Source organism: Alnus glutinosa, chromosome 1, assembly GCF_958979055.1.
Source record: "Alnus glutinosa chromosome 1, dhAlnGlut1.1, whole genome shotgun sequence".
Lineage (NCBI taxonomy): Eukaryota > Viridiplantae > Streptophyta > Magnoliopsida > Fagales > Betulaceae > Alnus > Alnus glutinosa.
The window spans coordinates 15121769-15182528 of NC_084886.1; the positions used below are offsets into that span (position 1 = coordinate 15121769).

General features: G+C 38.2%; 2 protein-coding genes and 2 non-coding genes across 4 annotated transcripts; all 4 read left to right on the top strand.

Moving 5' to 3' along the window:
* Nucleotides 1–446: 446 nt before the first annotated feature.
* On the top strand, nucleotides 447–12731 carry LOC133874265 (TNF receptor-associated factor homolog 1a). The gene is made up of 13 exons (XM_062312148.1): nucleotides 447–594; nucleotides 1352–1573; nucleotides 3086–3197; nucleotides 4064–4152; nucleotides 4251–4319; nucleotides 4416–4545; nucleotides 5350–5508; nucleotides 5835–6183; nucleotides 6621–6733; nucleotides 9070–9220; nucleotides 9942–10396; nucleotides 10480–10681; nucleotides 11164–12731. Exons 2-13 carry the CDS (start codon nucleotides 1396–1398, stop codon nucleotides 12538–12540), a joined length of 3384 nt encoding a protein of 1127 aa, XP_062168132.1. The 5' UTR covers nucleotides 447–594; nucleotides 1352–1395; the 3' UTR covers nucleotides 12541–12731.
* A 3032-nt stretch (nucleotides 12732–15763) lies between these two features.
* LOC133859030 (small nucleolar RNA snoR74) lies at nucleotides 15764–15897 on the top strand. The gene has a single exon (XR_009898696.1). It is a non-coding gene; the product is annotated as a small nucleolar RNA snoR74 (small nucleolar RNA).
* A 24762-nt stretch (nucleotides 15898–40659) lies between these two features.
* On the top strand, nucleotides 40660–41205 carry LOC133858696 (proteinase inhibitor-like). Its single transcript, XM_062294168.1, has 2 exons — nucleotides 40660–40777; nucleotides 40930–41205. The coding sequence occupies exons 1-2, from the start codon at nucleotides 40756–40758 to the stop codon at nucleotides 41121–41123; spliced, it is 216 nt and encodes a 71-aa protein (XP_062150152.1). The 5' UTR covers nucleotides 40660–40755; the 3' UTR covers nucleotides 41124–41205.
* Nucleotides 41206–56369: 15164 nt separating this feature from the next.
* LOC133859032 (small nucleolar RNA snoR74) lies at nucleotides 56370–56503 on the top strand. Its single transcript, XR_009898698.1, has one exon. It is a non-coding gene; the product is annotated as a small nucleolar RNA snoR74 (small nucleolar RNA).
* Nucleotides 56504–60760: the final 4257 nt, after the last annotated feature.

Below are 60760 nucleotides of genomic sequence, written 5' to 3' on the forward strand. Positions count from 1 at the left end.
GCTCCAATAGCCTTCAGCCAACCCGACTGGTCTCAAACCTCAGACCCATGACCCAACCCACATTTACAAACCCTCCCAAACAGGCCCAAAACCCTTTCCCCTGCCCCTTATTTCATCACAAACCCTAGTTACCAGTTACCACCCCCCCACCCCCACACACAAAAAAAAAAAAAAAGAAGGTCGGTGGGGCCCGTACTGTTCATAGCCAATCCTCTTTTGGCACCCTAAACGAGTCAAGCATGGAAACCATTTTTATATATATAAATATAATACGTCACCGCCACCCAATATTTTATTATTTATTTAGTTGTGGAGAGATGGCAAACGAGAAACGGAAAAGCCCAAACAGCCCTCATCTGCCACATAAGCCTATCTCACTGTTCATTAGAACAAATAAAAAAAATTCCATTATTATTATTATTATTTAACAAAAAGATAAAATTAGAATAAATACAATTTTATTTTTTGGGTTCCGGCTTTGGTCTCGTTCTCTTTCTGCCTGCTCGTTCGACCTCTCTCTCTAGCCCTCTTTCTCTAAAATCTCAGAGCTTCCATTGGCCAGTGGCGGGGCTGTGGTCGTCGATTCTATTACAGGTTTGTATGCCCATTCGATCTACGCGATGTGGTTCTGAATTTCAGTTTTCCATCTATTCTTTTGGATTTCGTATTGGTTTTTGGTGGTGTCTCAGGGTTTGAATTTGATGGTGGTCTAGGGATATTGTTGTCTGCGATCTTTGGGTTTAGATTGTTGTGGGTTTTAGTGGGCCCTGGTTTCATGCAATTGGGTCCGCTAGATGGTTCTGTATTTTAGGGTTTTTGGAGTTAACTTGTTGATGGTTTAATCGGTTTAGTTTTTATTCGGTTTAATCTTTGATTTTTTTTCGACTTTTTTAATGTAGGGTTTATTGCTGTTTTGCTTTTCGGGGGTGGGTTTTTGGTTTAGAGACTTTTAAATGTTGGGCTTTTGTTTGGTTGCCGAGAAAATTGAAAAAATGGGAAAGAGAGGGAAGTTTCCAATTTCTCATGTTTTACTCTGTGTTGGGATTTGCAGAATGAAAGAAATTAAATAGTTTTTTGGGGCAAGTTTTTTGGTTCCTGATGTCCCAATTGATGAAAGCTTGATTAATCTAATTTCAAGTTTGTCATATTGAAAAATTTGGGAATCCACGAACCTTTCTATTGAAAATAGACATCTAATATATGTATTATTTAGGGGGGGTTTTGGAATTTTGGTTAAAAAAAAAGGTTAAATGGTAAATAGTTGTGGCTTACTTTAATGTATTTGTCATGCAATGTGTGATTCAAGAGCCAATTTTGACTGTTGTATGGTGTGGTTTCGCGTATTGTCTAGTGAGTGGAGTTGAAGTTGTGGGGGAAGGAGTTTCAGAGTGGGAAATGGCTGGGACTGCGAATGAGGAGTCTGGAGTGGGAAGGTCCATGGAGGGAATTTCAAGTGCGCAGCGTTCCCAATCTGGGGAAGCATTGGCGGAATGGCGGTCTTCCGATCAAGTTGAAAATGGAACCCCATCGACTTCGCCTCCTTACTGGGACACTGATGATGATGATGATGGAGGTATGTTTTCTGTTCCACGACCCCTTTTCGCACTCAACTATATCTACATAAACAAACCACTAGAAATGAAACAAATCATTATCTAATTCTTTCAAGCAGTGAAACTAATGGGCTGTAAAGGGCACAACAGAAAATGTATAATAAGAAGGAATTTAATCATGAATCTGACGCCACCTAACTATTAATAATTTGATTTTCTTATGGTCAAATATGCAACATCTAGAAATATAATTGACTTATCAAAAAGAAAACATCTAGAAATATAATTACCCCTCAAAAGAACAATCAATTCTGTAATTTAAAGACTTATTTGAGCATTTTTATCTCCTTCATTATCTTGCATCTTCTAAAAACCAGATGAAGGGGACATGAATTACACTGATGAAAAGGTGGGACCTCACAAGTTTTTGCTATGTGATATGGGGCTTGTGTATATTTTGGCATAATAAACGCATTGGAATACAACATCAAGTCATTGACTATATGAACTCTATTCAGAAATAAATAGGGCAAAATGAGCTAGCTAAAATAGCACCTCTTCCTCCATAAAAATGAGGTGGAGGGTAAGATCATGGGTTCAAGACCCACTAGGTGTGCAGGCAATTTATCAATAAAAAGAAAAACTGAAGTATGAATCAGGCTGAGCTGTGGACTAATGCAATTGCATGTTGTATTCATCTAACATCCTTAGAGAAAGTGTTTAGATTACTTATCTCACACATTCTTAAATAGTTTGTATTTAAAACACTGGGGATTGTCTTTGTGGATGGTTACTGACACATGTATAGGCAAATGAAATTGGAGAAGTGGATGAGACTAAAGCTCGTAAGCTTTTCCACTCTGTTATATTTTGCCTAATAAGTAGGATTAATTTTGCATGTTGTGGGATTTCTTTTTGTTTCATACTTACATTTTCCTCTCATGATATGTAAAGAATTCTTCTCTTATATTTTTACTTCTTGTGGTGTGCAATTACAATGTCTTCCATTCTACGTTATTGTTGTACTTCAACAATGTGGTTGGGCTTCTGACCATGTAAAACTGTTTTAATTTTTTTTTTTTTTTCGTTACTTGTGTGGAGTTTATTTTATTCTCTTTTTTGCTGCGTATGATATATTTTCAAACTTCTTCTAAGATCATTTGCTGCTGTTGTCTTCAGGTTTCAAAAATCTTGTACTTCTCGAATAATTTAGATGCCTTCATAGAATAAAAATGTAAACCATGATTCCTAAGTATATTGTAAAAAGATTTTGTTTATTTCTTGAAATACACAATTCAATGCTGACTGTCATTTTCTTGTGTATGGAGCCTTTTGTATCCTTCTATTTGTTCTTTCTTTTTTTTTTTTTTTGGTTAGTTTTTACCATCTTAGCTGAAGCATGTTACTCATAGTACTTTCAATTTGGTTGTTAGTAAAGTGCAATTGATAAGGTTGGGACTGGTATCTAGTAAAGATTAAGTTCCCAACATTGTATTATTAATTATTGACAAACTCTGTTTACTCCTTTATAGGGCCAAAACCTTCTGATTTATATGGAAAATATACGTGGAAGATTGAGAAATTTTCACAGATTAACAAAAGAGAACTTCGTAGTAATCAGTTTGAGGTTGGCGGATACAAATGGTATGAGGCCTGGAATATATCTTTGTTCTTGCTTTCTTTTAACTTTGTTTTCTTCATATAATTGTTAATTATATAAATATGCAGGAAATACAAAGACTATGAATATGCATACTTAATTACATGCATAAGCTTTTCTGCCCATCTGTATGGTCTGTATATGAGCTTTGATGTATATAAAACACAATTTAACATTCATATGCACCAGTTAGTTTCATCATTTCTGAGCTCAAGGTCAATAGTTTTTTTTTTTTTTACATGACTTCATTTATATGCATGTCTAAATTCTAACCTTTATTACTGACGGAGAGATATACTATGATACCATGATATTAGCAGGAGGTCGTTTGTTTGTCATGATGCATGTAGCTTACCATTCATCAAAAGTGACGAATGAGGTGATAAATTTCAAATAATTCAATAACTCCCGCTACAATGTTTTGATTAATCCCAAATAATAAGTATTTGATAATAAAATTGATGCTGCCGGGAGATAATGTCTTCCAATTTGTAAATTGATTTCTCCTTTTTCCATTTCTTTTAATTGTAATTTAAAAGCACAATCATGATTCCTATGTGTGCATTTTGATGATATGCATTAAGATGACATAGATACATCACATTTTCATTTGTTGCTCACAATAATGAAGTTACTTTTTATTTTTTTGATAAGTACACTACAATGAAGTTACCGAGTATGGTAGATAATGTAATCCAGGACAATGATGTCCATGTCCATGTGCTTTCTACAATTCCTAGGGTATGGTAGATACAGTAATGGAAATGAGCATATCTTGCAAAACTGTTAATTACATTTAAGTTCCCAAACCTTTTAGTTTTTGTCTTTAGCTTTTTGCTATTTGTGGCAGGTACATTTTAATTTATCCCCAGGGTTGCGATGTCTGCAATCATCTTTCTTTGTTTCTCTGTGTTGCTAATCACGACAAGCTTCTTCCAGGTTTGATATGTTGATGAGTTTGGAATTTTTCAGTCGTGTGTATTGTTCTTGGTTCTGTCTGGTTGTAATTGTGTAGCTTCCTTTTGTTTGGAGAACAGGCTGGAGCCATTTTGCACAGTTTACTATAGCTGTTGTGAATAAAGATCCAAAGAAATCAAAATATTCTGGTTGGTTGGTTGGTTAATTTTGGGTTTAGTTGTGTGGATTTTTTTTTCCCCTTCATTTCTTGCATTGATGTGATTGATTAAATGTACGTTCTGCAGATACATTACATCGATTTTGGAAGAAAGAGCATGACTGGGGGTGGAAAAAATTCATGGAGCTGTCAAAAGTGTTAGATGGGTTTATTGATGCCGACACTCTTATAATAAAAGCTCAAGTTCAAGTCATCAGGTTTGCTATAATTAATCAATTTGTAAATCTTGTGCATTAGTGTTTAATCCAACAATGTTTCGCTTTTGACATTCTTTAGTTGATATTTATGGCTTTTAAGAAGTTTGATCATGCGGAAGTTTTCTTTCAGGACACTATTCTTTGTTTGTTCAGCTCTGGCATGGTAACATATGCTTGTTCTGTTTTGATTTTTAGTACTGAGTTGTTTGGCAATAATAACTTTTCACTCTTGCACGGCGCAGTTGGCTTGGCATAAGATCGTTTTAAGTAGTTTGCTAGGCGATGGGGTCATTTTACTGCAAATCAGTTAAAAGCATAAACTACCTTTGTTGAAGGTTTATTTAATGTGTTTTTTATTTGATTTTTGGACGTCAATTCTGCGTGTTCAAAAAAATTACCTTTCTTGAAGGTTTTCCCTGTTTGTGATTGTCTTTCTGTAATATGCTTAAGAGAGTTATATGTTAAATGAACTGAGTATTCTGAGGAAAATTACAGGGAGGCTAAAGATCTCACTCTTGCATGAGCAACCAATGCTTCCTCATGGCACTTGCACATCTTCAATTGGTTCTTTTCGAATATTTTAGGTGATAGGGTGCCTTTTACGTCTATATATTGCCATCCTACCGCAAGACATTAATTTTATTCATGTACTAATGTGAGTGAAATGTGCTTCCATTTAATTGAAGATGATGCATTACTGAATGCGTGAAGCTTTACTTTAGTGCTCTTGTATTAACTTCTTTGTTTAATTTGCTGTAGTTGATTGATCTTCATAAGCATTTCTTTTTGGCCTCTGGTTTGTAGGGAGAAAGCAGACAGGCCTTTTCGTTGCCTTGATTGTCAGTATAGGAGGGAACTTGTTAGGGTATATTTGACGAATGTGGAGCAGATTTGCCGGCGATTTGTAGAAGAGAGAAGAAGCAAGCTTGGGAAATTGATAGATGATAAAGCCAGGTGGTCAAGGTATTTCATCTTTACCTCTGGATTTGTTTATAAAAAAAAAAATCTAGAACTCTTATTGCCAGTGTCAATTTCTCAATATCCCAGTTTTGAAGATACAGTGTTTATTTTTTTTGGAAATTAAATGATTTCTGGTTCTTTTGGTTATGGATAACACTGTTGCATCTGCTGTACTTTTGCAAGTTGTTGACTTTGTCGTGTATATATGTACTCTTGTATTGTGGAAACTATTCAAAGTTTGCCTTGATGTTGTTAGTTATCTGCTCTATTTACATCCCTGTTCAGTATAATCGTTTTTGATGATAACGGATTATTTTCTATCGTTGCAGTTTCCGTGCTTTTTGGGTTGGAATAGACCAAAATGCTAGGCGTCGTATGTCCAGGGAGAAGACGGATGTGATTCTAAAAGTAGTTGTGAAGCACTTCTTCATAGAAAAGGAAGTCACATCTACTTTGGTAATGGATTCCTTGTATAGTGGATTAAAGGCGCTTGAAGGTCAGACTATGTGTAAGAAAGGGAGGTTGAAATTGTTGGAGGCTGAAGAAATGCCAGCCCCCATTGTTCGTGTGGAAAAAGATATGTTTGTATTAGTTGATGATGTCTTATCGTTACTTGAGAGGGCAGCCATGGATCTATTGCCTCCAAAAGATGAGAAGGGTCCTCAGAATCGCACAAAGGTGAGTTGCTGAATGTGATTATTTTTAACCTTTTATTGTGATTATGAAGTTTTGTGTAAAGCTGATTACATCTTCTTTTGCAGTTCTCCTCTCTCTCTCTCTCTCTCTCTCACACACACACACACACACACACAACACAGTTTTTTAAACTTGAATTAACAATGTATAACACTGCATTGAAAGTGAGAATAAAACAGAGAGTGGAGATTGCTTTCATGATCACTCACACTAATCTTTTTTTAACGAATGATAATATATTGAAAAAGGAGAACATGGAGGACTAAGTGAACAGTACTAGAGTTCCCAAAAAGTAAAAGTGCAATTTAAAATGCAAAGAATTCAAAAAATCCAAAATAAAATATTTAGTACTGCCCATAATGAACATCCAGTGGCACTAATATTTTGATGGCTGAGCATCCCTTTACCTTTATATACAGGATGGAAACTCTGGAGAGGACTTCAACAAAGATTCTATTGAGCGTGATGAAAGGCGTCTTACAGAATTGGGTCGCAGAACTGTGGAGATATTTGTCCTTGCCCATATTTTCAGGTAGGTAGTCTGATAAATGTAATTCAAATAGTTCACTATTTCTTTGTGCTTTTTCTCTTTCTTTGGAGTATTAACATCTTGGAATCTCTTGATTGCCGTTTGTTATCTCTCACTAAATCGGATTGCAGTTGCAAGCTTCCTGAAAGTTCTGCATGTTATTTCTTTGTTATCATTACCAACCTTCAATAAAGGGTCATTTAAGTTTCATATCTTGCTGATTTCTAATATATGTTGTAGTTACCAGTTATCCACTTTCAGTTTCATTGCGTCTTATTATTGCAAGTTTATGGCGATATGATGTCTATGAAGTCATTAATGTATAATATTGTTTTGGACCAGTACAATTCAAAGTGGATTGTAGGCTTTTGTGTTTCCAAATGTCAATAGCTGAATGTAGCTGTCCTATGCAAAGTTTTTCTTAACTCTTTAGTTCAACCAGCTCCTTTTGTGCTGCTTTTTCTGAATGTAATTTATCACTTCAATCAATAGTTGGTATAGCAAATGGTAAATTGTGTCCACATTGTTCACTGCACAATGTTTTGAGCGATCTGTTTGTGAAGATCTCACTTTCTATTTAATTAATTTGCTTTGGTTTAGGGTATTAATTTTTACATAATGTAAATCTGGTTAAGTCTGCAATTGGAATCATATTACGAGCAGTGTTTGAACTTTTTCAACTGCAGTTAGGAATCATATTTCTAAAAATAAAAAGCAGAGCAGAAAGTTGGTGCTCAATGACTATCAAAGCACTATCATTTATTTTGCACATGTTTATGTTGAACTTGTGACAGAAGTTTTGAAGATTGTGAGAGGCCATTGGAGGAGATTAAGGCTTCGTTTGGTTCGTGGAATAGACTCTTGGAATGGAATGATTGTTCCTATAGAATCGGCATTATTTTGTTTGGGATTGGAATAGCCATTCCCTTACGAAGAGGAATTCTTATTTCTTAAAAAAATGAGTGGCATAGCTATTTCTAAAGGAATAGACTACATTTTCAAGAAAAAAAATCGTCACTTTTAATTTTCTTTCAATTTTTTTTTCAAAAAAGAAAAAAGAAATTTTTTTACAGTGGTTGGCTGGGGGCCGGCCAGCCACATATGGGGTCGCACCACCCCCGATTCTCATCAAGGGTGGCCTGGCTACCCACTAGTTTTCAATTTTTTATTTTTTTTTGTTTTTATAATTTGAGTTTTTTATTTTTAAACAATGTATGGTTTTTTTAGTAATTTTGATTGGATTCCAATTAAAGTATATGAGTTGTTATCAAACTAAAGAGTAAGAATAGCTATTCCATTCCACTCTCTTTTATTCCTGATAATAACTATTCAATTTCCTAATGGAATACTTATTCTGCAAACCAAACGAGGCCTAAGTCTTTATTCTTCAATACTCTGTATTTTTGAACAGTTGCTTTTGTTTCTCTTTTGGTGATTAATTGTCATGATTTTTTTTGTTCTTTTTTCTTTTTCTAGCTAGGTGTTTTCTCTTGGATACTTTTTATGTACCTAGGGCTCCATTCCCTACACTTTTAATGATATCTCGATTACTTATATAGAAAAAAGAAATCTAGTTAAAACCTACAGGAGAAAATGCTGTATAGTCTTGTAGGAATTGTAATGACATTGTTGGATGAAAGAAATTTAGGTTTAATGATTTATTATGTGCGGTCTTTCTTGTACTGCATAACCATCGGCCCTCTGTAAGATAATTCTACTTCCAAAGTAAATGACATTCCATGTTCAACACATGGATTTCAGCTACTGTGAATAAACTAACTTGGGTAAAGTAATGGCTTTGAATTCGTTTCTCCACTATTTTGGTGTTCAGGTTTAAGAAGGTAGTGGAGAATTGAAGCAGAATCTAAACTGCAAGGCCCTAACTGGCTAGCGGATGTTGGGAGTTTATATCTTTGGACTGTATTGGAAGTCTGAAATTATCAATGAAAGAATGGCTTGTCAATATTGGAAAATTTCTGTATTTGTATTAGGAAAACTGACTTGAAGTTGTGCTATCGACATTAAAGCGATTGTTTGATGGTGTCTTGCATATTGGACGTGCTATTCCAATAATTTCAGCGATAGTTGCTGGTTAAATGAGGAATATTATTTTTCCAGTATCCACTTCTGTTGTCCTTTTTTCTTTTTTTGTGGCTTTGGTGAGGTTTTGACGCCTCATGTAGAACTGTCTTTGTTGTGACTGATTGTATGCACTATAATATCTATGGACTAAGATCTTTGATCATAAGGTTCTGATTCAATCTATACATGGGATTATAAACATGTTTACTTGCTCATCTGTACCTGTAGACACCCTAAGCTTTTCTCCTTACATGCAGCAATAAAATTGAGGTTGCCTACCAGGAAGCTGTTGCTTTGAAGAGGCAAGAGGAGCTCATCCGCGAAGAGGAGGCAGCTTGGCTTGTTGAAAGTGAGCAGAAGGCAAAACGTGGAGCAACTGAAAAGGAAAAGAAATCAAAGAAAAGCAAGGTTGAATGTTCTCACACCTTAAATATCAAGGGAGTTTAGTGATCTACTAAAATTTGAGTTTACTATTCTTCAATTGTTCATTGGTTTTCTGCTGGATGACATTGCAGTTAATGTTTGTCTACACTAATGACATTTAATATATATTCATAAAGATTTTATAATCGTCATTATTTCTTTTTAGGAGTTATTTCAATTTATCAAAAAATGCATCCCTTATAATGAATAAATATTTGAAAAATCATCAAATGCACATACTTATTTATGTGGGAAATGTGCTTTGCTTGTTATCTAAATGTTTTAACCATGCAACCTGATTTCTAACATGAGTGCTTATGCCTTGGATCATTTTTCTGGAGGGCCAGCTGAGGGGCCATGCATATCAAATATTTGGATTCTTGTTGTTCGTGAGCTGTCCTCTTACATGTTTATGATTTGGTTTGCCTGCATTGAATGTGTTATTATGCAAATCTTAACTGTTAATTGCCAATATCTCTAAGATTTAGAAAGAATCTTCATGGTGTTCAGATGAAATGATTTACCTTTTGTTATTTAGTGTTGAGGATTCAACTCTTTTGTTGACCTATGTCCTCTCAATATATAAGGTCTTATTCCAGATTGGATTGCTTTGAATTTAGTTGTTGTCAGAAAAATGCTTACGCCAAACAAATTCGATTGCTTTCTATTTAATCTGAGTCATATTTCTTTGTATCTTACACTACAGGCCAAACAAAAACGAAATAATCGGAAAGGGAAGGAAAAAGGGAGGGAGGAAAGGCCTGCTGTGGTGGTACAAGACAAGCACCAACTGGAAAACCCCAATGAAGAAAAACAAGACAGCATTATGGAGGAGGTTCAACCTGTAGTTGAAAAGCCTGATATACTGGAAGATGTTTCTGATGCATCTGATTCAATAGATGGCGTTCCTGAAGTTCTTCAGCCTGATTCAGAAGACCGGGATACCGACACATCAGAAGTTCATCATCCAATGGAAGTCGGTAGTAGTGGAATTGTCTCCCTGTTGTCTGTGCAAAATGGTGCTGCTGAAAGAAAAAGCCATTCAGTATTGGATGATAGTTCTTCGACAGGTTCTGCAGAATCTATACCATCATTGGTAATGAATGGGCCATATAAGGGGAACTCCTTAACCAACTATAAAAACCAAATATCACGGAGCAGGTAAATTTATTGCTACAGTTCTTCGCACACTACTCATATCAGAATGTAAGGTTTTTATTTGATTTTGCCCTTAAACAATGTAGGGGAAAGACTCAACGAGGTAAGGTAACCTGTGATGGGAGTAGTTGGGCAAATGAGATGGATAATCAGTCTTCTGGGCCTGCGGAGGAGGCAGGGGATCTAAGTGATTTATCTGGTAGTTGTAAGGCTGCCGAATCTGAGTCAGAGTCTGTTCTATCTGTGCCGGACCGGATAAAGTGGCCTGAGCAGAAAGTGGTTAAGAAGGTGCAGTCACTAAATATGGCATGATTAACTGTGCAATTGTTTGAATATATTCTTTTAAATGGTTTTTCTCATCTAACTGTCTTGTATTTTACAAAGATTTAGTTCTTAAGGCCAAAATGGTTTTTAACATTCTAGCTTCCTATTTCTTCCTATTGTATTCGGGAGCACAAGATAAAGGACACTAGGAAAAAACTGTTTTCTTTAAAGTTAGGATTTGACCAATGCTAAGGAGTGCTTCTGAATCAAATTTACCAATTAAAGAACTGCATCGTATGTGATCTTGCGGCATAGTCCAAAGGTGGATTTAATGGATGTGCTTAATATGTCAAATTGTCCTCGGTTGCCCCTTTTCAAATCTCTTCTGTTTTTTTCCCAGAGTGCCACTTCATTCCCATGGTTTCAGCTTACTTTTATTTTTTCTTTATTAAGAACAAATATTGTTATGACCTGACATGATTTGTGTTCGCTCTTCTATTTTATAGGAAGAAGAAGTTGGCTTGCTGCAGAAGAAATCGAGCATGAAAGAACAGATTGATGTGGAAAGACCCTCTAAAGATAGGACATCAGCAGTACCATCCTCTCCTAGAAACCTACCCGTGAATCCCACTTCCACTGTTCGATCTCGTAGTAGTGCTATTGTGGATCCTGTCCTTCTTGGGAAAGCTTCTTCAAATGTCACCCAACAGACTGATAAAGCTGCGCCTTCAATTACTTCATCGCCATTTACTGGTGTGCCCAAACATGAGATCCAGAAGGCTGCAAGTCCAAAACCGACTGAGAAAGCTGTGGCACAGCAATTACCTGTGATTTCAAGGCCCTCCAGTGCTCCTCTAGTTCCTGGTCCCAGGCCGACTGCTCCTGTTGTTTCCATGGTTCAAACAGCCCCTCTGCTTGCCCGTTCAGTGAGTGCGGCTGGCCGGTTAGGTCCTGAACCCTCACCAGCAACGCATGGTTATGTTCCCCAGTCCTATAGAAATGCCATAGTGGGTAACCCTGTTGCCTCAAGTACAGGTGGTTTTACTCATCCTAACTCTCAAAGCTCGGGGTTGAGCCAATCCTCAGCATTCTCTCAATCAGCTACCTTGGTATCTGCACCAATGTTTTTATCCCAGAGTTCTGAGCGGATTGACCCAACCACTGTCAAAACAGGTATTCCTTATGGCATGGTAATGCGGGACGTTTTGCAGAATGGATCCCACTGGATTGGAACTTCTCATAGGGAAACCAGCAGAAACGTGCACTATGATCCTTCTTCCCTGCTTAATGACGTTCAAAACCTTGGCTTGTATAGGACAGGGCACGGTGAATCGTGGGAACAATTATCCTCCAAGTTCCCAGCCAGTATATCTGGCCGGCAGAATCAAGGCGTGTTGGGAGAGGAGTTCCCGCACCTGGATATCATCAATGACCTGCTTGATGATGAACATAGTGTTGGGAAGGCATCAAGGGCAAGCACAGTTTCTCAGACTCTCAGCAATGGGCCGCAGCTATTAAATAGGCAGTTTTCTTTTCCTGGTGATATGGGCATGTCGGCTGACGTGGGGTCTTCATCTAGCCCTTGCAGGTTTGAGCGAACACGGAGTTACCATGAGGATGGGTTTCAACCACATTATCACTCTGGTGGCAGCCATTATGACTCGACCAGGGATTTCATTCCACAAGCTAGTGCGTTACCTTATGTAAATGGGCAAGTAGATGGGTTAATTCCGAACCAGTGGCAGCTTGCTGGTTCTGATTTATCTGTACTTGGCATGAGGAACATGGAGGGCGATGGTTACCCTCATTATAATCCAGATTATTCAAATCTGGCTTGTGGTGTCAATGGATATACAGTTTTTCGGCCTTCAAATGGGCACTGAAAGGGAAGTATGACGGAGTCTGCCCGCAAATTAGTGGGTTCCTGCCCGTTGTAATAATGTATTTGAGGAAATTGTTGGTCTTAGATTTCGAGTGATGAGGTTATAATCCTTTGACAAGAAAACATTTTGTAAAGATTGTCCACCTTCTTTGCTTCCAGCTCAGAAGTAGTTAAAAAATGAGGCTTTTTATATCTCTCGGAGTTCTGTTCACTAGTTGAACCACAACCACAGTAGTTTGAGCCACATTGTCGATGTCGCTGCGTCCTGGTTCCCTTCTCATTTGATGCCTAGTAATTTGAACCATATGATTGTGGTAGTATGCCTGCGTTGCTCGGCTTACAATAACAAGAAGGAATGGTGTCAGGATCTAGTTTAAATTGGATAGAGAGAAGTGGCATGTGCTTACTTACAAACAAAATGCGTGAGCAAGTTTAGAATTTGTTATCTAACAATAACATGATACTTGTGTAAGATTTTCTCTAACCATAATCTGTAGGAAAAGCTGCCCTCTTCTTCTATGTCAAGGTTATTTCCAACGCATATATTGAAGAAGCTAGTGATCTCCATATGTACCCCTCCAAGCAAAGAACAATCATCAAGAATTGCCATTGCCAACCGCCAGCCTTTTGGTCATATTCTTCATCAAGATTGAGAGAGAGCTCAGTGGTTTCTTATGTTCAACTCCCAAAAGGCCTAAACAACCGAGTATGGGTTATAATCGAGTCAAGTTGAGTATAGACCGTTCAAAGTTTAGCTAATGTAATTTTGCTTCTAGTATGAGTCGAACTCAAACTTATCATCGGGCTAGATTTTTATGCTAAAGCTCAGTTTAACTTATTTTTCGATCAAACTCAAACTTTTTTTTTGAGCCGCTCAATTATTCATTTTTCATATAAAGTAAATATTGTCATTAACTATAATTTTCTGTAAATCCTATGCGAATAATTAGTTATTTAAATAATGTTAAAAAAATATCATTGGAGTTAATTAGATAAAATTTATAAAAATTAATTTTACCAACCTTGTATTTGTGATAAATCATCTAAAAGATCTTCTAATGAAAAGAACTCTATTTATCTTATAACCTTACCTACAATCATAAACAATATAATCTCAAGTCTATACATACACATTCATTAAATACACACAAACATATATATACATACATATATGTATATCAAGATTCACAATTACAAGGGTTTAAGCTATATTATTTCTAAAACTTTGTTTTTATTACTTTTTATGGTATTAAAAAGGGTCTAAGCTGAGTTTATATGAGCTTAATTCATTTAATAAATGAGCTTAAAATTCTTTTCAAGCTTGATTCGAGTTCACACGAGTTAAGTTCGAGTGGTTTTTGAACAATTCAATTAATTTACAACCTTATATAAGATTAAAATTGATATTTTGACGATGAGAACCTGACTTTAAAATTGTCTAAAGTGTATTTCGAGAAATCGCCAAACAGGTTTTTTTTAGACTTTAAAAAGGTATTCTAATTTTCTTGTGAATGCAGCATTGAAAATCTGCTTGCTTGTCATGATTTCTTGAGCCAGAGCCTTTGGAGTTGTTTTAAATGAATTCAAAAGAGATGTGCATCTCTCTCTCTCTCTCTCTCTCTCTCCATTATACAATTGGATGAATTTGATGCTTTGATAGCCAAAGAGATATTTAAAAACAGATTAGGAAAAATATTGACCACCATTTAGCAGGGCAGTAAAGCTGGAGGAAAGAGTGTAATGGAGCAAATTAATGCTATTACTTAACAGTGCTATTACTCCAGAAAATTATTTCAGAGTAACTTCATCTAATTTTGTACATTTGTCTATGCTAGAATATATGGTTTTTGTGGGGAAATATGATATAGGGGCGTACTAGTGGAAGCAAGAGAGAGAAACAATGACGAGTGGTTCTCTGTTAGACATTTACGTCTGGAAAATGACTACTGCACAACAGTTGCACAACTGTTGTGCAAGGTCTTAGAGACATGAGGTGGATTTCATCCCATGTCTCTAGAGTGATGCATAACAGTTGCACAACAGTTGCACAACTGTTGTGCACCAATCACTCCTCCTTACGTCCACCACTCTGAATGACTTATAAATTTATATTGTGCTTTCATTAATTTGATTGTTTACAATATAAAAGTCCTTATGTATACGGTAGTGAGTAAATACAAGTATGATAATACAATAAACCCTTAAATAGAAAATATTTCGATGTCAGCTTAATATGGAATATATATATAATTTTCCTATATTCTAACCGTTTAAATCATTAGCTTGTTGAGAAATGTCAAACTAAAGGGTTTAAATGCTGTAAAAAAGAAAAAAGAAAAAAAAGAGTTTATTGTAGTTTTTTCATCTATCTAAATTTAATTTTAAGTCTTTTATGAAAAAGGAAAATTAAATTTGAAAAAACTTAAAAAAAAAAAAAAAAAAATCCTATAATTTGTTTTAAACACACCTAAAAGCCAAATAAATCCATATTTTCGTAGCAACTGACGCGAACCCACGTAGGGCTTCTTGCCTATAAAAACACACACATACGCAACCCAACCCAACCCAACCCAAAGATGCTAAGATCCTCTGCCGCCTCTTTGTTCTGTACGGCCATGTTTATCCTCTTTTGGTAAACGCATACAAAGCTCAACCGACGTCGAAAGCCAACAGCATATAATTACGGCTCCATCACATTTGTTTAATCAGAGAAATCACGGTTGCGAAGTGAATGAACGCTCTTCTTTCACCACGTCAAGTCTCAACCGTGTTTCTCTGTATAAGGAGATGTGCTGGAACTGATCTCTTTTGTCATCCGAGGCTGCTTTTTTCTCTCTTTTCAGGTAGATGTACTGTGTCGATCTTTGGAGAAGGAGATAGATCTGTGTCTCTGTCTCTGTCTCTCTCGTATTTGTTGAAATCTGATCTGCTTATCTTGTTCTTTTGTTATTCCGTTGGTTTGAATCTTTGATCTGATGGCTGCCACAGTCTCTGCGTGCGTCTTCTTTTTAGATGAGATCTGACACTTAGATCTAAGTTAGACATTTTTTCTGACCAAACACGTGGATCCACTACCCTAAATCGGATTAAATGTGGCCTTCTCAAATTCGTCTATTAATTAGAATCTTGGGGTTTTTAATTTAATTAGCAGAAATTAGTTAGCTATTTATTTTACAGGTATTTTCTTGGGTTGATTTTATAATATGATATAAATTGAACCTGATTAAAAAGCAGTGCCCTTTTGCCCTTTTGTGAAGAGGGCTCTCGTAAATTTCAGGAAAATTACAGCTTGCATTATTTTTGGGTGAACCTCTGTACTTGTTTGTGACTTGAAGGTTCAGTAAATGATGCCACATCGTATTACTCATGTTAATAAATAGATTTGGTTGAAGGGCCTCAAGAAAAATATGTTTTTATAAATAAAATTTTCAAAATTTCTTACGTATTTCTTGCATTTTCTGTAACATATTTTAGTCTCTGTATTATAGCTAAAAGCCAAATCTCTTTATCTCCAACTAATTGTGCATTTATTTACTTGACATATAATATTACTGAAAGATTGAAAGAGAAAACAAGATAAATTTAAAGACTAAATTATCTAATAAGATAATTAATGTAAATTTATTATCACATTAGACTTATAACAAGTAGTAACAAATAAGACTCCTATCAAATAACTAAATGCTTCCATACACGTTGTTGAATCATTGCTTAGCATGTCCGGCCTCTTGGTCTTATCTCATCCCTGATTGTAGGACTCTTTGTACGAGTTGGTCTCATTATAGGACAAACTTCATTTAACCTTCTTGAATTTTCATTATTTTGTAGTATTTCTCAAACGTTCTTAATTTAATATATTTAACTTTCAATTTAATATTTTTGGGGTTTGGGGTTAAATGGTCAAAATGTAAAATAATCTTTATATGTAAACTTTATAAAATTACGAAAGTATCCTTAAATTACAATTAATTAATTTTTTTTTAATAAATGAGGGTATTTTGGGATTTTTTTAACCAAATGTTAGGATTTAACCGGAAATTCAAATGGAGGGGTAATATTGCAAATTTTTTAAAGTTTGATACCCTACATGATTAATTTAATGGTTTAATTAGCAAATTGAGTACTAGATGGCCACATGATCGAATCTCCACAAGAATAATTTTATTTCGTATTTGCCTTGCTTAATCCCAAAAAGGAAAAATTTTAATGTGCAAAAAACCCTAAGCCTAATTGCGCCGCCCATATGCATGTAGGTTTGAGTCTTTGATATTCTAATTTTAAAATTTATATGAAGGAATTAAAAAGATTGGTCGTATTTTAAAAAAAATAAACAAAATAAATAAAATAAAAGGGTAAGTCCTAAATGGATTAGATTGTGTAATAAAATCAATACATAAAAATTGCCATAAAATCCCCTAGGTGACCGGCCATATATAGCACCCACCATTAAGTGATTTCCATTTTTTTTTTTTTTTTTTTTTTTTTTCGTTCTTACACCTATTAATCAATGGCCAAGATTGTTAGTAAGAATCACCATAGCCTTTTGGATTGACTACCTCAACCTAGAACTTATGGAAACAATTGTAACCAAAAAATTCAAAATGATTTGAAAACCTCATATTCCACACGCCCATGTGCGAATTCTCACCAAAATTCAATTTTCTTTCATTAAATCCATTATTGCTAGTATACATAAATTAAGAAAATAAAATGAAACACCAAAAAACCCTAATTGGCCGACCACACCCTATTAATTCTCTCTATCTAATTTCTTTTTTTTTTACTCTCAACTCTAAGTTGGCTATCGCCTAAAGGCCCTTAATAAATTAAGGCGCCTCCAAATGTTATAGTATAATTAAGTTTAATTTTATTAAAAAAAATAAATTTAAGGCCCCAATTATGACAAAGAAGTTAGTCAATGCACTTTAATTAAGGTCTAATTATAGTAAAAAGTAATTATAAAGAATTGAATCCTGGAGAATTTCCAGGAAAGGAAAGAGAAAAATGAAAAGTCACATTAATAGCACCCATAAAGCGGTAATTAAACTCATAATTTTGCCTAAACGTAAAACCAACATGTCGGTTAAGTTTGTTTATTAAAATAATTTTTAGAATAAATAAATTTCGTTTTGCACAAATTAAATTCTATATAAAAAGAATTATATGTAGTTCAATATAAAAAATGTTATCGGTTAATTAAATGTTTCGCAACAGAAATGAATTCTACAAGTGTGTTGAAAAAAAATTAAGAGCAAAAAGCGAGAATAATAATTTTGAAATTAAAAATATAAATATAAATGATTTAATTAATGTTTAAATATAAAAAAAAGCTCTACTTAAATTTATTATGTTAGGATTCAAAACCTATCGACCAGGCCTCACTCTCATCTTCTCACACTTCCTCTTAAGAACCCTAAATCCAAACAGAACAAGAAATCATCCTCTCTCTCTCTTCTCAAAAATTTCGGCCACCACTCACTTTTGACATCACCAAGAGATTTCAAAAATACAAAGGAAGCACTCCGTTCTTCTTTCTAACGAAGTTTTCCTAAGGTATATATAAATTATTTTCTACATACCTCTTTATGTTCTTTTAGTATTTATTTTCGTGCACACTCTAAGACACATGTTATTATGTTCAAATGGCACTTTTATGATAGAATAGATTCACACATACTCTAAATTCAATAATTCACTATGTGACACACAATTTTATACACTACAAAAAACTTGGTATTTAGCCACGTGTATGAGGGTCATCCACGTTGCTAACTGCTAGCCACGTGCAGTTAGCTGCGTGGGTCCCGCGTGGTTGATCCGGTTGTTACTAAATATGCAGTTAACAACGTGTATTTTATACACATGGTCACTTAGCAACGTGTATTTTATACACATTGTTATTTAGCCACGTGGCTAAATGCATTTTATTTTTTATTTTGTAATTTTTAAAAAGAAACTAAAAATAGGATATTTTAGCCATGTGGAATTAACCCAAGTCGCTAACCGCTTAATATTTTTTGAAAAGAAGAAGAAGAAGAAGAAGAACAGATTCTCTTCTTCTTCATTTTTTTTTTCCACACCGGAAACTTCTTCAAGGCCGTCGAAATCTTCCCCTTCCTTCCCCCATGAAATCCATTCAAAAAAATCCCCCAAAAATCACCCAAATCCTCCGTTAACCGCATTACCAAAAAACACCAACAAAACACCAAAAAATCACCAACAAAAACCAAGAATCGCCAAAATGCCCAATCCCCGAAAATTAGATTCAAAAACCGAAACAAAACCAAAACAATTTCTGTTCCCTTTCCTCCCCCATGAAATTCAACCCAAAATTAACATCCGGCCAACACAGAGTTCCAAGAGAGTTCAAAAAGGAAGAAAAAGTGGAAGATCGGACCCGATCTTCCATGGGTCACTGGTGAGAATGGGTCACTGGTGAGATCGGGTTTGGAGTGGAGCTCGACGCCTAAATCTCCGTCACTGACGACCAAACGACCTTCTCCAGGTGGTGGCGACCGAGTCGTGCGGCCGGTGGGTGAGTCATCACCTTTTGAAAAAAAAAAAAAAAAAAAAAAAACACAAAGATGAGAGAGTGAGACAGAGAGAGACGAGGAAGAAGAAGAGAGTTGAAAGAGAGGGTTTTTTTTTTTTTTTTTTTTTTTTTATTTTTTTATTTTTATTTCAATATTGAGAGAGAGAGAAAGAGAGATATGTAAGAAAAAAAAAAGGGCAACATGTGATACTCGTTCACGTTGAGAGAGAGGAGGAGAGTTGAAAGGCAGGAGAGTTGAAAGGCAGGCACGACTTTTAAGGAAGGAAAAGAAAACTTAAAATTTATAAAAAAACAAAAGGGAAGAAAACTTAAATCTCCCGCTTACATTCATTCCCTCCGAATAACAAATAGCAACGTGTATTATTTGCCACGTAGGTAATTGGCAATGTGGCTTATAAAATAAATGGCTAAAATTTTAAATTTTAAAAAAATAAATTTAATTCTTAAAAAAAAATATGAATATTTTAATGTAATTTGTACACGTGGCTATGTGGCCACGCGTAATTAATACACGTGACCACATGGCCACGTGGAATAATTACATGCTGCCATATGGCCACATGTACAAATTACACGCGGCCATATGCTTATATCGGCTTTTCTCCTACATATAGCAACATGTATCATACCGAAAATCATAAACACATGTATCATAATTAAATAATTATATTTAATTCTTGTAGTTAAATCTATACATCATAACTAGTTGAATAGAAAATATAAGTTTCATTAACAATAATAGAGGAAACATGATTAATCGATTAAATTACACAATATAATTGTCAAATACGGCCTACTATATTTCTTTCCTACAACATAAATAATGAATAATCACTACAAAAAATTTGCTCATTAGCGGCCAACAAATTTGGCCGCTAATGATGTTATTTTGGCCGCTATTGATAAATAGCGGCCAACTTTGGCTGCTAAAAAGTGGCCGCAAATAGTCTGACGCTAAAGACTATTAGCGGCCATTTTTTTTTGTTCGCCGCTAATAATTGCTTTATAGCGGCCGCTAAAAGTAATTTTATCCGCCGCTAATAATTGTCAATTGAGTCTAAAGACGCCGCTAATACTAGACTATTAGCGGCCACAAATGTGGCCGCTAATGGTAAAACCAAATGGGTATTATTAGCGGCCACACATTTGTGGCCGCTAATAGTCTAGTATTAGCGGCCACATGTGTGGCCGCTAATAATACCCATTTGTGTTAACTATTAGCGGCCACACATGTGGCCGCTATTACTATTAAAAAAAAATATATATATTCAGATCCACCCAACCTCACTTATGAATTAAATCTTTACATGCATATTGCAATGTAGAAATTCTAAATGAAAGCAAATATTTTAAAAGAAATACATTCTATGCATAAGCAAAATCGTATTGCATAAATTAATTAATAAGTGGACTATATTGCCAGCCATAAAGCTATTCCTATGTTAAGGTCCTGCAATTTCTATTTCACTTGAGATATAATATACTATACATTTAGAAAAACATAATAGCAGACATATTGTATCAATGACAAAAGAAGAGAGATTTGGAATTGATTAAATTTACTCTGTTATTTAGTTATTTCATGGGACAAAATAAGTTTATAAATCAATAAATCAAAACAAAACCAAAAGAGAAATAATTAAGCTTAATCAAGGTTAATAAGTTGCAAAATATTCAATAATTTTTTACTCATCAATGAAGTGTTCAATAAAAAATATATGCATATCTCACTACCCCATATAACAGTATCAACAACCATATCCAAACACTCCAAATAATTTTTGCACAACCTTATCACTCCATGCAAGCCGCCCGCTTGCTACAATTTACAGTACTTTCACCAATAAGTAAATGACAATAGGATTGAAATAACTTACCATTGATCACTTGAGCCTTTTAGCATCGCAATTTCTAGCTCGACCATCTTTCTCTCTTGGCATCTACAAACACTTAAAAAATAAAATTTGTTATATAGTTCTACTCCCTTGCTTTGTTCACTCAAAGTTTTTTAACCTTGGTAAACATGTCAAGGGAAGTTTACTATTCAAAGTTCTTAAAACCAAAAAAATTGTCTTCATCAATTTTACCTTGTAGTAACACAAACCATCATTTACAAAACATCAATTACGCATATTACAAAACACACATAATTGTTCGAATGTTTTATAAAAAATAGAAATCATAACTGTTTGAAACATTTAAACTGTTACAAAAGAAAGTGTCTACGAATAACAATAATAGTTTTTACGAAAAACTATTACAAAGCATCAAAAAACTCCTTACTACTTTGGCTTGATTGACCTTAAGTAGATCTCCCTCCATGCCTGATAAGAGTAGAATTCAAATCATTATCAATAATCTTTCTAATAATTACATATCAGATGCGTGTGTATGAAAAAAATGTGATTGAAAAAGTTATCTAACCCTTGAAATTGTGATAGTAGTTTCTGCATCTCTGCCTGCATCTCTGCACGCATCCTTTCCTTCAATGTGGCCATCTGCTCCTGCGATGCAGCCAACTCTGCACGCATCCTTTCCTGCGATGCGGCCATCTGCTCCTGCGATGCAGCCATCTGCTCACGCAGGGGCTGATAAGATGTCTCGAGCTCTTCCCGTTGCTTCCTGCATTCCTCGTGAACATCAATTTGGCTTGCGGATGTTGCTCAAGAAGATTTTGGCCGAATAGGTTTGACACCTAACCCCATCCCTCGAACATGCCCCGAACGTGAAACCCCGAGCACTTCCGTGAATGCCTCTTCTTCAGTGCAATCTGTGCTGTCTGAGTGAACTCTTGCTTCCATTTCATTCTGCATAAGCAAAATGAACATTAACTAAATCACTCACACAAACTGAATATTTACATTTGTTGCAAGTAATAATTTTATAAACTTACATATAAGCTCTCAACAACTTCGTTAACAAAAGACCCGTCCTTCTTTTTGTGCGTATCGCCATAAAATTCGAGAGGTTTGGGCTTGACACCAGTTATTTTTGTCTGCACATAAAATAAATAATTAATGGTAATAAACTAAAATTACTTTGATAAGAAATATGCTTTAAACTCCTTACCTTCTTGTGAATAACGTTGATGAAGGAGCAGGATCCAGCAGTGTGATTTGTTTTCAATTGGCTTCTATTGGCCGCATTCCGAGCACACTTCTCCTAATAGTGTTCAACCAAAAATCAGAGTCGTCATTATATTACTTGCAGTTATAAACAAACACTATAAATCCTAATTAACTAATGACTTTAAGAATATATATTTACCTTCCATTCTTTCGTTTCAAATGAGTCACAGATCAAAGACCATTGTTCCCGACTAAGATGAGTAGGAACAGTAGCCCTCGCCTTGGCTCTTGCATCAGTCACCGCAGCCGGATCTTCGACATTAATGTCTTTGAAATGAGGCTTGTATTTATGCAAGTGCAGGTTGGAGCGAGTCCTTGAATAGCCTCTACTTAGACCAAATTCTAAGCCTTCCACGTGTACTATATTATCATCATCCAACCTGAAGTAACTTTGCGAAATAGTAATTACGCAAACAATAATGGTCAAAACTTTGTGACATTATTTCTACCAATTGGCGTAATACACACAAACAATGGTCTAAACTTTGTACCTTCACATGGTTTTTTAATATTGGCACCATCTCACTTGGGACCTCAGTCCAAGAATCGTGATGCAAGTCGCAATGATCGCTTAGGACCTCACCAATCAACCTCGGGAAAAAACCGGCATTATCGCCAGATGGATGTCGCTCCTGACCCTCGAACTCAATATCAATGGGACCATTCTTCGTTAGTTCCTTCAGCCTTTTATTTTTGTTCTTTCCTCTTCCGTGCCTAATAGATGTGGTAGCTGTTACTCGAAACATAAAAATAGTCAGCATTAATGAATTCAACAAAAAAAAAAAATCTTTAATTTCTTTCTAAAAAAAAAAAAAAAAAAAAAAACCTAATGACCATATGTTTACTTACATCCCACCGATGAGTGTGCGGCATCAGACTGTGATGTAAGTGGAGCATATGGCTGCTCCTCGACATGATGACCCTCCATCGGCGAAGTACGTGCGGCATCTGGCTGCTCCTCGACATGCTGGCCCTCCACCGGTGAAGTAAGTGCGACATCTAGCTGCTCCTCGAGATGATGGTTGTCCACCTGCATTGGGAGGTCCTCCACATGGCCCCTGCCTAGGCCCCGACCACGATTTTGCTTAGTAGATGTTTTTGGTACTCGTTTTCCTTTATTCATGTCTAATTTTCTTGATTGACCTGTACCAAAAAACAAAAACAAAAACAACAAAATGATCAGTCATACTAGTTGGCAATATGTTTTTTTCAAAAAGAAAATAAAATAAGGAAAAAGAAGTATTTGAATTGACACAGATGATTAACTATTCTACACCTTTACATTAAGGAAATCAAAGTGTAAATACAACTGCATTTGTTTGTAAAATTTAAAAGCATCCAACATTGGCATGTAAATTTCATTCAATCTTTTTTAGTTATTCTATATTTCCATTGGCATTTAATAGAAGTGTTTGGATTGACGAAGATGGTTAACGCATTTTACACCTTAATGATAAGAAAAGAGAAGTGTAATACATTATATTAACACATGTCATCATCATGTTCTGCATCACTGTCGCTTGAAGATGAATCTTCGTAATCAGAGTCGTCTACATGTTCAGAGTCCGTATCATTGTTGCTAGATAACTCCTCCTCCTCTTCTGAGTTTGTGTCGTATTCTTCAATCAGCGGGTTATTGCCAACGAACAACTTTGGATCAAGGTGCACATATAATTCATCAATAGGTATTGTTGGATCATCTCTACATAATATAGTGGAGTCTTCAACAATGGCAATATTGCCCCCATCACATACACGCTCCTGGTATACATCAACGTTCATACCTTGGTCATCATCTCTCTCCACTATTGCTGGAACCTCGTATATGTTTCTATTGGTCAACTTCTGCACCACTTTCCAACTATCACCTAATTTGGGATCATTCAGGTAAAACACTTGCGCAGCTTGAGTTGCTAAAATGAACGGGTCAGACTCGTACCATTTACGAGAAGTATTCACAATCGTAAAGCCGTTGTCCATTTTCATTCCCCTCGTACTCCCAATGTCCCACCAATCACACTCAAACAGGAACACCCGATTTGTGTCAGGATAACGTAACTCAAAAATGTTCCTCAGCTCACCATAGAACTCAATGATCGATTTGTTGTGCTCACCTCGAACAACAACTCCACTGTTCTGGGTAGTACGATTTTGTGCACATTCTTTTGTGTGGAACCTAACCCCATTCACAATACAACCTCTATAAGATCTAACTTGACGCTCATGCCCACATGCTAGATCATATAATGGTTTTGGGACATTTCCTGCATTGCACGCACCACGGTATATATTATCTCTAAACCAACGCTCGAAATTAGCCTCATGCTTCTTCTGAATGTCATGGCAACCATCTCGTTCAATCAACTGATAGTGTTCACTACATATATATCCAAAATAAAATGTTAGCCATCATCTTGTGACGTGAGTAAACTTAAAGTAATGATAAGAAATCTCTATCACTACACTTACTCCAAGTATGAATCGGTGTCCTTACAATTGCTAAGCACATACCATTTAGCCCTTGCAAAAAGATTCTCATCAAGTGTTACCAATTTTGCTGCACCCAACGGTCGGACTCGTTGACTGAACACATCCAACTCTTCTTCATTTTCTTCTCGGCCAAAATCAGCACTTCTCTCAGCACGATTCCATCTTGTCTCAATATCACGAAGATACATTGAGCAAAAGGTCAAACACTCATTAGCGACGTAGCACTTGGCAATTGAACCCTCAGGTCGCGCTTTGTTCCGCACATACCTCTTATATCTACCAAGTGTCCTTTCAATTGGATACATCCAACGGTATTGCACTGGTCCCGCAAGCTCAGCCTCTCGAGGTAAATGAATTGCTACATGGACCATAATATCAAAAAACGCAGGTGGAAATATTTGTTCCAACTTGCACAAGATTATGACAATGTTGTCCTTCATTTGCTTCAAGACATCTACTTTCAATGTTCGTGCACACAACTGCTTAAAAAAAGTACTCAACTCAGTAAACGTTGTTTGTATTTCAGGCTTTACATACCCACGGATTGCAACAGGAAGTAAGCGTTGTAAGAAGACATGAGAATCGTGACTTTTCATTCCCGAAAGCTTGCCGGGCAGCTTGTTCACACACCGACCGATGTTAGATGCATACCCTGCTGGAAACTTAACTCCCTTCAACCAATCACACAACCTTTTCTTTTGATCTCTTGTCAAAGTATACTTTACAAGTGGCATTTTCGCCTTTGCACCATTTCCCTGCAAATGCAATTCCTTACGAATACCCATCTCATGCAAATCTAATCGTGACTTGTATGTGTCCTTTGTCTTCCCATCAATATTCATCAATGTTGCATATGTTCTTCTCGATATGCATTACATCTAAATTGTGTCTTAGTTTTAATGTTGACCAATAAGGTAACTCAAAGAAAATACTCTTCTTCGTCCAATTCAACTCATCATTTGGGCGCTTTCTCTTTGTCCCACTTCCTTTTCCAAGCTTCACACCTGTAACGCGATCGAGTTGCCGCAACAGCTCATCTTTTGACAATTCTTTAGGTGCTAATCTATGCTCCTCAGTACCATCGAACAATTCTCCTTTTCGGCGCCATATATGACCCCTAGGAAGCCACCTACGATGACCCATGTAACACGTCTTATTCCCATACTTCAATCTCTTGAATGTTGTATTCTTGTTACATACCGGACATGCAAGCCTTCCCTTGGTAGACCACCCAGACAAGTTTCCATACGCAGGAAAGTCATTTATTGTCCACAATAATGCTACATGTAATTTAAATGTCTCTTTCGTCGATGCATCGTAAGTGCTTATGTCTTCATCCCACAATTCATGCAAATCATCAATCAACAGCCGCAAATAAACATCAATCTCGTTTCCGGGGGCCATGGGTCCAGGGATAAGTAATGCCAATATCAAATTTGGAGCCTTCATACACATCCACGGAGGTAAATTGTACGGTGCTAATACTACTGGCCACATACTGTATGATGTACTCATATTACCAAATGGGTTGAAACCATCACTTGCCAAACCAAGTCGCACGTTGCGGGAATCACTAGCAAACCAGTCATGTTCCTTATCAAACTCTTTCCATGCAATGGAATCGGCCGGGTGTCTGAGAGTGTTGCCGTCATCTTCTCGTCCATCTTTGTGCCACCTCATTTGTTTGGCTATATCTTTTGATGTGAACAACCGTTGCAACCTCGGTTTTATTGGAAAATACAGCAAGACTTTTTGAGGAATTTTCTTACCACTACCTTTGACAATACTCCATCTTGAAGTGTTGCATTTTGGGCATTTATCTTTATCAGCATGCTCCTTCTAGAATAGTACACAGTCATTCTTGCATGCATGTATCAACTCATAACCAATACCCAAGTCTCGGGTCCACCGTGTTGCTTCTCTGTATGATTGTGGCAAGGTCTCTCCATCTGGAAGGGCCCCCTTTATCAAATCAATCATCATATCGAATGCCTTGTTAGTCATGTTGCAAATCGCCTTTATATGAAGCATCTTCAAAATGAAAGAGATTTTTGAAATTTTCTTACAGCCTGGATAAAGTTCTCTCAGGCCATCTACACAGTCGGTCAAAAGATGTTCTCGGCAATTGATCGTCGGTTGTGGAACCTTGAGCAGCAGAGGACTCGCCTATGTTAGCATTGTAGAATGTCCCCATACGCACATCACCTAACAATTCTTCAACCTCATCAATCTCATCTACCGTTTCATTCACACCCATAGATTGCGAGTTGCCAATAACATTTACCCTACACGGATCTTCTTCCTCGTGGAATATCCATCGAGTGTAGTTAGTGTCAATTCCATGTACATACAAGTGATGCTCTACCAAGTCAATATGATGAAAATTTTTGTTTCCACATTTACGACATGGACACTTTGTCTCACCATCTACTCCCACACAATTACCCGCCATTCTTATGAATTCTTCAACACCAGCCTGATATCTATCCGACCATCTAGTAGGTTCTTGCATCCAACTCCGATCCATCTTGATGTCTCTATAACTATTTACTCTTTGCCTACATTAACACCCAAGTCACAAGAATACCAACAAGAAATGGTTTAGGAGAATGAAAAAGAGATAGAGAATGACAACTTATGTCAATATCATTAAAGAGATAATGAAAATGAGTGACAACATTACTATTTGGTCATCTCGACAACGTTCATAGCCCCTAGACTACAAATATACCCCAACACATCACAAGCTAATATACCACGAGAAAGTTGTTTCCATAAATACTATTATACATTCCCAAATAACTTAGAAACAATCGATGATTTCATTAAAAAAAAAAAAAAAGGGAAGTAGACAACAAAGCATAAATCATAGTCTATGCTGTTATATACTAGATAACTACAAGCATAATAGAATAGCTACCACGCGCACTCAATAGAAAAAGAAATTAAGAATTACTACTCCATATTGTAAATAAATAAATAAATAAAAACAATAATAAGAATAATAATAAAAAAAGAAATAAAAAAATGGACTTGGATCCAGACCAACCAACTTTTTACCATTTAAATCAGCCAATTAATTCCATATAGAATAGTGATTATATAATATATAGCAGTTATATTCAAATCAACACTTAGATTTTTTTTTAAACAATCACTCAGTATCATTTTTAAGCATTACTCACCACATATTTATCCATCTTATTTTTATTTAATTACTTGTTAAAAAGATCCTATAAATAACAGAGAGGCAAACGTTGAACTTAAAAAGATGGTCCTTAATGATTTGATATACCAAATCACGTGTTATATGTTCTCTTAAAGTTATATAGTTATTTTGTAGTTGTTGTCCAAATATTGAAACTTTTGGTCCTCTAGTCCTTAAAGTTCCTATATATGTATAATCATCTCTATTGGTTGTGGTTATATATGTGACACTATCATTTTAGCTATTAAAATGCAAAGTGCCACATGACAATCCACGCGGTACTTATTACACTTATAAGCTAATGTGATAGTTCACGTGAGAGGAAAGTTTATTTTGCTAAAAAGGGTATGCAGTATACCACAGTGCCGAATCATTAACAGATTACACAGTGAGAGAACTTCCCGATGCCAATATGGTAAAGTCTCACCTTGATACACATTTGCTGAAAAGCTTTTGGGCTTACAATTATGACAATTTTTTTCCTTTTAAATCATTATTATCTGCAGAAACCAAAAGATTTATGGTCTAACCATTCTAAGGTAGTTTACCCAAAACCTCATAGGAAGGACTGCCCCTCTTGGAGAGGTATCCAAAAGGTATTGTTCTTATTATAAATATGTATATAAATGGCAAAAATCTATCTTATTTTATTTTATTTTTCAATGTAGTTCAGCATTCAGTGACCAAACTAGTGGGGAGAGGGGGGAGGGGGGTGGGAGCAATTATTAGAGAAGAGGGACTTATCAAAAAAAAGCCATTAGATAAACATAATGGAGATTTTATGGCTAATTGTGTGGGATACATGCATTGTTTAGTATGTCAGTTTCCCCCAAACAATTAAACAATGCATGTATCCCACACAATTAGCCATAAAATCCCCATTATGTTTATCTAATGGCTTTTTTTGATAAGGCAATAAAAATTGAGGGATGATTATACATATAATCATCCCAGTTCAATTAAAAATTGTTTTTTATAGGTTTATGGTACTGGTGTTTTAATAGTTTGCACTTGAAAGCAAGCACCTTAATACAGCTGTTAACAAGAATTGAGGGACTTTTTTTTTTTTTTTTTTTTTTTTTTTTTTTTTTCTGGAGGCCTTTTATGTTTCTAATAAAGTTAGCAGATTTCACTCGATAGCAAGCAACTTGATACAGCTAGCATTAACGAAAACTAAGGCTTTTTTTTTTTTTTTTTTTTTTTTTTGTTTCTAACAAAACTATATCGAGGTCTCAATATTTCAGTTTGTTTCGTGAATGCCATAATATAGCGCTAAAACAAACTCATGAACCTGAAGTTCCAAATGTATTGAACCGTGGTGCTTCGACATTTGCACTTGCTTACCTTAATTTTCTGATCACTGTTGTGAGTGTCAACAAGCTACGATTGATGTGACTGCCTTCCTTCAATCTTGTACAGTCCGCATTTGTTTGGGAGGCACGTTCACTTCCAGCAAGGTCCACAAGATTCTGCAAAGTTCCATAACTCCAATCAACATAATTTAACAATTCTTTACTCTCAAGAAGCCAAAAGAGGGGGAAACAGATACCATACCAAACTTGCTATGAAAGATTTCACACGGCCTGAACTTTCCCGCAGGCTACTCTTTATGGTCTGAAACTAAAAAAGTGAAAATTTCAGCTTTATGCATGAATATGTAACCAATAAATGTATACATCATTAAAAACAAGTACAAGAAGATGATGGATTATATCGGAAACCTAAGAAAGTGAGAAGGATATATCTACACTTGCTAGTTAAAGACATATCTATTAAAGCACACATTGAAGCCGGTGATCCCATGATTCATGGGAAATCTCCTAATAGCAAGATTGATCCCACGATATATGGAAACCTCCTAAACAGCTAGATAGACTTGCAATTTAAATGTATTACGTTTGAATAGAAGATAGACTTGTTGATAAAATAGTTTGTAACTGAAAGTCTTATAAATATACAAGAGCCCACACGTTCAAAGGTGTGGAAGCCAACACCATTTCTCCCCAAAATCACACCTCCTCAGCATATGCAACAAAAAACTCCAATTCACATGATCCTAAGCCTTTTCAATATCCAATTACAAAGCAAACCTAGCTCCCAAGATTTGAACATGTTATCAAGGCATTCATTAGCAAAGAGAACGAAATCTAGATTTTGCCTTCCTCCATTGAATGCATTCTAAGAGTTGCAACTAATCTTCTCTAGAACCATTTTCAACCTGTTGGCAAGTACTTTGACAACAATTTTGTAAACTCTACCCACTAGACTAATAGGGCGAAAATCCTTAATATCAATAGCCCCTGATTTTTTTGAAATGAGAGGAGTGAAAGTTGCATTAAGACTTCTTTCAAACTTGCCCCTAGCATGGAAATCATGAAAAATATTCATTATATCCTATTCTAAACATCCCCACAAGCTTTGAAGAACACCATAGAAAAACTGTCACTGCCTGAGACCTTATTACTGTTCAAGGCTTTTACCACCTCAAAAACCTCACCTTCCTCAAATGCTCTCTCTAACCAATTAGCCTCAACCTCACTAATGGATTCAAAAGAAAGGTCATCCAACATAGAATGCCAACTAAACTGTTCAGTATACAAACTATTATATTACTGCAGAATGTGTTCTCTAGCCCCATATCTTTCTTTGTGCCATTTTAATCTTCACTGAGTGCCTTGAATTTGGAAACCAGTTCTTTTGAGTAATTATGCCAATAGGAAGAAAATCTAAGATTCTATAATAGGATATTCTGTCCTAATACCAAAATAATATAGGACAGATTAGGGAAAATCTGTCTATGTGTGGAGCTCATGTACAACATCATATTGAGATGCCTCTTACATGATTTTGAAGGTAAACTCATTAAGTCTTGGGTTAAAATAGTCTTTACTGTAGTCGTTGCTTTGGTTATGAATATTTTTATAAGCTCTTGCAGATATGAAACTTAAAAAAATTATCCTAAATTCTAAACCCTAGACCCCTAATGATTCTCTTAACTCTAAGCTGACCACAATCACAGAGACAAATTCCCCAAATCTGCCATACATTACGTCTCTTCTAAGTATATTATAAGTATACAATTTTTATATCCATCCTATAAACCTTAGAGCAAGGATATGTAGAAAATAGAAAGAACGGAAAAGCATCCATCAAATTTCAGAATTAATTTATTACATTACATCATGAGAAAACATCAGGAAATTGTTGGACAAAAATGTGTGCAAAAATGCAGAATTAATACCTTTGCAAAATACTTTCCTGGATGGTGAGCGCATTGTAAGATAGTCAAAAGGGCATACCCAAAGTGCCCAGATGTTTCTTTTTTCAGTGCCTGCAATAATTCAAGTTTGCTTGAGAAATGGATCAAAGGATGTCGAAGGGAAGATGGCTAAACAATGCACTATAGGCATACCTTTTTCAACGTGTTTCCATAAATATCATGGTTGTGAAATTATTTGTTTCTTTAATATCATCCTAGAACAGGACAGAAGAATGCATAACAACCTAGTCTATCTTGATCAAAATTAGAAAAATAAAAGAAGCCTCGTACAGTAAGAAAAGGCTAATTCTAATTCAAATAAACTCACGGGCCAAAACTCCAAGCTGGACACAAATGGAAACCCACAATGATCCAATTCAATTTCAGCACAAACCCAAATCACCCAATGGAGAGAAATTTCTCTAATCCCTAAATGGTAAGAAATTAAAGTAAGAAAAATAAAATCGTTACCCAAAAACTTAAATTGATGATACCAGTGCAGCTGAAGTGCAAATCTTAGACAAATGCGTTGGCTGGAGGCTGCCGGAGAAGCGGTCGACGGAGCTAGCTGGAAACGACGCCAGAGATCGGAGGTGAGGGGTAGTATGGCAGTTGAGGGGAAAAGAGAGAGCGTGAGAGAGAGACTTGACAGGGACGTGAGAGAGAGAGAGAGAGAGAGAGAGAGAGAGAGAGAGAGAGAGAGAGAGAGAGAGAGAGAGAGAGAGAGAGAGAGAGAGAGAGTGGACGAGAGATAGAGCTTGAGAGAGGCTTCTAAAAATGTTGAAGAAAGGGGAGAAGATGGAAGTGAAGAAACTGGCCTGGAAGAATTTCGTCCCAAAAAATCCCATAGCGCCAAGACCACCCGCCTAAATTTTGACATCAAAACGCTGTGTTTTACATATTAGCGACCACTTTTTTATATGGCCGCTAATAAAATTTTTACTTTTTTATTTTTTTATTTTTTTTATGTTTTCAAAATCTTCAGTTTTTTTTTTTTTTTTAAAAAAAAAACCTTTTTTTTTTTTTTTTTTTTTTTTTTATTTTTTTTAATTTGTTTGTTTATATATATATATTTTCGAAAAATTGGTTTTTTTTTTTTAAAAAAAAAAGTTAATTTTTGGTTTTTCTTTCAACCAAAAAAAAAAATCGTTCTTTTTTTCGTTTTTTTTTTTTTTTTAAAAATTTAATAGAAAACTATTTTCTCTTTTTTATTTTTCGTGTTTTTTTTTTTTAAAAAAAATTATTTTCTTAACTAATACACTATGGTCGATCAAATGGTTTATCAATCAAATTAATCGATCAAACCTTCATTGTGTGAAGTCTGATCAGTCGAACTCCATCATGATCGATCAAATGATCTATTGATCCTATTGGTCTATAAAGATCGATCGAATGATCTATCGGTCCTATTGATCGATCACGATCGATCGGATGATCTATCGGTCCTATTGATCGATCACGATCGATCGGATGATCTATCGGTCATATTGATCGATCACGATCGATCGGATGATCTATTGGTCCTATTGATCGATCACGATCGATCGGATGATCTATCGGTCCTATTGATCGATCACGATCGATCAAATGATCTATTGATCCTATTGGTCTATAAAGATCGATCGAATGATCTATCGGTCCTATTGATCGATCACGATCGATCGGATGATCTATCGGTCCTATTGATCGATCACGATCGATCGGATGATCTATCGGTCATATTGATCGATCACGATCGATCGGATGATCTATTGGTCCTATTGATCGATCACGATCGATCGGATGATCTATCGGTCCTATTGATCGATCGGATGATCTATCGGTCCTATTGATCGATCACGATCGATCAAATGATCTATTGATCCTATTGGTCTATAAAGATCGATCGAATGATCTATCGATCCTATTGATCGATCACGATCGATCGGATGATCTATCGGTCCTATGGATCATATTGGTCTATCAAAATCGATCAATAGGATCGATAGATCATGCGATCGATCTTGATCGATCAATAAGACCGATAGATCATCAAATCGATTGTGATCGATTCATAGGATCGATAGATCATCCTATCGATCTTGATAGACCAATTCGATCTTGATTGATCAATAGGACCGATAGATCATTCGATCGATCGTGATCGATCAATAGGACCGATAGATCATCCGATCGATCGTGATCGATCAATAGGACCGATAGATCATTCGATCGATCTTGATAGACTAATAGGATCGATAGTTAGGACCGATAGATCATCCGATCGATCCTGATCAATCAATAGGACCAATAGATCATCCAATCGATCAATATGATCAATAGATCATTCGATCAATTTTAATAGACCAATAGGATCGATAGATCATTTGATCGATCGTGATAGAGTTCGACTGATCAAATTTCACACAATGAAGGTTTGATCGATTAGTATGATTGATAAACTATCTGATTGACCATAGTGCATTAATTATGAAAACAATTTTTCTTTTTTTTTTTTAAAAAAAAACTTAGTTTTCTATTATTTTTTTTTTTAAAAAAAAAAAAGGAAAAAGAACGATTTTTTTTTTTTTTGTTTTGTTGAAAGAAAAACCAAAAATTAACTTCTTTTTAAAAAAAAAATAAAAAATAAAACCAATTTTTAGAAAAAAAAAAAAAAAAAATTATTTTTTACAAAAAAATTAAAAAAATTAAAGAAAAACAAAAAGAAAAACTGAAAATTTTGAAAACATAAAAAAAAAAAAAAAAATTGTTTTCCAAAACTATTAGCGGCCACTTTTTTGGCCGCTAATAATCCATTATTAGCGGCCACTTTTTTTTTTTTTTTTTAAAAAACAAACGAAAAAAAAAACTAGTTTTCTATTAATCTTTTTTTTTTTTTCAAATAAAGAAAAGAAAAAGAACGTTTTTTTTTTTGTTGATAGAAAAACCAAAAATTAACTTTTCTTTTTATTATTTTTAAAAAACCAATTTTTTTTTTAAAAATATTTTTTACAAACAAATTAAAAAAATTAAAGAAAAAAAAATTAAGAATGAAAAATATATATTTAAAATAAAAATAAAAACAAAAACAAAGAATGAAAACTTTGAAAACATAAAAAATAAAAAAACGAAAAAAGTGGCCACATATTATTTTGAAAACATAAAAAAAACTAAATATTATTAGCGGCCACTTTTTTGGCCGCTAATAGTTTTATTATTAGCGGCCACTTTTTGGCCGCTAATAGCTTCCCGGAATTTCCCTCAACTCCCCGCCAAGTTATTAGAGGCCATTTTTAGCGGCCACAATTAAGTGGCCGCTAATAATTTACAAATAACGGCGACTATTAGCGGCCACCTTTAAATGTGGCCGCTAATAATATGATCATTAGCGGCCACTATGCGTTGGCCGCTAATAATGTGGCCGCTAATGATCAAATTTCTTGTAGTGAATCGCAATAATGAATTTGGAGAAAGTCCACATACCCTCTTCATACTACCATTCAATTGATAATGTTCATCTCAAACTTTCAATTGGGACAATATTCCCTCAAAACTACCAAAAAAATGTCAATATCCTCCGAGTAATTCTAGAAGTCATTTTTGTATCACTCTTGGATCATTTTAAGAATGATATGACTTTTAAAATCACAACTTGATCAAAATTTAATAGTGATCAATCACAAGCCTAATAGTGATTTTAAAAGCCATATCTTTCTTAATGGAATACAATAGTAACTCTAGAGCATTACTCATGTCCTCCCAAGGCTAGCAAGCAAAAAGACAAAAAAATGACCATTTTTTTTTTTTTTAGTAAGACAAACACTCCTATAAATTGAAAAAAAGTAAAACTAAAAGGTAAAAAGAAAAAAAAAATTTTAAGAAAAAAAAAATCGAGAATTTTTAAATTTTCAAAATTTTTAAATTTGGCCATTAAACGACAAAAAGTACTCCACAAATAAGCAGCGATTTAATGTAGATATGATGGAGAGCTCTAAAAACATTTGATTTTACGCTTTATCTATAGAGCAATGGGTCACAGAGGCAGGGCGGGATCCAATTTTGACCTTGGAGGGCTTAAAAAGTTTAAAAATTCCCTCAAATTTTTTTATTTTATTTTTTAAGATCGACACTAAATATTTATTATTTTCCCCCATTTTTTTTTTAAAATTTTTTTTGTCCTTAGTGTTTTGGTGTTTTCTTCCGCACCCTCCATCTCTCTCGTGGTGAGAGCAAAATTTTTGTTGCTGAAATAACGCTTTCTTCCACGGATATCTTGCTTGATTTTAGGCTTGACTGGCTACCGTACACGTTTCCAAGTGGTGGCAGAGGGACGCGCATGTTCATACGAATTTGACATGGAACTTTTTGTATTTTATTGGTACTACCCCTTTAGCGAATTTGACATGTATTCAAGAAGTTATACTTGAAGAAATGGTTGTAATTTCATAATTAACTTCTTGTTAGGAAAATTATCATCCCCTAGGCAAATGAGCCTATACTCGAACCAAGGCCCAGTTGATATTGCTGGCCCAACTTGACCCGCTCAGTCACTAAGGCTCAACATAGTCTTATAACACCTTGAAGGCTATGTTTGGAACACATGGAATAAATACATTATCCCATGAGGAGTAAGTGTCCCACTCTCCCACTCAACCTCTATCTCATCCCACTAAGGGTCCCACTCAGCCATGACATGAAGGTGGAACAATGCGGTTGAGAATTATGTGCTTATAAATAGGCTGCTACCCAGGTACAAAATACACTCTGAATATGTGTTGAAAATAGACTAAACTCTCGATTCTCAATATTCTCCAAAATGGCCCACTGACTTAGGGGATGTCGAGAGACCCCCCTCTGATGCATTGTTTGTTCTTCCTTACAGATTATGAAGAACACGGCGAATCAAAAATCTACACGTCACCGGACTGAAAACTGTTCTAACACTTCTGTTAGGAATAATTCTAATCAAATCGGTCAAAGGAGAATTGGTGGCTGTAATGTCAAGAAAGTAGAACTATTGGGTAGTCCTATCCCGAGAGATAGGCACACCAAGTAGTCATTCCCGTAAAAGCTAGGCCTTGTTTGCCAAGTGATAGAACGGTACACAGTAATGCGGTTCCTGTTCATGTATTTCTTATTTCACTTTTTCATATTTTTTAATACCAATCAATATCAAAACATTCCAACTTTTTTTACTTTTTATATCACATCAATAATTTTTTATTACTATTCAAATAAAAAAATTCACTACAATCCAAAACTTTTTTATTTTTCTATACAATTTTTTTTTTAAATTTTTTTTATATCACATTATTACTTTTTTACTAATTTCAAAATTAACAACCCACTGTTCTGTTCTGTTCTATACATGTCTTTGCCAAACAAGCCCCTATTCTCGAGAATAAGCGATGGAAGATACATCCAGATTGAGTCTCGGAAATGCAGACATCTCGGGATTGAGAATCAACTCAGCTAGCCAAGATCCAGGACAAGCATGTCACGGGAACTCAGGTATCGGTCGTATCCCAGAAAATCTTGATTAGAAGTCACAATCTATGTCCAATCAGAACTCCTCGAAGAATTTGGTCAACTGTCCTATTCCAAGTTGAATTGGGATAGGACTCTCCCGATCCAGTTTTAATTCCCGAAAATCCGAGATTAGAATTATATTACGAAACGAATTAGGAAAGAATCATACTCCATAAGGAATCCGAGTCCAAATCAGACTCTGATAAACACTCCTAGATCAAGCAGGAATCTTCATTCAGGTTGTACTTCACATCTTTACCTATAAATAAGCCCATACTTCAGTTATAAACAAGAGACTGATTATTTAATGAATTGACCATACTTTGATCAGAGAAGCGTGAAAAATATCGAAAAACGTATTGTTCACACCGTATCGAAAACTCCACCAACAACTTCCATTAATGAAATTCATATTTATATATATATATATAAGAGCAGCCGGGAAAAAAGAATATTCAATGAAAACCGCCGCTAATTAATCCTTATCAGGCACCTCACCATGATAGTTATGTCAAAGACTACTGCTAGATTTTTTCTTTGAAGCTATCTCAAAAAGAAAAAAAGAAAAATTCAAAACCTTATCTTTCATATCTAAACGGTCAATAATGACCAACCACGTTCAAACTATGTAATGATAAATCTATAAATACCCCTTCTGTTCAGCGAACAATTGCATCATAAACAGACACGTTATCAATATATATAAGAGGGTGAAAGAAAAAGGAAACAATGGCATCAGAGTGTGAAGGTAATGATTCAATGAATAACTAAGAATTGTTAGTACCAGCTATATACCATACAGTTAAATGTTATATATATTGATCAAGTTAATCTGAGACAAGTCTTTTTAATTTGAGCTTCAATTTGCACGTAAGAAATCACGGCCGGAGCTCGTTGGAGTGAAAGGGACGGTTGCTGAGGCGACAATTGAGAGGGAGAATCCGCTTGTCGATGCTAAGATCGTGCCAAAAGGATCGGTTGTCATACAGGACTACCGCTGCGACAGGGTTTGGGTTTGGGTTGATAAAAATGGTGTCGTTTATAGGGTCCCCAATATTGGCTAGGCCGGCCTTAAGTCGCTTAATTATTATTTTTAAAATGAAATAAGGATTTCTATATCTCCAATATATACCATTGTATTTGAAACTTATTAATAACAGCTTATATTCTTCGTGCATTCTTATGTGTACGTATTTGAAGAAAAAATAAGACTGGCTCTTGTAATGTTTGGAGTAATTTTCATTTTGGGTTATTGCCGATCGAATCTCCTATACACATTCCCCTCTTAATTAAATAAAGATTCAAGAAGCCGAGCAGCAGATCGAATCTATAATTAGCTCTCTTGTTTAAGATTTCATGAATATATATTGTCAGCGAAAACATGTAACTTTACCATCATTGATCAATACAAAAGTTATATGTTACCTTCAGCATAATTAAGTTTGAAATAAAAAAATTAATATAATTATGTATGTATACCTATGTTTATGGTTTGATAATATTTTATAATGAAAGGTATTTAAGGAGTTTTGAAATTAAAGAAGAAAGTTAATTATGAGAAAGATTGAGAGAAAATAATTAATGAAGACATTTATAATTAATGTACAACTCACACCATGCTATTGCTTTAAAACAATACTTGTGCGCGAATACATTTAGCTTGCATACATACTCTAGCTAATATAATGCAAACTGCGTGCATGGCAGCCACTTGTCTCACGAGTGGCATGCTTGGCACTCAGTATGGTTTTTGCTTGTAATTGCTTATCTTATCATTGACCAAATCGAGATGGTTTTATATATATAGCAAGAGGAGTGATCTGACCATTTTAATAAATTCTTTTTGTTAGGAGAAATTAAAAAAAAAAAAAAAAAAAAAAAATTAACATAAAAAGGATAAGTTACTGTTTCTAAAATGAAACAAGTTACCTCATTGAGGTAGAGTTTAATTATATATATCACTAAATAAAGGAAAGTAAAAAAAATAAAAAAATAAATTCACCCATTTTTCATTGATTTAGATAATGTACGTCCATTGTTATTACTTGTAGATACTAATAGAAAGGAATAGTAAACGAAGCTTGCAAATTCGTTAAGCAACTTGTACGCTGGCTTAATTCCTGTTTGACTTTTAGGCCTACAGACCGGGAGGAATATTAGATTTAGATGGCTCGATCAATTTGACATGTAATTTTCTAGTTGATAAAATCATGCCGTATGTGACTTCACATATTCCGTACACAATATTTTATAAAAGTGCCAATCGTATTGGCAATCATCTTGGCGCGAGATCTATTGACTATTGTATCCTGGCCTATACACAAAGCAGACATTAATTATTGGTTTTTTTTTTTTTAAAAAAAAAAAAAAAAATTAAACAAGCTAAGAGAAAATTGATGAAGCTTATGCTCCGTTTGTTTTGACTTAAAATGATTTCCGTCGTAAAATGATTTCGACGAAATTATTTTCAGAAAAAAATAATTTTCTTGAAAATATTTTTCGGTGTTTGGTTCGTACGAAAAAAATTACAAAATGCAAAAATCAGAGTTTGGCAAATGTCGCCGAAATCCGGCAACGTCCGGTGGCCGGATTCCGGCCGGATAAATGGCCGGATCCGGTCATATCCGGCCGAATCCTGGCCATTTTGGCCAGATCTGGCCGGAATCTCCCGGATCTGGCCGGATCCTGGCCGTTTTGGCCAGATCCGGCTGGATCAATAGTCGGATCCCGGCCGTTTTGGCCAGATCCGGCCGGCTTGCCCGGAAACCGGTAAATTCCGGCCGGAATTTGGTCATCCCGTGGCCGGATTCCGGAGCCGGAACAATTCCGGTGACCTGATTCCGGCGCCGGCAGGATTCCGGCGACCGGATGTTGTCGGACTCCGACGCCGACCGAATTCCGACGATCGATAATTGTTAAATTCTGACGATCGGATATCAAACATGCGTGTAAGGACGAAGAGTTTTATTTCAAAAAACGATTTACGGTTTTAAAAATCGTAAATCGTTTTCCGAAAATTAAAAAAGTTTTTACGGTTAAACCGAAAATGAATTTCGTTGACCATTATTTTCGCCCCTACCAAACACCGGAAAATGCCGAAATCGTTTTCCAGAAATCATTTTATGTCGAAACAAATTGAGCATTAGCTTCATGTCATTAATATTTTTAGTCTGAACTTTAGTTAAGTTTTTTTTAATATATCTTATATAAAGCTAATGATCACTATACATCGTCAATATTCACCAGACATGGAAAAAAAAAATCATGTATATTTCTTCTTTAGGTTTTGTTCAATTATAGTAAACAAAATAATATCTTATCTGTTACGATCGACCAGTGCATCAAAGAGTACGTACTGAATTTTTAATTTCTTTGAAGTGATATTAAGAAAAAGAAATAGGAAAATACAAATTCATAGCATCATGTAATAATTGAAAGTCAACACAAGCTATAGATCCTAATAATGCTTCATAGATAGCCATGTTTTATTTTTTATTTTTGGATAAATAAGGTTTAATTATTACAAGATTCTAAAGAATACAAGCGAAAAATGAAGCCAAAAAATTAAACCGCCTCCAAAAGGGAAACTCACAACAAAGAAGCTATATAGCCAAGAAATGTACAACCATGTAAGGCCGGCCAGCAATACAAAGAAGGAAAAACAAACAAGAAACAATCTAGAATCCAACACACCGGCCTGAGCAAAATGTTTAAATATTAATTAAATAATTAATTATAGAAAGACAAGAACAAGCATGCAGCGCAATGAAAAAGGAATATTTATTCAAAGGAAACAACAGCTAATACTCTGGCGCACCTCACGACGGTGGAAGTTATGTCAAAGGCGTACGGCTAGTTTTTCTTAATTTGAAGCTATCTATCTCACAAAGAACAAAGAACAATTCAAACTCTTAGCTTGCATGATATCTACAAAGTCAATAACGACCAACCGCATACTAATGTAATGATTCTCTATAAATACTACTCCGGCCATGTCTTTCACCCGAACAATATATCACAAAGTACTGTTATCAATATAAGATAGCTGTGAAGGAAAAGGCTAGGAAACAATGGCATCAGATCAGTGTGAAGGTAATGGACATCTATATATTAAGAGTGCTTGTCAGTACGTATATATATGCATGCATATATATATATATGCCAGTTACATATATGTATATATAGTATATATGATTTCCAATTGATCTAATTAACACAAGTCCGATCTTTTTGAGCCTGTGTAGGTAAGAATTCATGGCCAGAGCTCGTTGGCGAGCAAGGGACGGTTGCGGAGGCCACAATCGAGAGGGAGAATTCTCTTGTCAATGCCGTGATCGTGGAAGAAGGATCGTTTGTCACGCAAGACTTTCGCTGCGACAGGGTTTGGGTTTGGGTCAATGAAAATGGCACCGTTTGTAGTGTCCCGACTATTGGATAAGCCTACTTTATCTTATTTTATGAATAATCTTATTAATGTTATTTTATGAATAATCTTGGGCTTATAAGTCCATATTGTTGAATGTTGATGATTCAGTTGTTATTTTTAAATAATATGAGTTACAATTCAGTTGTTTTTATCTATCTATTAATTAATTTAATTAAAATGAGAGCTTTCATTTATACTTCTTAACTTAATTTCAAACCTGGATATTTCAAAAGGTCATGTTAGCTATACTTGACACTTACGCTAGCTGTCTATCTCATATCCCAGGCCCCCCGCTTTTTTTTTTTTTTTTTTTGTTGAAAATATTACCATTAGAAATGATGATCCAAAAAGCTCCCCTTGGCTGGCTGAACTTGCACAAAGCAAAAATATGGAGGAAAGCCAATTGTGAATTAAGAGGTGTAGTAAATGAGTAGTTCTAAGCTGGAGCTAGCAGAAAAGTATGAGAAGGAACTATTGGATTTTTTGAATCCATATTGGTGTTATAATGTTTGACGTGCTTTTAGTAAGTCTTGTGGTGGGCCTATTTTGTTTGATTAGTGGAGATGATTCAACTCCACTAGCTCGATGGTTCTCTTCTTAGCCATGCTTTTTTGCTGAAACTTTATTTAATGGAGAAGTAATCCCTTTACGCTTGCTTTTTATTTTTCTTATAAAAGAGTAGTACTATAACATACGTAAATATCAATTATAGAGATGAGAAGAAAGGGAGTCTCATCTCACTTAGCATAGAGTGAATTTTTGGGTGTATTGGAGCTTTTCTATTTTCTTATTTTTTTCGTATCTCACAGGTTTTCGGAAATAAAACATATTTCCTAACAATTGGATGGGATGCATGGTTCGAATCTTGTTAGAGCAAATTAACTGAGTTCAACTTTGTAGTCCATTCATTCATTCCAACATATAAGTCATTATAATTCCATATTAATTATGGCTTCTGTCTTAGCCATAATTCCATAGATCCAATGAAATAATTCCATGACAATATATATGTATATCCTTAGCCTCAAATTACGATCCCACTTGTGTACTTTTCTTTTTAGTGTTCAAGTTTCAACCAAAATGGTTGCTTCCGTACCCTCTCTATCTCTCTCTCTCTCTCTCTCTCTCTCTCTCTCTCTTGTTGAGAGCAGCCTTTTTGGTTAATGAAATAACACTTTCCTTAATTCTATATATTATGATCCTACGTAGTCAACTTAAGGCTTAAGCCAGAGAGATATGTTGTTTTTAGGCTTGAGTACTGGTTGCCGTGTGGTGGCAAAGGGGTCATCCTTTAGCCAGAGTGAAATGAATATCGCGTTCATACGAATTTGACCAGTAACTTTTTGTTTTTTCTATGAAGCTATCTCACAAATTAAACAGATTATGGTGATGCCAATCTGGGTTGTTGTGATACCAAGTTGATTTGCTTGTCATTTTGAGTTTTGGTCAATTATATATAGTTTATGATTTGGTTGGTTTTGATACACAACATGCATACAGGTTACTTGGATACAAAATCGGGTTGTTGTGATACCAAGTTGAGATACCAATATGATTTGCTTGTCATTTTGAGTTTTGGTCAATTTTAGTTTATGATTTGGTTGGTTTCGATACACAACATGCATACAGGTTACTTGGATACAAAATTAGCATACCAAATAAACCAAATATTTGATAGTGTATGCATGTACCAATTGTATGTAAAAAAACCACAAAATTGAGGTACCAACTGTAATAAAAATACAAAACTAAGGTACCAATTGTGACAATTGTGATAAAACTGCAAAACTTAGGTATCAATAATTGTGGTACTTATTTAAACCGCATGTAACTTACATTAAAAACACGGGTATATACGCATGGGAATAAATTAGTGCACAACCTAAATGTCTAGACATTTTTGGCATTCCAAATAACCCAAATATTTGATAGTATAATACAGGTACCAATTGTGAAAAAATTACAAAATTGAGGTACCAACTATAATAAAAATACAAAATTAAGGTACCAATTGTGTTAAAACAACAAAACTTAGGTGCCAATTTTTCTACTTATTTAAATCGCATGTAACTAATTTATGGCATACCAAATAAGCCAAATAAGTCGAATATTTGATAGTGGACATTTCTTGACATGCAACACATGTTAATTTGTTAATCATACTATTTTTGAATTCAAAAGAGATGTGCATCTCTCTCTCTCTCTCTCTCTCTCTCTCTCTCTCTCTCTCTCTCCAGTATACAATTGGATGATTTTGATGCTTTGATAGCCAAAGAGATATTTAAAAACAGATTAGGAAAAATATTGATCGACCACAATTTAGCAGGGCAGTAAAGCTGGAGGAAAGAGTGTAATGGAGCAAATTAATGCTATTGCTTAACAGTGCTATTACTCCAGAAAATTATTTCAGAGTAACTTCATCTAATTTTGTACATTTGTCTATGTTAGAATGTATGGTTTTTGTGGGAAAATATGAAATAGGGGCGTACTAGTGGAAGCAAGAGAGAGAAAGAATTACGAGTGGTTCTCTGTTAGACATCTACGTTCACTACTCTGAATGACTTATAAATCTATATTGTGCTCTCATTAATTTGATTGTTTATAGTATAAAAATCCTTATGAATATGGTAGTGAGTAAATACAAATATGGTAATACAATAAACCCTTAAATTAAAAATATTTCGATATCGGCTTAATATGGAATATATATATATATATATATATATATATATATATATATATATATATATATAATTTTCCTATATTCTAACCGTTTAAATCATTAACTTGTTGAGAAATGTCAAACTGAAGGTTTAGATGCTGTAAAAAAAAAAACTTATTGTAATTTTTTCATCTATCTAAATTTCATTTTAAGTCTTTTATGAAAAAGGAAAAAAAGTAAAATTAAATTTGAAAAAACTTAAAAAAAAAAAAAAAAAAATCCTATAATTTGTTTTAAACACACCTAAAATTAAAGCCAAATAAATCCATATTTTCGTAGCAACTGACGCGAACCACGTAGGGCTTCTTGCCTATAAAAACAAACACATACGCAACCCAACCCAAGGATGCTAAGATCCTCGGCCGCCTCTTTGTTCTGTACGGCCATGTTTATCCTCTTTTGGTAAACGCATACAAAGCTCAACCGACGTCGAAAGCCAACAGCATATAATTACGGCTCCATCACATTTGTTTAATCAGAGAAATCATGGTTGCGAAGTGAATGAACGCTCTTCTTTCACCACGTCAAGTCTCAACCGTGTTTCTCTGTATAAGGAGATGTGCTGGAACTGATCTCTTTTGTCATCCGAGGCTGCTTTTTCTCTCTTTTGAGGTAGATGTACTGTGTCTTTGGAGAAGGAGATAGATCTGTGTCTCCGTCTCTGTCTCTCTCTTATTTGTTGAAATCTATTTATCTTGTTCTTTTGTTTTTCCTTTTTGGTTATGAATCTGCTATATATATATATATATAGTTAGATGAGATCTTACACTTTGATCTAAGTTAGATATTTTTTCTAACCAAACACGTGGATCCACAACCCTAAATCGGATTAAATGTGGCCTTCTCAAATTCGTCTGTTAATTAGAATCTTGGGGTTTTTAATTTAATTAGCAGAAATTAGTTAGCTATTTATTTTACAAGTATTTTCTTGGGTTGATTTTATAATATGATATAAATTGAACCTTGTTAAGGAATTTCCCGCCATAGTTCAAAATAGTAAGGAGGTGAGCTAGAGTCTACGTCTACGAGCAGAGTGAGTTGAATGAAGGGGGAGACTTCTCTCTAATTAATGTTTTTGTCTTATTAATCGATTATCATTCGCCGCCGTTCAGAGAAAGTGGAGACGAGTCGACCATGAACACTTGGGTTCGTGGGCTCAAATTAATTAAGGAAAAGAAAGGCATCTTCAGGTAATAAATGTTGACGTGAAGGATGTTTAAGAGGAGTAGACATATAAAAGGGTTCTCATATATACAAAAAAGGTATCTTCTAAAAAAAAAGGTTGTCTTCTTTCTCACTGCCCTACTTCACCAATTCTAACTTGATCGTCGGAGGAGGCATTGCCGGGACACCCCGACGACCCCTTTTATTTTGCAGGAATCTTCAAGAGCCCTTACTTAATTCTTGCCGACCTTGGGAGCTTTGGTACACCGTGTCAGTCCGAAATTCCAAGTCATCTGCTCCAAAATATTCATCAACACTTTGGCGCCGTCTGTGGGAACGACGTGGTCATGTGTTCCCGTGAATACGAGAATACTAGGAACCTTCTATGGTGAGTACGCGGTTAACTCGAAGAAGTATGACTGAAGAAAATGTGCGTGAGGGACCAGGGACTTCGCATGACCCCCAGGCAGAGATAGTCCGCTTAAATGAGAAAGTGGTGCAACTCGAGAGGGAGCTGCAGGAGCGAGATCGAACGGAGCGGCCAAAAACTCAAGAAGACCTGCCACAGGCTGATCAGGTGAATCTCGAGTGTGAAGATGGTCGTTCGGAAGAGGTGGTTGAAGGTGAGGGCGAATCTGACAGTGATGCCGAGCTTGTTGACCTTATGGGAAAGAATAAGAAGGTGAAAAAGGAGTGGGCTCGAAAATTGACTAAATTAGAGCGACAGTGTGATTACTTGATGGGATCCACGCAAGCGGGAGCTAAGGGGAAAGCTCTGTTGATTGATAGCTTGTTTTCTACCACAGTGTCCCCCTTTACTGATCGTATAATGTCATGCCAACTCCCAAGTAAGTTCAAAATGCCTGAAATACCCGTGTATACAGGATTGGGGGACCCTATTGAACATTTGACAAGTTTCCGTGCGCACGTGGTGCTGCATGCTACTCCGGACGAGGTTGCGTGCCGAGCTTTCTCCCTTACTTTGGCAGGGGGAGCTCGGGAGTGGTTCAGAACTTTGCCCCCTCGTTCAGTCTCGAGTTTTGAAGGCCTCGCCAGGAAGTTTGCGTCTCAATTTATGGCTGGCGTTGTCCGAAAAAAGCCTGCTCAACAATTGATGACCATTAAGCAAGGCCCCCAGGAGTCATTGAGAAGTTACTTGCTCCGCTTCAACTAAGAGAGATTGGCCGCGGAGACTCAGAATGAGCAATTCATCCACTGTGCTATTTATCAAGGAATTAGGAAGGATGGTGCCCTCATGGCGGACCTGGCAAGAAGACCGGCAGATAGTTTGCAGGAATTTTATGATCGAGCAGAAGAGTTCGTGAACCAGGAAGAAACCTTCCGTGCGTTCTGAGGGGCCGACGAAGGAAAACCCCATGCCGGACAGGAGGTCAAAATCGAGGACGGCCCCGGCTGGAAGGGAGGTTGCTGAGCGCGGACCCGCTAGGAGAGTTGAAAGTTATCACTGGACGCCCGTGAATGCTCCGGTGAAGGAGATTCTCATGGAGATCAGAAAGGATCAGAACTATAAGGATCCCTCGCCAATAAAAGGCCGGCCGCCTCATTACAACCGGCATAAGTACTGCCACTACCATGACTCTTTTGGTCACTATACAGACAATTGCATTTCTCTGAAAGAGGTGATCGAAAAGTATATAGCTGATCGCAAGTTGAAGCATTTCGTGGGGAGACGTGAGAGCTCCTCGGACAAGCGCCCTGTGTATAAGTTTGCCGGGAACCAGGGATCGTCCGGGCGCGATGCGCGCCCAGGAAAGCAGCAGTACTACCGGGAAAGAAAATTGCCTCAACAGCCCCGCAGGGATGTCCAGGCGGAGAGGTCGCCTCAGCGTGAGCGGAGCAGAAGCCGCGGGAGGCCACAGGATTCGGGGTGTTTCCCCGAAATCCAGACTATAGCTGGAGGCTTTGGGGGTGGAGGCGAGACTTATTCGGCTCGCAAGTCTTATGCGAAGGAAATGCGAGAGGTGTCCATTTACGCGGTCGCGAGGCCGGAAAAAGCTGCGAGGCCCGAGAAGTTAACCATCACCTTCTCGGATGAAGATTACGAGGGGGTATACTTACCCCATTCGGATGCCCTGGTGGTAACCATGGTTATAGGAAATCACAGGATTCATCGGGTCTTAGTGGATAATGGTAGTTCAGCGGACATCCTATATAAATCAGCCTTCGACTTGATGAAAATTAGTAAGGATAAGCTCTCTGCTTTCAGATTTCCTCTGGTGGGGTTCGCAAGAGAACAGGTGATGCCACTGGGGTCGATCGAGCTTCAAGTTACGGTGGGCAGTTCCCCAACATAGAAGACAATTCCGGTAAGATTTCTTATTGTCGATCAACCCTCCGCTTACAACGCTATATTCGGGAGGACAGCTCAGGCTGAGTTGAAAGCGGTCACATCGATACCCCATCTTAAAATGAAATTTCCAACGGATGACGGGGTAGGAGAAGTCCGAGGGGAGCAAAAGGCAGCCTGCAAGTGTTACAATGTTTCCCTGGGGAGTCCCTCTCGCCAGGCACACCCTAGTCAGGAGACAGGTCCTGTGGCTAAATAGCAGCTACAGGCAGGGAGTCCGACCGGGGACCTTGAGGATGTGGAGGTCGGACCCCAAGGTAGGAAGCTCCGAGTAGGCGCACAGCTTCCAACAGACGAAAAAGGGAGGTTGGTGAAATTTTTGCGGGACCACCTTGATGTCTTTGCTTGGGAGCATGATGAGATGCCGGGAATAGACCCCTCGATTATTGAGCACCGGCTGAATGTTGACCGGAACTGCAGACCAGTGAAGCAGCGGAGGAGGTCTTTTGCCCCAGAGCGCAATCAGGCAATTGCGGATGAAGTGCAAAAGTTGATTAAAGCTGAATTTATCCGGGAAGTTGATTATCCGGAATGGCTGGCCAATGTAGTGTTGGTAAAGAAAGCAAATGGGAAGTGGAGGATGTGTGTAGACTTCAACGACCTCAACAAAGCTTGTCCGAAAGACAGCTTTCCTCTCCCCAGGATAGACCAGCTCGTCGATTCGACGGCCAGTCACGAGGTGTTAAGCTTTATGGATGCATTTTCCGGCTACAATCAAATACGCATGGCGGAGTCCGACCAGGAGAAGACGTCGTTCACGACTGATCGAGGGCTATATTGTTATACGGTAATGCCCTTCGAATTAAAAAATGCTGGTGCTACATACCAAAGACTGGTGAATAAAATGTTCCAAACGCAAATCGGGCGGAATATGGAGGTTTACGTTGACGACATGCTTGTCAAAAGCCTGACTACTGGAGGCCACATTGCCGATCTGGCGGAAGCGTTTGAAAATCTGAGGAGGTACCGAATGAAGCTGAACCCGCAGAAGTGTGCTTTTGGGGTCGACTCCGGAAAGTTCTTGGGGTTTATGGTGTCGCATAGGGGAATCGAAGCGAATCCCGATAAAGTTAAGGCTATTTTGGAAATGCCATCCCCCCGGACAATGAAGCAACTGCAACAATTGATGGGAAGGTTAGCCGCTTTGAATCGCTTTGTTTCCCGGTCATCGGACAAATGCTTGCCCTTCTTTAGGGTGTTGAAGAAGGCTTTCAGTTGGACGGAAGAATGTGAGAGGGCCTTTGCGGAGTTGAAGACCTATTTAGCCAACCCCCCACTCTTAAGTCGCCCAGTCGAGGGGGAGATCCTCTATTTGTATCTTGCGGTGTCCCGAACCGGAGTCAGCTCAGTATTAGTAAGGGAGGAATCACGCAAGCAGAGGCCAGTGTACTTTACTAGTAAGGTATTGCACGGAGCGGAAGAGCGATATCCTCGTATTGAGAAATTGGCGTATGCTCTGGTGATCTCAGCGCGAAGGTTAAGGCCCTAATTTCAGGCCCACGCGGTACGGGTCCTCACCGAATACCCCCTTCGGAAGGTGCTGCAGAAACCAGATTTATCGGGAAGGCTAGTCAATTGGGCAATCGAGTTAGGAGAGTTTGATATCGAGTACCATCCCCGGACAGCAACAAAGGCACAAGCCTTGGCTGATTTTGTAGTGGAGATGGGTGAAAGTCCGGATGAGGAAGGGTCGTCAAAAGGACCGACTTGGGTTGCCTATGTTGATGGTTCCTCAGCGGGGGGAGGAAGCGGAGCTGGGGTGGTGTTTCGAGGGCCTGACCGAGAGGAGCTCAGGTATGCCCTTAAATTTGATTTTCCTGCCACTAATAACAAAGTTGAGTATGCAGCTGTGCTTTCGGCAATGGAAATCGCGCGGCAAATGGGAATAACGAATATAGAGATTCGGAGCGATTCCCGGGTAATTGTCGAACAGATAAATGGAAGTTACGCCACGCAGGAAACGAGGATGTCCGAATGCCTCGAAAAAGTACGCCAGTTCTACTCGTACTTCGACAGGATCGTCGTAGTTAAAATCCCCCGGGAGAAGAATGGGTTGGCAGACGCTCTCTCGCGAATTGGATCAGGATTGGACCCGGCGGCGTCAGTAAGCGGCTGCAGAGTCCTGATCAAAGCTCACCCCACGGTATTGGCGATAGGAGAGCTGATGCAAGTAGACGAGGCGGACCCCGAGTGGGCTACTGAAATTGTACAGTATCTGAGAACAGGTGAGCTCCCGCCGGCCAAGGAGGATGCTCAGAGAATCGTCCGCCACTCGGGGCGTTATGTTCTAGTTGGAGGAACTTTGTACCGACGAGGGTATTCTTTGCCCTTACTAAAATGCTTGCCGAGTGAAGATGCGGATTACGTGTTGAGGGAAGTGCACCACGGAGTATGCGGAAACCATTCTGGAGCTAAGGCTCTTGTGAACAAGGTTATCAGGGCAGGATATTACTGGCCGACGATGAGTAAGGACGCAGCGGAGTTAGTAAGAGTTTGTGATGCGTGCCAGAGATTTTGTCGTATCCCCAGAAGCTCCCCGGAATACCTTCATTCAATTACCTCTCCCTGGCCATTCGCCAAATGGGGGGTCAACATCGTCGGTCCCCTGCCGACGGGAAAAGGTAACAAGAAGTTTGTACTGGTTGCAGTTGACTATTTCACTAAGTGGGCGGAGGCCGAGGCGCTGGCGATGATCACAACCGAGAATGTCATTAAGTTCCTATGGAAGTCGATAGTGTGCAAGTTTGGGATACCCTATGCCATGGTGACCGATAATGGCAAACAGTTCGATTGTGGCCGTTTCCGTGAATGGTGTTTCGAGCTGGGCATACGGAAGAGTTTCTCCACTCCTGTCTTCCCTAAATCGAACGGCCAGGTAGAGGCCACTAACAAAACGTTGATTCAAATGTTGAATAAAAAACTCGGCCAGAGGAAGGGAGCGTGGGTCGAGTACCTCCCGGAAATGCTCTGGTCCTATCGAACTACGGTCAGAACTGCAACGGGAGAGACCCCGTTCGCCCTCACCTATGGGATGGAAGCAGTAGTACCGGTTGAGGTAGGGTCACCAAGTTTCAGAGTGGCCCACTACAATCCGGGGTTGAATGAAGAGGGCGTGAATCTGCACTTGGATTTGTTGCAGGAACGACGGGAGGACGCCCGGGCAGCATGTGCGGCCTATCAACGCTGTGTGGCCAAGTATGATAAGAAGGTTAGACCCAGGGAACTTCAAGTTGGCGATTGGGTCCTGTGGAAGGTCAATCTGATGACTCGAGAGCCTACTGATGGTAAGCTGGGACCGAACTGGGAAGGGCCGTACAGAGTAGTTAGCTCCTGTGAGAACGGGGCCTATCGCCTAGCTACGGAGCGAGGGAAAGCACTCCCAAGAGCCTGGAATGTAGAACACCTCAAAAAATATTACTTTTGAAACTCTTGTCTTGTAAAGTGAAGCTTTTGTTGTATCAGTTTCAAAAACTCTGGACCCCCTGTCTCCGGACAAGGGGGTAAAAGGAGCTCACCCCCACGAGGGGAAGAACAGGTGGACCCCCTGTCTCCGGACAGGGGGGTAAAGGGAGCCCGCCCCCACGAGGGGAAGAACGGGTGGACCCCCTGTCTCCGGACAGGGGGGTAAAGGGAGCCCGCCCCCACGAGGGGAAAAAAGGGTGGACCACCTGTCTCCGGACAGGAGGATTAAAGGGAGCCCGCCCCCACGAGGGGAAGAACGGGTGGACCCCCTGTCTCCAGACAGGGGGATAAAGGGAGCCCGCCCCCACGAGGGGAAGAATGGGTGGACCCCCTGTCTCCGGACAGGGGGCTAAAGGGAGCCCGCCCCTACGAGGGGAAGAACGGGTGGACCCCTTATCTCCGGACAGGGGGCTAAAGGGAAAATACCCTAACGACGAGAATAGCGGGTTAATGTCCGACCTCGGACTTTGTCTACGCCCTACCTACGGACAGGGTTAAAGAACGTCCGACCATATGCTTATCACCCATCCTATCATCGGACGCGTTGGAAAAATTGACCCCGTTCTTAACAATGAATTAATGATTGGGATCACTAAGGTTTACCTCTTTCAAATAGCGAATCCCTCCGTTCCTATTCAGTAGCAACGCACGGATTTGAGGGGGGGGGAAGAAGTGAGGTAAGTGATCCCGCTCCCTCTGACGTTTGTACATTTTTATTTGGTTGTTTCAGATAAAAGTGGGAATAACATCTAAAGGAGATATTTTAGAGCAAAAAAGAGCATGTTTATTGATAAGATACACAATTACATGTAAAATATTTGGGCTGGCGTACATGAAGGCAAGTCGTGCGCCAACAGGTCACCGGCCTTTTCCAGCTCCACTACGTGCCCTGCATCCCACTCTCCCTTCGCCGCTTCCTCCCCATGGAGACGCCGTTAGGAGGCGACACACCTAGCAGACGGGAACCCAGCTGTTCAAAGGCACAGGTGGCCAATGCAAAGTTGGAGAGTGGCGAGGAGTCGGACGATGGGGTCCACTGGACGCCAAGGCCGGCGACTCCCGACTGGGCGTGATAAGCAATGGAATATCTCCGGCGTAAAGCCGGAGATTGCGCCTCCCTTGCTAGATAAAGCCGAAGATCGCGCATCCAAGTGGGTCAAGATGCCGGAATTGGGACACTCCTAACTTCATGCCTAAGTGCTGGAACCGCAAACGCATCGCGACTCCAAATGAGAAAAGGGCAAGTGCGAAAACTTGAAATGAAGATGTGATGGACGGGGGAGGTCTAGAGGTACATATATATATAGGTGCGAAATTGTTTAATGCATTCGCTATTCCCATAATGGCAGGTATACCTAACCCTGAAAAGTTAGATTGAAAATCAATTCGGGCCGGTAGCCATTAACGGAGTAAGATCAGACAAGATGTTCATTAATGGCGGCAATAAATGAAATATACGGATCCCCTTTTCATTGAAATAATAAAGTAAAGCAATACATTGATATTTTTAAAAAGAAAGAAAGGAGTTATCAGGGGTTGCCGGGGGCGCGGATGGAGGAAGGAGCCCCTTCTCCGGACGGAGAGGAAGTGGACCCTGACTCTGAGTTTCCTGCCGGAGCGGGTTCAGAGGTTTTCGGACTCCAGTCGGCTACATGAGGGAATTGGTCGACTCCTAGCTTGGCCATGGTCTCCAAGGCCTCGTCCGGGATCTGGATGGTACTGATGTCGAGATCCTTGAAGGACTCGTCACCGGGAGGGGCACTTCTGGCAACACCTCTGTAGTGTTCAAAGCCCCAATTGAAGCCCACGGCCCATGATGTATCTCGGAGCTCTGGAACCCGAGAGAGCTCCCTTGTGAGCTCAACCACTTGGAGATGGAGCTCTTCAATTCTCTCCACCGCTTCTCTCATTTCCTCGAACGCACTGATCTGAAGGTCGAGAGCTTGCTTTTTATCAGCAATGGCTTGTTCGAGCTCTGACATAACCCGGTCCCTAGCGGTGAGTGTTATGCCCTTCTCGGACAATGCTTGATCCCTTTCCCCAGCAAGCTTCTCCTTGTCAAGCAGGGCTCGGTCTTTGGCAGCCTTGGTTGATTGCAGTTCGGATTTCAACGCCGAATTTTCGGCTTGCAAGGACTGGATGGCCGCTCGCAAAGAGCCGGAAGATTGAAGCTCGACCTCCAGTGTAGCCTCAAGTTTGGTCTTCTCGGAAAGTGCGTCCTTTAGGCGAGCTTGGGCTGCAGATAGGTTGTTCTCTAGGGCCTCCATGTCATTGACCATTCTCTCGCAGCTGCTCAAGGTGCTCTGTAGCGTGCTTTCTCGGAGCTCGGACAGTTTTTGAAGTCTTAGCTGATGCTTCTCCGACTCGGCCAGAGCCCTCCTTTGCCCCTTGGACTCCTCTTCCAACTCCTTTACGCGAGCTTCTAACGACCGAATGGATTCGCTCTGGTCTTGATCGGGGTCGCGAAGGCTCCTCCAGGATGTGGCAACGTCCACGGCGAACTAAACAAGAATAAGGCATCGGCACGTGAATGGAAGTGGGAGATAAAGTATAGCCCAAGTAAAGATTGTCAGAATCACGTACCTGAAGGATCTTTTCGGTAAGCTGTTCGGCGTAACCTTCCACTGGGAGTTGCCCGAACTGGGGACTGTCCGGAGTGACCAAGGAGCTTAGAGCTTCCAGGGACATCCCGCCAGCCCGTCGGTTTGGAAGTCCTGCCGTCGCTTGGCAGCCGCGGGGGCGGCTGGAAGAACGGAGGTTGAAGCTTTGGGAACTGCGTGAACCGGAACTGGGGCCGGAGACTCGGGCCTGATGGGCGAAGTAGGTGTCGGCGAGACCTGTTCGAGTGCCTCCCTTTCAGAGGCCACTTCCTCTTGTAATTTAATTAAACTCCTGAGAGAAGGTGTCCGGCTCTTCCCTCAGTAGTGAGTGAGCTGGTGATCCACTAGGAGGAACTTCGCCCCCCACAACGACATCAACTCCGGAGGTCGGTCCGGCCTCCGGACAAGCAACGGGGTCGACGGAGGCGGACATCGGAGTGGTAGGCACAGGAAGGGACGTAGTGGGCGGAGGGTTCTGGCTGCTCGGGGGAGCGTACACCTTGGCCAGGGCTAAAATCCGGCCGACCATGAACCCGCTGTCCCGTTGGGCTCGAAGTTTTTTGGACTCAGGACCCTCATCGGCCCCCGGAGCGATCCTCTTTCCTTTCTGCTGGAGCAGGGGCACCTCATGTCGCCTAACCGAGCCCTCTGCAGGTCGTGAAGGAAGGTTGGAATCAGTTGGAGAAACGGTAGAGCGCCCGGCCACTTCGATGGGAGCAGCAGCAGTGGCCACGTCTTCGACGACCTCCTCGAAAGAAATAGGGGGGGAGCGAGCGCTTAAGTCAAGGGAGGAGGGACCCGCCTGAGGGTCTTGGGGAAGGATTACTACGGCTGGGGAGGAATCCCCATCCTCTTCCTCGGACGAGGCCTCGGCTACTTCGTCGATCTCCCTCATAATAGAGTCGTCGGAACCAATTGATGAATCAGAAGACGGCCTATCTGAAAGGGCCTTAGGATCTCGGGAAGCCGGGGCCTGCGGTTGTTGAACCTTTGAGGTGCGTGTTCTCCGGGGAGACTGATCGGCCTGCCTCCCTGACGTACTCCCTTTTTGGGCGGCCTTCTTCGGAACCTTGCTCGGAATGGGCCTACTGCTCGTTACGGACCACCCAGCTATCGGGGCCCCCCGCTTGTCCAAAATCACTTTTTGCTCTGGAATTTGGTACCCAAAGCACTCGTTTAGGCTCTGAACTGAAACGAGATTTTCGTAGTCGATCGACAACTGGACTGCCCTGGCCGAAAAGGAAAGCATGACGTTGACCTCTTTGACTTTAGCAACGCTCAGTGTGGGTAGGACCCGTAAGTCGTCGACCAACGGCCTCCATTCTCTGGGCACCCGTTGAGAGTACGGAATAACTGACTGGGAAGGGCATTCCCATTCCCCGGAGACCCGAAAAAACTGCTCTCTCCAACCTTTGTTGTTCCCGTACTTGCGCTGATCGAGGTAGATGAATATCGGATCTTGGCGCACCGGCAATTCGACGGCCCCGTCCTTGGTTGATGGACGATATATGCTGAAGAATTGAACGGCATCCATCTCAGTTCCGAGGACCTGCCGCCTTAGAATAGACGCCGCCACTACGTACCTCCAGCCATTCGGTGCTATCTGGCTAGGGGCTACCCCGAGGAATGCACACACCTCGCGAACAATCTTCGGAAATGGGAGTCGTACACCTGCCATAAGCATCCGCTCTGTCAGGGTAATTTCGCCGCCGGCTATTCCCAGTGATCCGGGCTCTTGGAAGAAGATGTTGACGGACGGGCTGATGTCGTAGGCCCTCCGGAGGGTCGACTCATGACTCGCCAACCAGGTCGATTCTAACCGGTCTTCCGGCGATACCAAACGAACGGCCCCAGGTCTGACAGTACGAGGGGGGATGACGGCCAAAGGGATAGGCTCTTCGGGGGTGTCCGCGTGACCCCTGGGCGCTGGGGCTCTGTGAGTGATGGCCATGCGAAGGTCGGAGGAAGCAATGAAAGGAAGGAGCCGAGAAAACAAGAAGACGAAAACAGAATGAGCTATGGAAGAAATGACCAGAGATGAGGCCGAAGGGAGATATTTATAACAAGGCCGACAGCCTCTGGAAAACGAAGGGGTGTGTAACTGTTTGATTGATGGGGGCGAATTAATTCTGCCATCGGCACGAAAGTCGAAAGGCCTTCTTGTCGTCATTATTGCGCCACACGCAGAGGCCCTCGATCCCCGACAAAACGCGCCCGTTCAGTATCGGAACGTTTCTAGTTCTCTCCACTCCAAACTAGCCATGCTGGGGAAAGGTGAAGTTGAATGTCCTTTCCCTGGGGCCCACCGGGGAGGCTTGGACGCCCCCGAATTAAATGGCGGAAAAGGGACAATCCCGGGAAAAGTGCCAGAATTCTCTTCCCCTTCGTAAGGAATGGAGAAAGAATTCGGGGGGTAAGTGTTAAGGAATTTCCCGCCATATTTCAAAATAGTAAGGAGGTGAGCTAGAGTCTACGGCTACGAGCAGAGTGAGTTGAATGAAGGGGGAGACTTCTCTCTAATTAATGTTTTTGTCTTATTAATCGATTATCATTCGCCGCCGTTCAGAGAAAGTGGAGACGAGTCGACCATGAACACTTGGGTTCGTGGGCTCAAATTAATTAAGGAAAAGAAAGGCATCTTCAGGTAATAAATGTTGACGTGAAGGATGTTTAAGAGGAGTAGACATATAAAAGGGTTCTCATATATACAAAAAAGGTATCTTCTAAAAAAAAAGGTTGTCTTCTTTCTCATTGCCCTACTTCACCAATTCTAACTTGATCGTCGGAGGAGGCGTTGCCGGGACACCCCGACAACCCCTTTTATTTTGCAGGAATCTTCAAGAGCCCTTACTTAATTCTTGCCGACCTTGGGAGCTTTGGTACACCGTGTCAGTCCGGAATTCCAAGTCATCTGCTCCAAAATATTCATCAACAAACCTGATTAAAAAGCAGTGCCCTTTTGCCTTTTTGTGAAGAGGGCTCTCATAAATTTCAGGAAAATTATAGCTTGCATTATTTTTGGGTGAACCTCTGTACTTGTTTGTGACTTGAAGCTTCAGTAAATGTTGCCACATCACATTACTCATGTTAATACATAGATTTGGTTGAAGGGCCTCAAAGAAAAATGTGTTTTTATAAATAAAATTTTCAAAATTTCTTACGTATTTCTTGCATTTTCTGTAACATATTTTAGTCTCTGTATTATAGCTAAAAGCCAAATCTCTTAATCTCCAACTAATTGTGCATTTATTTACTTGACATATAATATTACTGAAAGATTGAAAGAGAAAACAAGATAAATTAAAAGACTAAATTATCTAATAAGATTATGTAAATTTATTTTCACGTTAGACTTATAACCAGTACAAACAAAGAAGACTCCTACCAAATAACTAATTAAAATGCTTCCATACACGTTGTTGAATCATTGCTTAGCATGTCTGGCCTCTTGGTCTTATCTCATCCCTGATTGTAGGACTCTTTGTACGAGTTGGTCTCATTATAGGACAAACTTCACTTAACCTTCTTGAATTTTTATTATTTGTAGTATTTTTCAAAAGTTTTTAATTTAATATATTTAACTTTCAATTTTTTACAATTTTGCATATGGGTTAGGGTTTGGGGTTAAATGGTCAAAATGTAAAATAATCTTTATACCTATTTAAACTTTATAAAATTATGAAATTATCATTAAATTACAATTATTATTATTATTATTATTTTTTTAATAAATGAGGGTATTTTGAGATTTTTTTTTTACCATATGTTAGGATTTAACCGGAAATTCAAATGGAGGGGTAATATTGTAAATTTTTTAAAGTTTGATACCCTCCATGATTAATTTAATGGTTTAATTTGCAAATTGAGTACTAGGTGGCCACATGATCGAATCTCCACAAGAATAATTTTATTTCGTATTTGCCTTGCTTAATCCCAAAAAGGAAAAATTTTAATGTGCAAAAAACCCTAACCCTAATTGCGCCGCCCATATGCTTGTAGGTTTGAGTCTTTGATATTCTAATTTTAAAATTTATATGAAGGAATTAAAAAGATAGGTCGTATTTTAAAAAGAATAAACAAAATAAATAAAATAAAAGGGTAAGTCCTAAATGGATTAGATTGTGTAATAAAATCAATACATAAAAATTGCCATAAAATCCCCTAGGTGACCGGCCATATATAGCACCCACCATTAAGTGATTTCGATTTATTTATTTATTTATTTTTATTTTTTTCCGTTCTTACACCTATTAATCAATGGCCAAGATTGTTAGTAAGAATCACCATAGCCTTTTGGATTGACTACCTCAACCTAGAACTTATGGAAACAATTGTAACAAAAAAATTCAAAATGATTTGAAAACCTCATATTCCACACGCCCATGTGGGAATTCTCACCAAAATTCAATTTTCTTTCATTAAATCCATTATTGCTAGTATACATAAATTAAGAAAATAAAATGAAACACCAAAAAACCCTAATTGGCCGACCACACCCTATTAATTCTCTCTATCTAATTTCTTTTTTTTTTTACTCTCAACTCTAAGTTCACTACAAAAAAATTAGACATTACCAACGTGCATAAATTAACACGTTACTGAAATTAGTAACGTCATATAAATATACATGTTACTAAATACTTTAGTGGCGCGTAAAAACTAGCACGATACTATATGCTAACGTGTAATTAATACACGTTACAAGATAGTAACGTGTAAAACATTATACGTTACAATTTGGTAACGTACTAACTTTCACACGTTACTAACATATATTTCAAATTTTTTTTTTTTTAACAGTATATATAAATTCGAATATATACTAACGCGGTGTAATATGCACGTTACTATAGTAGTAACGTGAAAATATGACACGTTCCAATTATAGTAACGTGTAAATATAACACGTTCCAATTATTGTAACGAGTAAATATAACACGTTCCAATTATTGTAACGAGTAAATATAACACGTTCCAATTATTGTAACACGTAAGTTTTCGATGTTGCTATATAATACTGGGAAAATTTGCACGCTATATATAGTAACGTGCAAATTTGCAGCCGCACCACATTCTAATTGTTAAAATGCATAAGATCGGTATACAACGTATAATATCTAATTATGATGATATTTCTAGCATCCATTATGAAACAGTGATGGCCTTTACAACCTCCAATCAATGCCTTAAATCACTTCGTGAAAGGGCTTACAGTTGTGAAGTTGCTTGTACGAGTTGAGAATCAGTTGTCCAGTTGTGAAGTTGGGACTAACCCTAGAGGCTCGTGTGAGTGAGATTTATTGGGATATGTTGGAAAATTGACTTAGTAATGTGGTTAATTACCACGCCATTAATGTTTCCACGTACCAAAATTCAAAATTTATAAACTCTTATGGTTAGTTTGGATGCAAGTACAAAGCAATTTTTACTTGCTATGGTGTTTGCTTTTTCCAATAAAAAATTATATTTTTTCTAATTTTTTCAAGAACAAATCATATGTTATTTAACTTTTTTCTAAACAAAATATATTATGTTAATTTTTTTTCAATTTCATCTCGCAAAGTCGAACTTCAAATACTATTTATAATAACAAAAAACAATTAAATGTAACATTTGTAAATCAAAACACAAGCTACAATAACAAAAAGCAATCAAACACAACCTTTGAAAATCAAAACACAAGCTACAATAATGAAAAGCAAACAACCTCGAGTTAGTACTAGTTACTTTCTAATAAAGTTATGAAATTATAAATACAACTATTCAAAAGGTGTGGATTTGCCAGCACTATCTATTTCGGTCGTGTTCGTTTCATCCGGATGGGCAGCTCCATGGTCATGATCAACTGTATCAACCTGAACTGCAACACCTACGAATGATAAAACAAACAAAGTTAGCAAACAACATGATAAAATCATGTCAAGAAATATTGCATTGAACAATGTGGAGAATGTACAGAAACGTTGATGATGTATAATACCGGGAGCGCTACCCACAGACGAACCCAAAAGTTGACTAGGTGCATCACCTGTGACAGGTGCGAGGGTATCATGTTCAGCTGTGGGTGCGGACGTGGACGGGGTCATCATCGATGTGAAGCTACTCCAAAGAGATTCCCACTCCGCCTTCTCTTTTGCCCATGCTTCCTCGCGCATTGACATCATAGACTGGAGCTTAGAAACGCGTGCCTCAAGTGATACGGCGAGGTTGACTGCTCGGTTTATTTCTTCCTGCGGTGACTCAGTGGAGGGCTAGAAATTCTGTGATCATGCTTGTGTCGGGGTATAGTACTTTTGTGTGGTCCCCGAGACAGGCCTCAAATTCTTGCCAACCCCTCTAACCCTGCCCGAGTACTCGAGCTTATTCCCAAACGCTTGGGAATACGCATCATCAGGATGCCATCGTACGGTCCCATCAGTCACGCTTGACGATGTAGCGGGGTCAGTGGGTGCTAGCCTCTCCATTAAGTCCTGTATGTTGTATTAAATTAATGACGTCAGACACCATGTCAAATGTAAAGAGATAATTAATTAAGCAATAAATCGAAAACAAGATAAATATGATTAGCATACACATCTCTCGCGCGTTATTTCATTGGGGTAGCTTCCATCCTTCTTTTTATGTGTTTTACTATATAACCGTGCACGGTTCGGAGGAGTGCCAGACGCCAGTGCCTGTCAAGAAAAAATATATGTGAATTAAATAAATATTTAAACATATAATTATATATGTATATGTTAACTTGGTATACATACATCCTCATGTGAAACCCTAGCGAAGCTTTTGGTGCCGCTAGTGTGTGGAGTGTTGTTCCGTGCTCGCAAGCCCTTCATGTAGGCTGCGTACTCCTACACAATTAACGTTCTCAATATGTTAGTCATAAGATATATACGCACAAACGCAATAAATTATGGAAAGAACACCAAATATTAATATAACTCGACTATAACCTACCTGATCCTGCTGCTCACACCATCTCGCTATTAACACCCTCACGTCCTCGGCATCGTAGCCCTCGAGAGCCTTCTCCCCTACTCTTTCTCGTACAACCTCGGGCGTATCTCCTTGTTGAATGTTGAGTAGTTTCTTCAACTTGCATCTCCAGGTCCGTACCTTCTAGCTCACGTCCTTGAGCACTTCTCTTTTTACCTCTGCCTGATTAATAATAGGAGGAATGAAGTACTCTGTCTGCACAATTATAAATTTGATGACATTAAATTAAATAAAAATAAAATCATATGAAAAAAAAAATAAAATATATATATATATATATATATAATGTGTGACAGATATAACATACCATTAATGCCTCCCATAAGCGTTGCCTCCTCTC

Coding starts and splice junctions, on each gene's coding strand:
- LOC133874265 (XM_062312148.1), top strand. CDS start 1,396: ATGGCTGGGACTGCGAATGAGGAGTCTGGAGTGGGAAGGTCCATGGAG. Junction 6,184..6,620: donor GTCCTCAGAATCGCACAAAG/GTGAGTTGCTGA, acceptor CTTTATATACAG/GATGGAAACTCTGGAGAGGA. Junction 9,221..9,941: donor AGAAATCAAAGAAAAGCAAG/GTTGAATGTTCT, acceptor CTTACACTACAG/GCCAAACAAAAACGAAATAA.
- LOC133858696 (XM_062294168.1), top strand. CDS start 40,756: ATGGCATCAGATCAGTGTGAAG. Junction 40,778..40,929: donor GGCATCAGATCAGTGTGAAG/GTAATGGACATC, acceptor GAGCCTGTGTAG/GTAAGAATTCATGGCCAGAG.